This window comes from Natator depressus, chromosome 14 (genome assembly GCF_965152275.1).
Source record: "Natator depressus isolate rNatDep1 chromosome 14, rNatDep2.hap1, whole genome shotgun sequence".
Taxonomy (NCBI): Eukaryota; Metazoa; Chordata; order Testudines; family Cheloniidae; genus Natator; species Natator depressus.
This window is the reverse complement of record NC_134247.1, coordinates 37,549,511-37,610,458: the sequence shown is the minus strand read 5'-3', so window position 1 is coordinate 37,610,458 and position 60,948 is coordinate 37,549,511. Positions and strand designations below refer to the sequence as shown.

General features: G+C 49.1%; 2 protein-coding genes, 1 long non-coding RNA gene and 4 other non-coding genes across 8 annotated transcripts; 5 read left to right on the top strand and 2 right to left on the bottom strand.

The window, feature by feature from the left end:
- Positions 1 to 1,045: 1,045 nt before the first annotated feature.
- TRIM41 (tripartite motif containing 41) lies at positions 1,046 to 15,609 on the bottom strand. The gene is made up of 6 exons (XM_074971271.1): positions 14,734 to 15,609; positions 11,618 to 11,713; positions 9,216 to 9,446; positions 8,401 to 8,423; positions 6,325 to 6,452; positions 1,046 to 2,452 (listed from the first exon to the last, which is right to left on the bottom strand). Exons 1-6 carry the CDS (start codon positions 15,607 to 15,609, stop codon positions 1,935 to 1,937), a joined length of 1,872 nt encoding a protein of 623 aa, XP_074827372.1. The 3' UTR covers positions 1,046 to 1,934.
- Positions 15,610 to 21,218: 5,609 nt separating this feature from the next.
- LOC141998494 (uncharacterized) lies at positions 21,219 to 28,347 on the top strand. 2 transcript variants are annotated; one of them, XM_074971358.1, is made up of 5 exons: positions 21,219 to 21,577; positions 22,550 to 22,777; positions 25,409 to 25,535; positions 26,614 to 26,727; positions 27,100 to 28,347. In XM_074971358.1, exons 3-5 carry the CDS (start codon positions 25,409 to 25,411, stop codon positions 28,212 to 28,214), a joined length of 1,356 nt encoding a protein of 451 aa, XP_074827459.1. In that variant the 5' UTR covers positions 21,219 to 21,577; positions 22,550 to 22,777; the 3' UTR covers positions 28,215 to 28,347. The 2 variants fall into 2 exon arrangements, with proteins under 2 accessions (XP_074827459.1, XP_074827458.1); XM_074971357.1 differs by having other exon boundaries at positions 21,220 to 21,577; positions 27,097 to 28,347.
- An 8,647-nt stretch (positions 28,348 to 36,994) lies between these two features.
- Positions 36,995 to 37,067, top strand: TRNAK-CUU (transfer RNA lysine (anticodon CUU)). The gene has a single exon. It is a non-coding gene; the product is annotated as a tRNA-Lys (tRNA).
- Positions 37,068 to 39,861: 2,794 nt separating this feature from the next.
- Positions 39,862 to 39,934, top strand: TRNAV-CAC (transfer RNA valine (anticodon CAC)). The gene has a single exon. It is a non-coding gene; the product is annotated as a tRNA-Val (tRNA).
- Positions 39,935 to 41,588: 1,654 nt separating this feature from the next.
- TRNAK-CUU (transfer RNA lysine (anticodon CUU)) lies at positions 41,589 to 41,661 on the top strand. The gene has a single exon. It is a non-coding gene; the product is annotated as a tRNA-Lys (tRNA).
- Positions 41,662 to 45,146: 3,485 nt separating this feature from the next.
- On the bottom strand, positions 45,147 to 48,896 carry LOC141998607 (uncharacterized). The gene is made up of 4 exons (XR_012641861.1): positions 48,812 to 48,896; positions 46,562 to 46,616; positions 46,356 to 46,421; positions 45,147 to 45,371 (listed from the first exon to the last, which is right to left on the bottom strand). It is a non-coding gene; the product is annotated as an uncharacterized LOC141998607 (long non-coding RNA).
- Positions 48,897 to 50,839: 1,943 nt separating this feature from the next.
- Positions 50,840 to 50,912, top strand: TRNAK-CUU (transfer RNA lysine (anticodon CUU)). The gene has a single exon. It is a non-coding gene; the product is annotated as a tRNA-Lys (tRNA).
- The last annotated feature ends 10,036 nt before the right edge of the window (positions 50,913 to 60,948 follow it).

Here is a 60,948-nt window from a genome sequence, read left to right as displayed (position 1 = left end):
TCTAACCTGCTCTTTAAAATCTCCAATGATGGACACTGCACAACCTTCCTAGGCAATTTATTCCAGTGCTTAACCACCCTGACAGTTAGGAAGTTTTTCCTATGTCCAACCTAAACCTCCCTTGCTGCAATTTAAGCCCACTGCTTCTTGTCCTACCCTCAGAGGTTAAGGAGAACAAATTTTTCTCCCTTCTCCTTGTAACAACCTTTTATGTACATGAAAAGTGTTATGCCCCCTCTCCGTCTTCTCTTCTCCAAACTAAACCACCCCAATTTTTTCAATCTACCCTCACAGGTCATGTTTTCTAGACCTTTAATCATTTTTGTTGTTCTTCTCTGGACTTTCTTCAATTTGTCCACATCTTTCCTGAAATGTGGTGCCCAGAACTGGACACAATACTCCAGTTGAGGCCTAATCAGTGCAGAGTAGAGCAGAAGAATTACTTTTGTAGCCTTTGAAACAAATTCAACATCCTTTCCAAAACCCCCTTTTCAAATTTTATCCTTCCACCAGCTCCAGCCAAGGCCGGACTGAAGAGGCAGAGACTAAACTGTACAATCCTCTCTTTATTATTAATTATTATTATAACATTTCAAAAAACTAAATCTCCATTTAATTCTTGGTTTAGCCAAAAATATTTCAAACTAGCTTTGTAACATCAACAGAAAAACAACCAACCAAACCCCAACACACAGCAGGTATGGGCAGTGTCTTTCTAGTGGGGAGAGAGATGGGTTGCTGGAAACTGGACAGCAACGGGGTGGGGTGGGGTGGAAAACAGCTCAGAGAACAATAAATACCCAACCCTCAGAGAGTGCTGGAGGCGGCCTAGGATTCCCAGAACAGGGCTCGCAATGAAAGCATCTCACATGATTCTTGGCACCTCCAGACATTTTAGCCAGTGATTCTCTTGTAGCATCTCAGCTTAGGGAGGAACTTGCCCCATTTGCCTCGGCACTACAAGCTGTTTCAGACATCCACAAATAAATGCAATGTCCAGGGTCACAAAGGGTGATGACAATGGTGAAGAGAGATTCAGAAGCACGTGTGATGGTTCTGGAGAAGACCTGGGGACCAAGACCAAGAATTGCAGACAAGAGGACCGTTGTGAGGAAGAACTAGAGGACAGATAGACACTGGGACGGTTCTGGGTGGAAAGCACTGGGCTCTGGAGGCTGGACACAAGGGGGTGGGGTGGGGAGCGGAGCAATGTTTTTGCAGGGCTGGATCTTGGTCTGAACACCAGCAGGGAAGGGAAGGCAGCATTATGGTACTGGGCAGAGAGCAATGGGGTCTTGTGCCTTTGGAAGAAGAGAGAAGATGGTCTGGAGCTAGCTCCAAATGCCACCAGGAAGCGGGGGAGGGGGGAAGTTGGATGGCTGGAATTCTTCTAGCAGGACCAAAGGAAATTCAATGAGATCTGGGTGGCCAAGTCCCTTGGGGCTAGTCATAGGAGCTTGAATCATTATGGGACAGAGCAGGGGGCCAATGCTTCTGGAGATGCTCAGCGCTCCCTCTCCAGGTCTGAGGCCTAGATCTTCCGTGATGTCGCTCATCTCCACCTGCTCAGCCCAGAGACACAAGCGAGGGTTTTGCAGGAGCACCGGGGCCCTACAGCATGATGTCAGAGGGACAGATCGGGGGCTGGTTACAGTGGTGCATCAAGAGCAATTCACACGTTATGCATTGGACACGACGGGGGATCGCCTGACAGTGGCGTGAAAACCCATCCGTCCTCCCCGTAACCAATCCCTCCCCTGCCCTCACACTTTGAAACAGAGTGACACAAAGGGACGAGGCAGGCTTTGGAATGTCAGGTTGGCTGAGGTGGCCTCCCCCCAGCCTCTGTGCGGTGCCAGATCCTGGGACAGGGTGGGGAGGATCCGTGCAATGGTGGGAGGGACCCAGCGGGGGAGGAGGCCCAGGAAAGCGGGTCAGGTGCAGATCTTGATGCGTGTGCCCTTGGCCAGGATGCGGAAGAAGGGGAAGATGCGCTCGCGGAAGGTGGCATTGAAGGTGTGGATGTGGGCCATGTTCTCGGCATTGTAGAAGCACAGCTGGCCCCGCTCGTAGTCCAGGTAGACCCCAAAGCGCCGGAGCTTCTCCCCAGGGGGCAGTGCCGTCTGCTCCGTGGCAGTCAGCGCCTGGTACTTCTTCCCATTGGCGCCCACACACCAGATCTCCCGCTTCTGGTAGGGGCCGCCTGTCTTCTCCTTCCGCCGGGCTGTCTCCCGGGCCGCCCCCACCGCCCAGCCCCGCCGGCCCCCAACCTCCACCTCCCAGTAGTGGCGCCCTGTGCTGAAGCCCTGAGAGCCCAGCACACAGTAGTCGGAGTCGAAGCGCTTGGGATTGTCGGGTAGGTCCTGGCGACGCTCGCCCAGCTTCACACTCCGGCGGTCCAGGGACAGGCTCAGGTGCGGGTGGGCCGTGTCGGGGTCCAGGGTCACGTCAGCTAAGGAAAGAGACCCACACTGAGTCAGGAGAGTTAGGGTGAACTCAACTTTGTCCTGTCAGGACACCTGGAACCCCTTGCCCAGGGTCAGCTGGGAATATATTGCCTCTGTTTCCCTTCCCACCATGTCTTCTCTATTCAGACTGTGAGCACTCTGGGGCAGGGACTGTCTTTCGCTGTGTGTCTGTGCAGCACCCGGCACAGTGGGGCCCTGATCCCAGTTGAGGCAGGGGACTCTCTCTCGCTGGGTGTCTGTGCAGTGGATAGGGACTTCTTTAATGTTTTTAATGAAGTAAATACTAATGGGAATTGTGTGATCATGGGAGACTTTAACTTCCCAGATATAGACTGGAGGACGAGTGCTAGTAATAATAATAGGGCTCAGATTTTTCTGGATGTGATAACTGATGGAGTCCTTCACCAAGTAGTTGCTGAACCGACAAGAGGGGATGCATTTTAGATTTGGTTTTGGTGAGTAGTGAAGACCTCCCAGAAGAAATGGTTGTAGGGGACAACCTTGGTTCAAGTGATCATGAGCTAATTCAGTTTAAACTAAATGGAAGGATAAACAAAAATAGATCTGCGACTAGGGTTTTTGATTTCAAAAATGTTAACTTTAAAAAATTAAGGAAATCAGTTAGGGAAGTGGATTGGACTGAAGAACTTGTGGATCTAAAGGCGGAGGAGGCCTGGAGTTACTTCAGGTCAAAGTTGGAGAAGCTATCGGAAGCCTGCATCTCAAGAAAGGGGAAAAAATTCATAGGCAGGAGTTGTAGACCAAGCTGGATGAGCAAGCATCTCAGAGAGGTGATTAAGAATAAGCAGAAAGCATACAGGGAGTGGAAGACGGGAGGGATCAGCAAGGAAAGCTACCTTATTGAGGTCAGAACATGTAGGGATAAAGTGAGAAAGGCCAAAAGCCATGCAGAGTTGGACCTTGCAAAGGGAATTAAAACCAATAGTAAAAGGTTCTATAGTCATATAAGTAAGAAGAAAACAAAGAAAGAAGAAGAAGTGGGACGGCTAAACGCTGAAGATGGAGTGGAGGTCAAGGATAATCTAGGCATGGCCCAATACCTAAACAAATACTTTGCCTCAGTCTTTCATGAGGCTAATGAGGAGCTTAGGGATAATGGTAGGATGACAAATGGGAATGAGGCTATGGAGGTAGATATTACCACATCCGAGGTAGAAGCCAAACTTGAACAGCTTAATGGGACTAAATCGGCGAGCCCAGATAATTTTCATCCAAGAATATTAAAAGAACTGGCACACATAATTGAAAGCCCATTAGCAGGAATTTTTAAGGAATCTGTAAACTCAGGGGCTGTACCGTATGACTGGAGAATTGCTAACATAGTTCCTATTTTTAAGAAAGGAAAAAAAAAAAAAAAAAAAACATGATCCGGGTAACTACAGGCCTGTTAGTTTGACATCTGTAGTATGCAAGGTCTTGGAAAAATTTTGAAGGCGAAAGTAGTTAAGGACATTGAGGTAATGGTAATTGGGACAAAATACAATGTGGTTTTACAAAAGGTAGATCATGTCAAAACAACCTGATCTCCTTCTTTGAGAAGGTAACAGATTTTTCAGACAAAGGAAATGCAGTGGATCTAGTTTACCTCAATTTCAGTAAGGCATTTTCTATGGTTCCACATGTGGAATTAGCAGCTAAATTGGAAAAGATGAGGATCAACATGAAAATTGAAAGGTGGGTAAGGAACTGGTTAAAGGGGAGACTACAACGGGTCACACTGAAAGGTGAACTGTCAGGCTGGAAGAAGGTTACTAGTGGAGTTCCTCAGGGATCGGTTTTGGGACTAATTTTATTTAATCTTTTTATTACTGACCTTGGCACGAAAAGTGGGAATGTGCTAATAAAGTGTGCGGATGACACAAAGCTGGGAGGTACTGCCAATACAGAGAAGGACCGCGATATCATACAGGAGGATCTGGATGATCTTGTAAACTGAAGTAATAGTAATAGGATGAAATTTAATAGTGAAGAGTGCACGGTCATGCATTTAGGGATTAATAAGAATTTCAGTTATAAGCTGGGGACGCATCACTTGGAAGTAACAGAGGAGGAGAAGGACCTCGGAGTTTTGGTTGATCACAGGATGACTATGAGCCGCCAATGTGATATGGCCATGAAAAAAGCTAATGCGGTCTTGGGATGCATCAGGTGAGGTATTTCCAGTAGAGATAAGGAGGTGTTGGTACCGTTATACAAAGCACTGGTGAGACCTCATCTGGAATATTGTGTGCAGTTCTGGTCTCCCATGTTTAAGAAGGATGAATTCAAACTGGAACAGGTACAGAGAAGGGTTACTAGGATGATCCGAGGAATGGAAAACCTGTCTTATGAAAGAAGACTCAAAGAGCTTGACTTGTTTAGCGTAACCAAAAGAAGGCTATGGGGAGATATGATTGCTCTCTATAAATATATCAGAGGGATAAATACCAGGGAGGGAGAGGAATTATTTAAGCTTAGTACCAAGGTGGACACAGGAACAAATGGACATGAACTGGCGGTCAGGAAGTTCAGACTTGAAATTAGACAAAGGTTTCTAACCATCAGAGGAGTGAAGTTCTGGAACAGCCTTCCAAGCGGAGCAGTGGGGGCAAAAGACATATCTGGTTTCAAGACTAAGCTTGATAAGTTTATGGAGGGGATGGTATTATGGGATAGCCTAATTTTGGCAATTAATTGATCTCTATTTGAGGTAAATATGCCCAGTGGCCTGTGATGGGATGTTAGATGGGGTGGGATCTGAGTTACTACAGAGAATTCTTTCCTGGGTGTCTGGCTGGTGAGTCTTGCCCACATGCTCAGGGTTTAGCTGATAGCCATATCTGGGGTTGGGCAGGAATTTTTCTCCAGGGCAGATTGGCAGAGTCCCTGGGGGGTTTTCGCCTTCCTCTCCAGGGTGGGGCACGGGTCACTTGCTGGAGGATTCTCTACACCTTGAAGTCTTTAAACCACGATTTGAGGACTTCAATAGCTCAGACATAGGTTAGGGGTTTGTTACAGGAGTGGGGGGTGAGATTCTGTGGCCTGCGTTGTGCAGGAGGTCAGACTAGACGATCGTAATGGTCCCTTCTGACCTTAAAGTCTATGATTCACTGAGATAATGCAAATAAACAGTAGGCATGGTATTTGAGACCTCCCCCTCTTTTCCCTGTATGGAGAGCCAAGGCCTTACCTCATCATGTGAGACTCCATAGGCCAATCAGCAAGCCCGCAGTGCTAGGTTTATATTTATTACTACTGGCTGGGAGCTGCTACCAGCACTGGCACTAGTTGCCCAGTAGGGGGCATCCTCCTCCTGAGCAGCAAAGAGCTGCTGCAGACTCAGAGCAACAGTCCTGCTGTTCCCCAGTGCCAGGAGCACAGTGAGCTCAGGGACAGGATAGCAGCAGGCTGCGGGTCAGGATTGAGGGGCACCAGCAGAGCCGGGCAGGAGCCCAAGGCTGACAGGATAGGGGGCTGTGGGTCAGGACTGCGGTGCATTAGCAGAGCTGCATGGGAAACCAAGCGGCTGGGATGGCTGGGAACCGGCAGAGCCGTGAGTTTGTGGGGGCAGAGCCCAGGGCTGGGACAGCAGGTGAAGGCTGTGGGTCGGGATAGAGGAGCACCAGCAGTCGTGTGCACTGGGGGAGCCCAGGGCTGGGACAGCAGGGGGATGTAGATCAGGACAGAGTTGTGAGTGAGTGCTGATGCACATCAGTGGAAGCAGCCTGTGGGAGAAACTCATGCTACAGCTGCCAGCTCTGTACAGCTCCACCACACACAGGACGTCAGCGTAAACAGAGTCCTGGCTCTCCCCAGTCCACTAGCCAAGGGAAGAAAAAAAACTGTTCTCCTTTACCTTGAGGGACTTTCCTGAAGACCTTCTCCATCTTCCTCATCACCACATCCTGCAGGAAGTAATTGCGGTATTTCTTCCCCACGTCTACTGGCACAGTCTCCGGCTCCTGGAATTTGACGCTCTCGCACCTGGCAAAGGGAATACAGCAGTGAGTCAAGGGCTGGGTGTGGTGGGCAGAGCACTGAACAGGTCTCGGGGGACCTGAGGTCTATCCCTGGCTCTGCCATTGCCTCGCTAGGCGACCCTGGGCAAGTTAGTTTCCCTCCTCTGTCTCTTTAGACTGTAAGCTCCAAGGGAAGAAAGTCTCACTATGGGGGCGGACCGACAATCTTCTGTCAAAACACGTTTGCAACAGAAACGTAGGTTTTTGACGAAGCAATGTTCTTGTCTTCTTTCTGCAGAAGATTTTGATTTTTTTCCACTCAAAAAGAGACCATCCCCATAATCGAAATATTCAACTTAAAATGCCGCAGGGCCTCCTGGGAGTTGTAATTCAATTGCCTCATGTCTCCCTTCTCCTCTACTGGCTGGGGTCCCAGGCAGACTACATGCCCCATGATGCATCGGGAGAGTCCCTGAGCATGGTGTACTGCCTCCCCTCTCCAAGAGGAGACACTGTGCTGCATCATGGGAAATGAAATGTAACCAGGAACTCCAGCCTATACAGGAGAAGGGGAGTACAAGGCAGCTGAACTAAACTCCCATGAGCCACTGGGGCAGCACTTCTAAATTGAGTTTTCTGGTATTGAAATTTTCCATAAAACATTTTCTGACCGGCTTTACTCATTACGCACGGCTACCACATCCAACGCAGGGGGTCTCTAACTCTAACACAAATGACCTAACAGTACCTAAGATCAGAGAAGTTTGCACACACAAGTAACGTCTTTAACTACAGTCCGTGGACCAGGTCTGCCACGTTCGGACCGTGTGTGACCCGCTGGTAACTATGACCAAATCTGTTTGGAAGACTGCTCCTTGAAGCACCATAGTTCGATTCCAGAGTTAATACAGCGTGATGTAAATGGGGAGAGGTGGCCCCCGACCTGTTTCAGGCAGATCTACACTAGAAATTTTGGCTGGTATAGGAAGTTCAGTTAGGGATGCAATTTTTTTTATGACATTTCTCTACCGACAAAAGCCCTGGTGTAGACCAAGTCTCAGCATAAGAATCCTTGTGCTGGTACTTCGTTTGGAGAACCAAAATAATCTATACTCTTTTGCTGTAGAAACTGCATCTCCACTAGGCGGGTTTGTTAGTATAGCTATACTGGCAAATCCTTGGCTAGCATAGACTGGGCCTAAGACAATGCCACTTTGGTTCATGTTTGAGAGTTTCTCTTTGCAGCCACAACAGCTGGGATCCGGTTTAGAATGAAAGCTTAACTCAGAACCCGTCATGGGGGCTGAGTAAATACATCACATCCATACATCTGGCACGACTGCCTAAGATCAACGGTTCTCTTGGGTAACTTTCCACTCTCTTTGGGTCTTTCTGTTCTGTGATTGCGCAGTGCCTAGCTCAGTAGGGGCCCAGTCCATGACTGTGGCTCCCAAGTGCTAGGATAATCCAAATAAATATTATAGAGAAAGCCAAGTGTGTTCAAGTCTAGGCTGCACAGAAGTCTAACTGCCATGACTGTAACTACATTGTGGGGACACCAGAGATGTTTAGATCTTAACGCAGTGACCTGGTTGGCTTTATAGTGTGCAGAGGAAGCAGTGTGGCCTAGTGAATAGACTCTCCTAGCGAAATTCAGGAGACCTTAGCTCTATTCCCGGCTCTGCTGCTGCCCTGCTAGGTAAGTCACTCCCCCCCACACTCCCGTGCCTCAGTTGCCCCATCTGTAAGACGGTGAAAATAAGACTATCCTCCTTCGCAAAGTGCTTTGCGATATATTGATGAAACACACTATAGAAGAGCTAGCACTATCCTTCAGTGCTAACCACAGCTAGTCAGTTTCAACAAGTGACATCATGGAGTATTTCCATATTTCTACAACACGACATTCTTAAAAGCTGTCGGTTTCCTTCCTGTAGCAACAGGTGTATCAACACAATTAGCCCGGGACTGACCTGATGAAGGTGTCTTTGATGTCCTGAGAAGAGTGGGAAGAAAAGAGAAAAAGATTAGTAACGAGCCAGTGACAAACACCACTGTGTCTCATAAAAGACTTTGATCAGCCACGACTCAGCGAGGTCTGTGAGCACCTCTCTTGCTTTGAGCGTGGGAGTGACCCCATTGCAGTCAGGGGGACTAATCACATGCTTGAAGTTAGAAAGCCACCCCTGATGTATGTGCCTAAGGGGAGTTAAGCGAGGTGCTTTTCAGTGGGCGTTGCCATCTGTGCCCTTGGAAGTCTCCCCCTAAGTATAGCTGGGTAGGGAACATTTTTGGCGCAATTTAATTTAATTTCACTGGAACGTGTTGTTTTGAAGCCGGGGACAAAGAGAGAAAATGTAGCGCTGGCCTGGGACTTGGGAGCAGAACTGGTTCAAGTCCCCTGCTCTGAGTCAGGGCAGTTTTTTGTTCCAGATCATAACCCAAATCAGAGACTTGAAGCTTGGTCCCCCTGCCGGCCGGCGCCCCCCTCTCAACCTTCCCTGCACGCAAACACTCTCCCAGGCTGTGGAAAGGGTCCAAAGATTTCATTTTCATTCCAGCGGGGAACAAGACACCTTGGAAGTTGCCAGAAAAGGTCACCCTCCGGGCGGCTCTGCCCTCAAGTCCCTTGCCGAGCTGTGGCTCGAATAGATGTCCCTGGCTGGAGAAGGATGCTTTTGTGGTGCGGAATGGGGTGTCGGGTGATCTGGAAAGAGGCTGGGGGTGACAGACCAGGGCTGGGAGAGTATGGGGGGCAGACATCAGATTGCGTGCTGGGGGCTCTCACCTTGAGCAGCTGCAGCCCGTCCTGCCTGCTCTTGTCCTCAGCCTCAGCGATGAGGCGCCCGAGGGTGGCGCCCTGCTCCTCCAGCTGGCTTATGTTGCTGCTCTGGCGGGCCAGCAGCGCCTCGTAGCGCTCCTCCAGCTGGTGCAGTAGCAGCACCTGCTCCCCAATCAGGAACTGGTGCAGCAGCTCGAAGTCCGACTCGAACTCCTTGATCTCCAGCTTCATCTTGTTCTGGAGCAGGGAGGGGAAGGGTTAGACACAGCTCCTCCCCCACCTCCTGCCTGCCTGGGCCACCCACTGCTTATCCAGCCTGGGCAGCTGGCCTCAAAGTCCCAGCTTCAACCCCTGTTAAGTGACCTGTCTTAGGGCATCACTGCCCCTGCAGGGGAATATTTGGACAGCGTCATCAGAGCGAAGCCAACACTATAATCTGTCCTTGCCAAAGAGCAGTGGGATAAAATCCCCTAGGGCATGTCTAACACCAGGCCAACCTAGCAGCTTGTAGCAACAGGCTGGGCAGCTCTTGGCCTGTTAAACCTGCTAACAATGGCAAAGCCCGGTCTGGCTGCCAAAGCCTAATCCACACTGGGCTCCGGCTAGTTCAGCCGGTGCAGGACTGGTGGGAATCTTCCTGTCAGGCAGAGCCCTGCAGTGGGTCTGGGATCCCGCGGGTCCTACAGGACCCGCTGCCATAATAGCGGGTAAAATGTACTTTGTTGCAGACAGGATTGGGTGGGCAAAAAAACCCCAGACGGTGGTGATTTGCAGGAAAACAATCTTTCATCAATTTGCCAGAAGCTGGGAATGGGTGACAGGGGATGGATCACTTGATGATCACCTGTTCTGTTCATTTCCTCTGGGGCACCTGGCATTGGCCACTGTCGGAAGACAGGATACTGGGCTAGATGGACCTTTGGTCTGACCCAGTCTGGCTGCTCTTATGTTCTTATAAACAGAATTTCAGCCACATAAAGCAAGTTTTTCTTTTTTAAATAAAGGTTTTAAGACTTAAATTTAAGCCAGGGATAGAAAGAGATTTGATGTCTATTATAAAACAGGAGTTAAAGCATTTTTTTTAACATGGTTTAAGCAAGATTTATTTTATTCTTTTAGTGGTAAACATTGTGTCTGAAATCCATTTATAATATATTAACTGACTTTTATTTTTTCAAAGGAGCAAGATGGAATCTGTCTCTCTTGCAGGATTTGCAGGATCCAAGTTTTTGCAACAATGCATGAGTGGATGTTGCAGGACAGGAGCAGGATTAAAAAAATAGTCCCCCTGCAGGGCTCTGCAGTAAGGTTTCCTAGGCAGACACAGCTACAGAACCCGTGGAAGGCGCTTATGTGGAAACACAGGGCACTGTTATCTTTGGCAACATGCTACAGATAAGGTACAGCTATCTACAGCGGGGATGCCAGACATGCGGGGATCCAGCTCACATGGTTTATTTAAGTATGGAAAAAAACCTTCTCGGATCAATGTTTCCCATACTGTGGGTCATGGGAAGGGTCCAGATAGGTCGCCCTCTCACTGTCCCTCTCCTCCCCAGAATGGGGCAGGGCTGGAAGGCCAGAGCAAAGGGGCTGGGAGAGTGGGGAGCAGGAGGGAAGATGGGATACAAAAAGAAACAAACAGTTAGTGGGTCACCTTACTAAAAAGTTTGGGAATCACTGCCTTAGGCGAACCAGAGGACTTTGATATCACATGATTCTTGGGGAGGCTGTGTATCAGGAATCCTGTGCTCAAATGACTCCAAATTTTGATCACTAACCCTACCCCACCACCCCCACACAGCACAGCAAATTTCAAGAAAAGCTGAGTCCGTGGGTGGATTTTAGGGCACTTAGAAAAGCCATCTGTCAAACAATAAGTGAGTCACATGTTAATTCTATCAACACTGCTGCTGTACCACAGTCTGCATTACGTGGTCTGGTTGGCCAGTATCTCAGCTTCCATTAAAAAAGAAAAGAAAAAAAAAAGTCTCTAGCCCTTGCGGTTGTCAAGAAAACCTGCTGAATGTGAGCCGAGCGTGAGTGACATCTGCCTGAGTCTGCAGAGAGCCTGAACCAATAGCTCAGAGGAGAGCGAACTCCCCTGTCCGCCTTTCTGGGGCATCAGCTCTGACAGGTCAGTGATGACACTTCACTAACTATTTCAGTGCTGATGTCTGAGCAGCTGGAATAGGGAAGGAGATAGGAGCCCCAAGGGAGGTGAGACTTAGGAGTGGCTGCAGAGAGGGAAGAGGAGTAGACATCAAGGAGATATGCAGCAACATGGGAAGGGCAGGATAGACATAACCTCTCACCACCTGACCTTCAAGTTGAGAACCCCCTTAACCATGCAATCCCTGGTCGGGGTGGAGAGCAAAGGTGGTGGGGAGGGGGAGCCTGGCACCTGCCTTCAGCTCAGTAATTTTCTCCTCTTCGCTTGATTTCTGTTTCAGAACCGCATCCAGCTTCTTCTTCAGCGGATCCAGGTGGCCCTGGAGTTTCATCTACAAAGAAAAGACAATAAACATCCTCCCCACCCCCGACAAGTTTATCACCAAATCTGTCTTTTCTATATGTGTTTTCCCTTACTGGGCTCATGGGTTTTAATGTCAAGAGTGGCTATCTAGTCCGGCTTCAATGGACCAGGAGGCAGCATGGTCTAACGGTAGAAGCAGCATAGCAGGAAACCTGGGGTCAATTCCTGGCTCTGTCGCAAACTCCCTGTGTGACCTAGAGCAAGCCACTCGATTTCTCTGGGCCTTGGCTCCCCCTGTGTAAAACAGGGGACAATCCTTCCCTGGTCTGTCCTGTGTTTACACTGTAAACTCTCTGAAACTCCCCCACCTGCACGTACAGAGCCTAGAACAACAGGGCTGCCATCAGCTGGAGCTTCCAGGCACTGCTGCAATATCCAGACTCACAAAATCTGGAGAGACTCCAGCCTGGACTATTCTGGTTTTGCTGGAGGACTAGAGAGGGCGAGGGCGGGACAGTAACATTGCAACAGGTTGAAACTTGAGCTGCGGTTGCACGCACTTAGGGCTTGTCTACACTTGAAACGCTCCAGCGCAGCGCTTCGGCGTAGACACTGCCTACGCCGATGGGAGGGGTTCGCCCGTCAGCATAGGTCCTCCACTTCTTCTTCAGAGGTAGCTAGGTCAAAGGAAGAATTCCGTCAACCGAGCACTGCCTACACCAGGGGTCAGGTCGGCTTACCCACATTGCTCAGGGGGGTGGATTTTTCAGACCCCTGAGCGATGTAGCTGGGTCGACTGAACTTTTTAGTGTAGGCCAGGTCTATACTTACATCACAGTTATATCAGTCTGATGGAACACAAGTTGGCTCAGTAAAAGATATGACCTCACGCTCCTTGTCTCTCTAATATCCTGGGACCAACACAGCTACAACAAACACTGCAAACGCACTTTAAGCCTTGTTAAAAAAGCAAGTCTGAGGCCCGTTTAAAAACTCTCCCTACTCTGCTTCAACCCAGGTGTTTTGATAACATTTTCCTGGTTTTGTTTTTTCCTTCCCCGTTGCTGTGGAAAAGTCCCCCAACAAACAGGGAATGGACTAATTACACAGAGGGCCAGCCATGGAACTGGTAATCCACACAGTGCTGTCCATTGCACACAGGAAAAACTGAGAAAAGAGGTAAAATACCTCCCCGGATCTCTTCTAGTTACAGGAATATTGGGCCTTGATCCTGCAAATGCTTATGAGGGTAATTTTACACAGATATGTAGCCCCCCTGAACTCAACAGGGGCTAGTCACTCTTTGCAGGACCAGGGTGTTAGCTGTAACTTTCATAAGTATTTATGATTTTATCAGTGGCAGCACCTAGGAGCTCCAGCCAGGGATCAGGACACCACTGCGCTAGGTGCTGTACAAATAGAACAAAGAGGCAGCCCCTGCCCCAAAGAGCTTACGGTTAGAGCCCTGCCTGGATACAAAATTTATATCCGCAGATGCGGATATCCATGGATATAAAGCAGATATCCGCGGAGCTGCAGGGCTCTACCAGGAATACAGACCACTGTGTGGACAGTACTCCTGTCTGGGAGCATGCAAGCCACTTGCACACACTTGCGCAACCAGGGACAGCTGCTGGTGAGCCTGGTGCCCGTCCCAGTGGGCAGGGCTGGGGGCAGCACAGCCATACCGGAAGAGCTGCCTGGGCTGGAAGCGTCAGCCCAACATGCTGCTGCTTTAGCTGCTGTGGTTCCTGGTAGAGCCCTGCAGTTCTGCGGATAGCCTGCAGGATAGCCTGCAGAGCTCATTGCTCTGCACCGTTGTCTGTCTGCATTCCAGCTGGAAGGGGTCACAGGGGCTGTGTGGGCCTGCCCCCACTGCAGTCATGCCAGCAGGGGTGGGGTGGCACGCTCTGCTGAATGGGGTCCTCGTCCCAGCATGACCTCTGTACAGGGACCGCGGAGGTGACCCAGAACTAGCATCTGGCTCACACCATTGAAAAGGTCAGATCACCCTCGTGACACTAGCAGTTGCCACATTTCCAGGCAGAGTTTTAAGCTGACAGCATCTCTCTAAAGACTTCCTTTTTCTACAATGCCCAGAAGAGTCAATGATCACAGAAATAAGCTTTTCAATTGAACCCAAACACTGAGGTTCAGAGTGTCAGAGGCATTTAGATGGCTAAGTCCCACTGAAGTCAGCATCTAAATGCCTGTGATGATCTGAGCCTGAGTAACTGATGGTCTTATTGGTCTGATCCTCTCCCAGTCCATCCCAGTCTTGCTGCTTGTTATCCCCCATCAAGAGGTCAGACCCTGCTCTCAGCTCCACTCACTCAGTGGGACTCAGGAGCTACTCACAGCAGCGCTGACTCCGGGAAACGCCTGCATAGAGCTCCTCCCACAAGGGAGGCCTTACAGTGTAAGCTGCCTATGACCTGAGAAGGGCCCAGAAAACACACCTGTGGGAGCCGGAAAACAACCAAACAGCTCCCATCTATCCCATCCCAATGCAATCCAGCACCAGCAGCCTCTGACCAACCTTACCAAATGACTCAATTCGGCCAACCCCATCCCATTGCGGATCAAACCAACTCGTCACCACACCCAACTGCGTGAACACCTGATCAAGCCAGCAACTCCCAGCCAACCACTCAATGCCCCCCACCCCAACACCATCAGTCACCAAGTGAACCCAACTCCCTCACTGAAGCAACGCAGTACCTCCAGCCACTAACTAGCTTTACCAAAGCCATCACTGCCAACGCAATCCTCTGCAAACGAAGCAGATCTCCACTATTCAAACCACCTGGTCAAGCCAAAACTTCCCAGCCAACTAACCCGCAACTTCAGGCACAATGTGCCTGGGGTAGCCGAATTTGGTCTGCTGGTTGGACCATTAGCTTCCCTGGCTCGGGCCGGGTACTGATGGATAGTGTGACGTGAATGCTGATCCATGCATGCTCAACTACCATCAGCCAGCAACCAACTCAACACAACCCACCAGCCTCTAGCTAGCCTTTACCAAACCCAACGCTGCCAACTGCGTACCTTGTAATCCTGCACCACCTCCTCCAGCGGGACAACGCTGTGGTGCTTATGGCTCCGGGACTCCCGACACACCACGCAGATGGCTTGCTCGTCCACCTCACAGAAGAGCTTGAGGGGTTCCTGGTGTTTCTCACACAGAGCTCGTTTCTCCAGCTCCCCTGCTACTCCTGCCGCACCCCCAGACGCTGAAGTCCCAGCAGCCGGTGATGCGAGTCGCTGTGGGTGTGGGTGCATCTGTCGGATGATGTGCACCATATTGGCCAGCTGGAGGTTGGGCCGGAAGTTCCTCTGGGGGAAGGTCTTGCGGCACTGGGGGCAGGTGAAGGTTGTGGGGTGTCGAGGCCGCGTGACCACTGCTGCTGGCGGAGGCGGTGGCAGCGGCTCTTCTTCTTCCTCCTCCAGATCCTCTTCCTCCATCACCTCCTCATCGTAATCGTCCTCCTCGAAGAAGAGCTCATCTCCTACCTCGTCCTCCCACATGTCGTCCTCCCCTGGGTCGTCCCATAGATCAGTGTCCTCATCCTCCTCACTCCACATATCGTCTTCCTCCTCGGCCCCGTTGTCCCCATCCCCCTCTTCCTCCTCGTTGTACTCTACGTTGTCATCATCGTCCAGCTCATCCACATCGTCCTCCTCGCCGCCCATCCCCACGTCGTCCCCCGCGGCCTCGTACTCGGCCTGGCCCTCGCCCTCCTCCTCGCCTCCCCAGAGCTGAGTGATGCAGACGCGGCAGAAGTTGTGGCCGCAGCCAATGGAGACGGGGTCGGTGAAGTAGTCGAGACAGATGGCGCAGACGGCCTCCTCCTGCAGCGTCTCCACCGCGTTGGGCCGCCCACCCCGGCCCCCCATGGAGCCGCCTTCCCCGGCCACCGCCATGGACCCCCTGCACCAACAGAGCCTGCAGCCCCCACCCTCAGCTTCCCCCCGGGGTCCTGAGCCTCCTGCCCTGAGCCCCCCCAGTCCTGAGCCCCCAGCCCTGCTCTGAGCCGCCCCCCCCCGGAACCTGAGGGCCCCCCTGGAACCTGAGCCCCCCCCCCTTATCCTAGGCCTCCCTTTGCCCCAGACACCAGCAGGGCCCTGAGCTTCTTCCTTCTCGCCCCCCCAGCTCCTGCCCCCCTCAGGGCCCTGAGCCCCTCCCCCCACTTGGGCCCTGCCCCCCTCAGGGCTCTGAGCCCCCGGAGCCTCCTGCTCCCCCGGGGCCCAGCTGACAGCTGCCCCAGCCAGCCAAGTGCTGCGAAGGACGCTCTACCCTCCCCGGCCACCACTCTCTATGGTGTGCGAGCTTTTTTTTTTTTTTTTTTTTTTCCCCTCCTCCCCTTCACCGGAAGTGGCTGCGAGACAATCTATCCCCCACAGACGGGCTCCCCCATGCGATGGTATGTGGTCATGTGACCGGAAGTGGCGTTAAGACGCTCTCTCACCCCCCGAGAGGGAAGCAGTCTTTTGAGCGGAAGTGCCCGCCGGACGCTCTCTCCCCACCCCCTCTCCCCAACACGAGAGTATAACGGCACGTGACTGGAAGTCCGTGCGAGACGCTCCATCCCCCTCTCTCACTGTCTATGGTATAAGGACATTTAAGCGGAAGTGCCTGCGAGACACTGTATCTCCTGCCCTCTATGGTGAAAAGTTCTTTGCGCGGCAGGCCCTGCGAGGCGATCTAACCTCACGGACGCGCCACTCTGCAGTGCGAGTCTCTCCCGCTACCCCGATCTGCGGTGCCTGCAGGACGCTCTATCTGCACCCAGCGCCTCTCTATGGAGTTTAAAAAAAGACCGGAAGTGAACGGGTGGGACGCGCTATCTCCTGGAAAGGCCTTTTCTCTATGGCCTCTCTGCGGGAGGGGTATGACGCTCTGGCTTCTGCCTCCCTCTAGTCTCTATGGTCAAAGGGGGCGGAAGCTGACGTTCTGGGGGCGGGGCTGGCATAGGCCCCGCCCTCAGTGGAGTGGGAGGAGCCACAGGCCATGACGGGGGCGGAGGGCACTTAGTGCGGGAGGTCAGAGGCAGCCCTGGGGCTTGTGGGGGAAGGTCGGAAGCAGCCCCTGTGGTTGCAGCCCTGCAGAGCTGTCTGCCCTGGCCTGGTGGCGGGCACTGGGTCAGGCCGACGAGGGTGTCGTGGGGCCACGAGAACGAAGGAGCTGAGAGTGGGGGGACGCTGGTGGTGGGAGGGGCTGGTGAAGGCGTCTGGGGGGGGCCACGGTCCGAAGCACTAGGGTCTCCCTCTCAGCGCTTTCGGGGCAGGCACTGGGGACTCTGTGAACCCTGCTGAAGGAATCATATCCCCACTGGGCCATGGGATCAGGGCGCAGTGGAGGCTGGCCTGCCGGGGCTTCCCTCCCCCCGCAGGTGGCTGCAGGTCCCCCCTACTTGGCATCGGGCCTGTGTCCAAGGCAGATCTCCCCAAAAGGGATCCATCCACCACACCCTTCTACAGGGCAGCGGGGTGGGGCGTGGGGGGACAACAGAGGGATCCCCTGAGTCTGGGAAGAGGTCAACAAATGAGAAAACAGGAAAAGCGTGTGGGTACAAGGTTCAGAATCAGGGATCCAGAGGGGGCTGCCGAGCAGGGAAGTCTGGAGAGCGCCCATTGGTCTTTGAAAGAGTCCAGGGAGCCGGGGGATGCCAGCCACAGGAACTCTGCCTGGAGACTGGAACAGACGAGTAAACGTAGGTCAGCCCCGCAGTCACAAAGAACACCCACCCCTGCCCAACCTTCTCGTCCTCAATGGATAGATGGCCATTTTAGCCAGGGCAAGGAGAAGGGCCCCAAGACAGCATGGGGCCGCGGATAGGGAGTGAACAAATAAAGAGGTGTGAGGAAAAGTGCAGTCGGGACCTTGGCAGGAGGTTCTGGAGGAGATGAAAAAGGGTCTGCAACCAGGCCTGTTGCAAATACTCGTGCAGCAGGATCTCCTTGCCACAGAAAGAACAACCATGGAAGGACTCTGTAAACCGTGTCAGCATCACATCCATGCTAACAACTCCATGAAGGAGCTTCCAACTTATATCCCTAGTGGACTGTGGGACCAGGGTACAATACAGGTTGGCGCACCTCCGCAGGTGACAGCAGGTTCCACCACATGGTCTTGGGGTGGAGCTGGCTGACTACCCGCCTCTCCCAAGTATCTCACAAGCGGAAGCAGGTGGGAGATGCTCTGTGTCCCTCACCTTGTAGTCTATTTGGTGCCTGCAATGGGGAGCTGGATTATCTAGCCCCCATCTCACTGGCCTGGGAGGTTTCCAAGGGGAATCTCTCTCCCCAGCCAGAGGGGGTGGGGATAGTGGGGGAGGGGTCTACTGGAGGGGAAGGGGCTTGTATGGGGAGGTGAGAGGGGATTAACAGAGGGGAGGGACTGAATGGGGAAAGGGCTGGTTGAGGGAGGGGCCTAATTGAGTGGGTGTGGTTTGTGTATGGAGGAGGGAGGGGTTTCAGTGAAGGACCCTAATGGTGGGTGGGAACTGTGCAGAGGAAGAACTTATGTGAAGGTTCCTCATGGGGGGGAAGGGGCAGGAGCCTGTAGGAAAAGGGGGTGGAGTAGAAGGAGAAATGGGGACTAAATCCCCCAAGTTAGAGGAGTGAGAGAGCAGGGGAAATAAAGAGGCCAATGCAAAAGGAAGAGCATGATGGATTTGAAGCTGCCTGTAATAGTCTATGAATACGACATGCTCTGAGTACTGTAGAGAGGTTTACTGGTTGCAGATGTTGGGTTAATTCAATAATCGAGTGATCAGGACACTCCCCAGAAAGATGGGCAATACACAGATAAGAAATCCTCAGCAAATGGCCAGGACTAACCATGAGATGTTACCTTTGTCTCCCAGTGGGCCGCAGAAACTGGTTTGACCAGCTTCAAGAGACTTAAGTGGAACAAAGAACTTTGAGTGAATCAAAGGGCAACCCAGTGAATGGAAGGAACACTTGAAGAACAGGGTCTGCTGATGTACAGGCCTGTGTTCTTAAAAGCACAGCATCCCAATGCCAAGACAAGACAGCTGTTCCCTATCAGACATGATATATTGAGCAGAAAAAGGAGATTTGATCTAGTAAAATATTTTACATCCATCCACTGCCAAAAATTGCAATAGTCATACATGATTTTAGTGTTAAAGAATCCCTTATCAATGTATCTGTCTGCATAAAGCCTCCGAGGAGCTCACAAATTTGTCTTACCTGGTATTCTGATTGCCTGAGTTGGACTGGGATTTTTTGGTAATCCACTGTTCATGGAGTTTCACTCCTTTAAATTGGTGACTTTTACAAATGCTATTTTGATGACTCTTAGCACTTCATCATTTCCCATCATTAACATGGTGCAGATGGTTGTCTGTGTGTTCATTCATTTCTGTTTTCATAGCAAATAATCACTGAAAATATAAATAGTTACTAGTAGTTTCAGCAGTCACCTCTCACAGTGTTTCGAGTGTAACACGTCCTGTTTGTATGGCAGACAGCAGTATGAGGTTTTAATGCTAAATTTTTGTTCTTTTTACCCAGTTTATTCTTTGGGATCATATGACTTCAAGGCTGATGCTGATTATGCAGTGAACGCTTCTCTGTCCCGAGCAGAGGTATTTGCATCTGAATGTCTGCACCCCCGCCCATTCATGTGGATGTCATGGAAATAAAAAAACCCCCAAATTTTAAACTAAAGGAATTAACAGAGGCTTCAAGCCCTTCAATTCCCCTTATTCAGGGCTTGTCTACATGGTGTGATGCTAAAAGTGTGAAGTTAATGCGCCGTAAACCCATATGGATGATCTCGTTCAGAAGTAAAGTCACGTTAGTTATGACTATAGCAGTCATGGCAACCACAGAAGATTGCAAGAGCCCTTCCCAAAAACACTATTATTCATCAGACCTTTGATGTGTCCAGAACACTTAAAATTTTTTGAATAGTCCAGGTATAACCCACATTTGATTTTTCAAAAAGAAGGAGTGAAGCAGTGGGGCACTCATCTTAATTTCCCTGAGTGTTGCCCTGTGTGGAAAAGTCATTACGATATTTCCCAGATCTCAATTTTGGCCTGACAAAATTGCAATAAATGGTTTACGGTTGAAATTTAAGATGATCTCGCCTCTTCTCTCTACCCTCTGCTGGTCAGGGTATCTGTTATGACCAGGAGAATGAAGGCTGGATAGTGTCATCATGGTAGAGGGGTACAGGGATCCCCTCTATAAGCGATGTATAGAAGTTCTTGTCCCAATAGAATTAACCAATCGATCCACATTTTTGGTGCTCTAACTGTAAAATTCCTCTTTGATCTCAGCCTCTAGCTGCTCACTAATCACATGTCATATAAAGCATACCTGTTACTATGTACTCCCTGGGGAATTTTTCTCACAAACACAGCATTGTCTCTGACACCTTTCTGACATTTTCATGGTAATATTAATGACTGTGATATCTGCCTAGGTGTGAGGACACAGCCTGAGAGGCTGTAATAAAAATATTTTCAGCTCACTTAACACATTGTGGTGTTGCATCTCAGCCCATGGGCACAGTGCAGGGCCCGTCACCCGGCCCAGAAACACCCAGAAATAGGCTGTGACTGCCCTTACGAGATATGCTCTGTACTTTGTTTCTGAAGCTGTGTAGGATGTTTTCATTGTAGGCAAACCACCTGGCAGGCCGCTCCCTCTTTACTCACCTGACTGATGAGCTGATCAGACATCAAGGGCGGGAAATGTTATAAACATATCTGCTTAAGACAGCCCTGTGATATCAGCAGCTGCTCAGTGCAAGAGCATGCCCATGTGCTGACAGCGCTGAGAAGTGTTTTGAGAAGAAGGATGGAGGATGCTGACATTCTTATGCAGCGCTGAAGAAGCCAGTTGCACACAACTGCACGTTACGCCCACATTATAGAGACCCCAGGCAAGATTCACAAAGCTACTTAGATGCCTAAATTTGGGTTTCAGGGCCTAAGTCCCAAGTTTTGGCTCCACAACTATTCCCACAACTCCTGTCAAATCGTCTAGGCTCCTAAACTCACCCAGTGCCTACGTTTTCAGGGAAAAAGTTCCTTTGGTGCCTGCCCCTGGGTGGGGGGACATGACGGGGTTTGGGCCCAGGGATGGCTTAATCCGGCCCTACAAATAACTCCAGGAACCTGGTGGCAAAGCACTGACAGCTCCATGACCTGAGTTAGGGGAGCAGAGCTGGTAGCTCCGGCCCAGGGCTGGTAGCCAGTGAGCCTGGTGTGCAGACGAGACCAGCTCTGACCACCTGCTCCCTGTGCCCGTCTGTTACCAGAGTGGTCACATACAGTCAGTGTCATCGAGAAGCATGTTGCCTGCAGCTCCAAGCTCTGGGCAGCCTCTCTAGGACCGGCACCCCCATCACCTCTGTGTCCCCATAGACAGGAACAATCTACATAGAGGACCCCCGCCCTTCTCCCCCCTCCCCGGGACATTGACGTCTCCTTTATCTAGTCACTGACACGGTGGCTTCTATGCACGATGCCGCCTAATGTGGGGAGAAGCTGCCGGAGCCCAAGGGCTGTGGGGCCCCAGGCGGCAGGGTCTGGGGCAGGGGGCTGCGAGTTTATCGCTAGGACCCAGGGGCGGCTGGGAGGCGGCTCTGGCGGGAGGATCGCGGGGCTCAGGCCCGGCAGTAGGAAGTGACTCGCAGCCGCTGCGGGGACTCTGGCTCCCGGCGAGATCCCCGAGCCCCGGCGGCTGGTGCTGGGAGCCCGGAGCCCGGGCTGCAGCCGGGAGAGGGGAACCTCCAGCCGGGCCCTGCCCGCTGCTCCCCGGGAGCCTCTCCCAGGGCAGAGCCCCCAGCCCGGCCAGGGCCCCTTCCCGGCCCGGCCCCTGCCCCGGGGGGGCCCCGCTCGGAGGGAAGGTAAGAGAGACCCGCCCCCCCCGTCACCCCCGGGCTGCAGGGGGCGGGTTTGGCCCCGGGCTGCTCCCCGCGGAGCCGGCTGCGATTCCCTGCCCCGGGCCCGGGAAAGCTGCCGCAGCTCCCGGTGCGTGCGGGGCGGGGGGGGCCCGGCCGGGCAGGGCTGGGGGCTGGGACAGTGACACCTGCGGGGGGGGGGCAGAGGGGGCGAGCGGGGGGGGGCTGAAGAGGGGCGGGGGGAACAGGGGTGTGTGAGGCCAGTGGCAGGAGGGGGATGGGATGGGGGCAGGGGGAGGTGGCTCTAAGAGGCGGCTGAGGGGGGCTTTAAGAGTTGTCCAGCCTGGTGGGGACTTTCTCCGGTGCCGGAGCCTGCAGGTGAGGGGAGAGACCCGGGGGAAAGGGCTGGGGCCAGGCAGGAAAGTGACTCTGCACAAAGGGCCCCTTTCAGGGACCTGCTGGTGAGTTTGTGGTAGATGGGGAGCGAGTCCCAGAGCTGCTGCCTTCGGTGACAGTCCCAGGCTCACACTCCTTCTAGTAGACTGGTGTGGAGACAATAAATAAGGAAGTGTTATTTACTCCTTCTCATAACACAAGAACTAGGGGTCACCAAATTAAATTAATAAGCAGCAGGTTTAAAACAAACAAAAGGAAGTATTTCTTCATGCAATGCACAGTCAACCTGTGGAACTCCTTGCCAGAGGATGTTGTGCAGGCCAAGACTATAACAGGGTTCAAAAAAGAACTAGATAAGTTCGTGGAGGACAGGTCCATCAATGGCTATTAGCCAGGCTGGCAAGGATGGTGTCCCTAGCCTCTGTTTTGCCAGAAGCTGGGAATGGGCGACAGGGGATGGATCAGATGATCACCTGTTCTGTTCATTCCCTCTGGGAAGCCTGGCATTGGCCACTGTCAAGACAAGACACTGGGCTAGATGGACCTTTGGTCTGATCCAGTGTGGCTGTTCTTGTGTTTTAGACGAAGTAGCTGATCTGTGTACTGGAGAACAAATGCCCAGAAGAACAGGACAGTCACCAGTTGTCCGAGGCAGAGGGGAGGAGAGAAAAGGAAGGAGACAGAAAGGGAAGAGAAGAGACTGAAAGGGGCAGCAGGAGCGCTAAGTGAGGAGGGAGGTTCTCAGCTCCCAGCCCTGGCCGGATCCATTCCCTGCATCCCCCTGGGCAGCCTGACTCTCCTGGGAACAAGGTGAGGAGCTGACAAAGGGAAAATTCCTGCCCTGGCCGAGCTGCTGGATGCGCTGCCCTTGGGGCCAATGTCAGGGGGAATCCACCAACGCAGCTCCTTTGATTCTGCTCTTTTCTAGTGTTTGGCTCAGATGATCTGTTGGGGGGGGAAATTTAAAAGTGTTTCAGGGGGGTTCAGTGCTGGTGGGAGGGGCTGGGTCTGTGTTGTAATAAAGTGACTGAGGGTTTTCCCAGCGTGGCAGAGTCCAGAGCATCTGTCTGCAGGGAGGGAGCCTGTGGGAATCGGGGTGTGAAATAGACTCAAGCCCTTTCTGTAACCTCCCCAATGGCCCCTCTCGCCCTGACAGCCTGAAGAATTACGTCCATGTTTTGCTCCAGATCCTCCCGTCTTCCAGGGGACAGGGAAAGGAAATGGCTGTGATGGAGCCAGCTCAGGGAGGAGATTTTCAGGGAGCTGCAGGGGGGATTTGTTGTAGAGGGGGAGGGGCAGAAAACACACCGGGTGAGGCAGGGAGGGGACAGGGCATGATAAAGCTGCTGGGACATGATCAACCTGGGCCTGATTTTCTGAACAGGCCCATTGGTGGGGGTGGGGGAGAAACATTCCCCCATTTCTGAAACAGGAAACACCCCCGGGGCAGGGCTGGGAAAAGTGACCAGACTCCCAGTGCCGGAGCCTGAACCCACTGGCCAGAGGCTACTGTGGTATTTTGATAGGTCCGTAGATTCCAGGGACTGTTTTCTTCATCTAGTCTGACCCACTGTATAAACCAGGCCTGAGAACTTCCCCAAAATAATTCCTAGAGCAGATGAATAACATCTGATCTTGATTAAAAACTTGTCTGTGATGGAGAATTGGTAAATTCTTCCAATAGTGAATTACTCTCACCATTATAAATGTACGCTTTATTTCCTGTCTGAATTTGTCTAGCTTCAGCTCCCAGCCCTTGGATTGTGTTATATCTTTCTCCGCTAGACTGATGAGCCCTTTATTAAATATTTGTTCCCTCTGTAGACTGCAATCAACTCACTCCATAATCTTCTCTTTGTTCACCTAAACAGATAGAACTCCTTGAGTCTATCACAATAAGGCAGGTTTTCTAATCCTTTGATCATTCTCCTGGCTCTTCTCTGAACCCTCTGCAATTTGTCAACATCCTTTTTGACCTGTCAGTACCAGAACTGGAGACAGATTCCAGCAGTGCCTGCACCAGTGACAAACACAGAGGTAAAATAACCTCTCTAATGCCTACGCAAGATTCCTCTGTTTATACATCCAAGGATCGCATTCGCTCTTTTGGCCACAGCGTTATACTGGAAACTCATGTTCAGCAGATTATTCACCATGGCTCCCATAGAGTCACTGCTTCCCAGGACGGCATCCCCCATCCTGGAAGCATGGCCTACCGTCTTTGTTCCGAGCTATATACGTGTACATTTAGTCATATTCAAATGCATATTTTTTGCTTGCACCCAGTTTACTAAGTGATTCAAATTGATCTGAATCAGAGACCTGGTTTCTTCACTGTTTACCAATCCCCCAATTTTTCTGCCCTCTGCAAACCTGTTCAGTTATGATTTTGTTTTCTTCCAAGTCATTTCTTAGAAATGTTAAATAACGTAGGGCGAAGAACCAATCACTGTGGCACCCCACTTGAAACACCTGATGTTGATTCCCCTTGTAAAATGACATTTTGAGACCTATCAGTTAGCCAGTTTTTAATCCATTTAATGTGTGCCATATTAATTGTGTATCATTTGAGATTTTGATTCAAAATGTCATGTGGTATCAAGTCAAACGCCTTACAGAAGTGTAAGTATATTATGTCAACACTGTTACCCTTGACAACCAAGCTTGTGATCTCATCAAAAAATGATATCAAGTTAGTTTGAAAGGATCTATTTTCCATAAACCCATGTTGAATTGCATTAATTACATTACACTCCTTTAATTCTTTATTAATCAAGTTCCTGCATCAGCTCCTCCATTATCTTGCCTGGGCTCAGTGTTAGGCTGACAGGCCTATAATTACCCATGTCATCCTGTTTACCCTTTTAAAAATTGGCATAACATTAGCTTTCTTCCAGTCTTCTCGAACTTCCTCAGCACTTGAAGGCTTATTAAAAAATCAACATTAACGGTCTAGCAAGCTCCTCAGCCAGCTCTTGTAAAACTCTTGGATGCAAGTTATGTGGATCTGCTAATTACAAAATGCCTAGCTTTAATGGCTTCTGTTAAACATCCCCATGAGATACTAGTGGAATGGAGAGAGTGTATATGATGAGGCTGTACCGTCTGGTTTCCCCCCAAATATTGAAAGGAAGCCATTGGGATTCCTGATCCTGTCCCTGTCCCTGTCCCTGCTCAGAGCTCTGCTTCCCGTATCAGTCTGTGGCTGGCAGGCGTGTGGGAAATAAGAAGTCTGTGCCTTCCTCCATCTGCTGGGGGGACAAGGAGCTCTCACCTTCTCCCCACCCCCTAAAGCCTCCTGGCTGCTCTGAGCAAGGTGGGCTTGGAATTCTGCTACTCTGGTTCTCCGAGAACTTCTGGGTTTTTGCCTTCCTCCTGTGTGACTAGTGAAATAGTGGCTGGGGCAGCAGGTGCTGAGTGGGGGGACTCTTGTTGTTTCAGATGCCGGTGACCTTCGAGGAGGTAGCTGTGTATTTCACCCAGGGGCAGGGGGCTCTACTGGACCCCGCTCAGAGAGCCCTTTACAGGGACGTCATGCAGGAGAATTATGAGACGGTGACCTCGCTGGGTAAGGGATTCCCGTCCCCTCAGTTATTAGAAGCCGTGGGGTCTGCGTGTCTGAATCTGGTCAGGTTCTTCCTGGTCAGTTAGATTAGAGGGGAATGGGTCCCATAGTTCACAGCTCCAGTGTGAGAGAGACTTGCATCTCCATCCCCTCCAAAGCGGTCAGGGAGTCGTAAACCCAATGGACATGCTAATTCATCCCCATCCCTCCAGCTTTCAAGGGGACAGAAGACATGTATTGTTCTGGCTCTGTTAACTCTAACTCACATGCAGAATCCTTATTGGTCTCGTTTCCCAGGAGACCGAACTTGACCTAAGAGACTCCTCCAAGCATCTGGGAAATGCACTGAATTGAAACTGACCCTCCTGCCCCATCACCTAGATTGAGATTAAACTGCATTCCTTTGCCATTCGTGTTTTTTTTAAAATTCAGCTGCCTGTTGAGCCCATCTGCTTCAAAAGCCTCCAGCCCATGGTGTACATAACAGTATACATCTTGTGAGCAGGTGCTGTTGCTCTGAGGCTGACTCGGGAACCAAGGATTTTGACATTGGGGGTGTGAGACTAAGGCAGGAAAAAATGTCTCTCACCTCATATTATGCAATCTAGATCCCTGGTATCAAAAACAGGCAACCCCAAAACTATCACTATTCACCAGGAGGTGCAAAGAGGTTACTGCAGTGCAGCTTTTTGAATACATTGATGAGCCTGAACTGGATAACTGCTCATTGACTTCAGTTTCCGGGTTTATGCTAATTGAGTCTTGGTGGTAGACTAGTTCCATCCATGGGGAGGGCTCTGGAGGTTTAGAACTAGGCAGGGGTTTAACCCCAGAGCTGTGTCTGCATCAGCAAATCCCCCAGAGTGCACAGACCCTGGAAACTCCTCGTGAGGGGATGGTCTCCCACCCCCAATGTCTGCTTCTCTCAAGGGGGCTCAGTGATCATGCTTCCATCTGTTCAGATTATTCATGCTCCCAGCACAGCATGGGGCCAGGTTAAATTCCGGGAATGTTCCTTGTGACAGATACTCTCCCAGTACTCCATACAACCTGATCTTGTCTGATTTCACCCCCCGAGCAGGATTTCCCGTTCCCAAACCTGAGCTGATCGCCCGGCTGGAACGAGGGGAAGAGCCGTGGGTCCCGAATCTCCAGGCCACTGAGAAAAAGGAGGTCCCGCGAGTCACCCACACAGGTGAGGAGTCAGTGAAATTGACATAAAAACTGTGTGGTGAGTGAAGGAAAAAGCTGAGACTCCCAAAGATGTGCTGTGAACGAACTCCCCCAGGTCTGCCCCGTCTCACCCAGGTCAGGGCTGTAATCAACAGGTCGTGCCTCACCATGACAGATATCACTCACAGCTTCCCACCCATCCTTTAGCTGTATGCAGTTTCCTCCCCAGCTTTACTCCCCTAGGAGTGTTTGGGTGGGATGTGGAGGCAGAATCTAATGTCTCCAGTTCCCCAGCAGTCACTGTGTGGTGTTTTCCCTCTTTGCTGTTCCCCTTTCGGTCCCTTCTCCCTGGCACAGGCAGTGACTCCTGTCTGGGTTCTCTCTCTCTCAGCAGGTGATGAGACCGTGAGTGAGAACAAGGAGGTGACTTGGCAGGTGGAACCAGAGAGGGCCTTTTTGAGAGGAGCTGAAGGGAATTTTCCCCAGGGCTTGGAACAGGGAGAAGCCTGGGGAAATCGGGGTGGGTCAGAGAGGCAGCTGGGAAACCAGCCAAGGAAGAAAGTGGATGCATCAATTCAAGGTGGGGGAGGATGCACAGATCCCAAGGAAACCACCGCCCAGCAGACAAATCCCAAGGATGAGAAACCCTACAAATGCCTCGACTGTGGGAAAAGCTTCAGTGTGAGAACGAACCTTATTACGCATTGGAAAAACCACACGGGAGAGAAGCCCTATAAATGCTTGGACTGCGGGAAAAGTTTCCGTCAGAGCTCACACCTTATCACACATCAGAGACTGCACACGGGAGAAAGACCCTATAAATGCCTGGAGTGTGGGAAAAGTTTCAATGTGAGATCGGCCCTTATTGCACATCAGAGAACTCACACGGGAGAGAAACCCTATAAGTGCCTGGACTGTGGGAAAAGCTTCAACGTGAGATCAGCTGTTATTAGACATCAGAGAATCCACACGGGAGAGAAACCTTATAAATGCTTAGATTGTGGGAAAAGCTTCAGTCAGAGTTCCAGCCTCACTAAACATCGGAGAACCCACACGGGAGAGCGACCCTATAACTGCCTCGTGTGTGGGAAAAGTTTTAGCGACAGCTCGTCCCTTATTAAACATGGGAGAACCCACACAGGAGAGAGACCCTATAAATGCCTGGACTGTGGGAAATGTTTCAATCTGCGATCAGCTCTTCTTGCACATCAAAGAACCCACACTGGAGAGAAACCCCATAAATGCCTGGACTGTGGGAAAAGCTTTAGTCAGAGCTCAAACCTTGTTACACATCAGAGAACCCACACGGGGGATAAACCCTACAAATGCCTCCACTGTGGGAAACGGTTTAACGTCAGTTCAGCCGTTATTACGCATCAGAGAATCCACACGGGAGAGAAACCCTATAAATGCCTCGACTGTGGGAAAAGCTTCAGTCATAGCTCAAACCTCACTAAACATCAGGGAATTCATGAGGGGGAGAGAGCCTATAAGTGGGACATGTTTTAATAGGAAGTCAATCCTTAATACTCATCAGGAGACCCCCAGCATGGGAGAGAGACCCCAGAAATGTCTCTGGGGAAAAGTTCAATTCAGAGATCAGCCCTTGTTACGCATCAGACAATACACAAAATAGAGAAACCCCATAAGTGCTTGGACTGTGGGAAAAGCTTCAATAACAGCTCAGGCCTTACTTAATACTGGAGAACCCACATGAGAGAGAAAAACCTTGAATGTGGGGCAGGCTTCCCTTAGTATCTGGCAGCAGCAAATCCACGCAGGGAAGAAACCACTGAGATGTCCTTAGCAAGGCAAATGCTCCAAGTGGAGCCAACACCATGTCAGACATCAGAGACTCCTCCGCACATGGGAGAATTTCTTTCAGGGGCCTAACTAGGACTGGCCATGGTGACAAACCCATTTCCTCATTCCCACACACATCAGGGGCATTTGGCTCCCAAGGATCCAGCTGCCCATCACTGGGGTGAGGATCCAGCAGCAGCTGAGCAGCAGCTGGTCAGTGACCCTCTGGCTCTGCCTGGTCTAAGCAAACCCCAAGCAGAGGAGGAGGAGCCCTCATCAGCCCCTCCTCCCTGCTGCAGCCCTGAATGCTGAGCTGATGGGCCACAGATGGGGGAAGGGAGAGAGAGAAACTCCTCCAGCCACTCCTTCTGCCTGGCTGAAGTTCCCCCCTCTCCCTTCCCCTCCCAGATGGGATCCCCCTGCCATGGAGATGAGGAGAAGGGCACTTGGGCCAGGCCTCACCTTCACTCTAGACCCCTGTCTCCATCCCCCATGTTCCACCAGCCCCTGGGCTGGGCTCCCCCACTTACCTGGAGCTGTTCCCTGCAGGGGGAGTGTCCCTGGAGGCTGGTAACTCCTCCCTCCACAAATTCCCCAGGGCGCTGGGCTCTGGGGCACCAATCGTTAAGGGACCAGGACGATGGGTTATGGGGAAGGGACTGAGGATGGAATGGTTGGAGCTGGGAAGCAGGGGGAGCTGGGTGCTGGGCTATCGAGCGTTTGGGGATCAAGGGGTAAGAGGCGAGGGAGAGCACGGGGTAGAGAGGTGCTGCCTCTCATCACTCACCCCTCTGCCCCTTCTCTGCATTCAGACAGCACCACTAAGTGGGACTGATTCCCACAGGGCCTTTTGTGGGAGGCCTGGAGATACCACCTCTGCCTTGGCAGCATCAGCCTCTGAGCGTCCGTCTGTGGTAGGAAACGTGGTCGGGATCAGCCAGCTCGTCTCCTCTGACCCTCCCCCATTCATCCTACCCTAGATTCACCCAGAGCATCTAATTCCTTCTGATCCTCACCGTTAGCAGATTTCAGGGTAGCAGCTGTGTTAGTCTGTATTTGCAGAAAGAAAAGGACGACTTGTGGCACCTTAGAGACTAACAAATTTATTTGAGCATAAGCTTTCGTGAGCTACAGCTCACTTCATCGGATGTACAATTAGCAGAGTGACTGTTAGAGTCACTGAGTTCCCCCTTTGGGGGTAGATTCTCTCGCTCCCAGCTAGTCTCACCTTGATCCAGGCCATGCTGGCAAGCATTTCTTTTTGTACATTTTCTCTCTTACAGACGAGAATTAAATGGAGTCTAGAAGAGTAGGAGCAAGGATAGTAAAGGGTGGTGTTTTAGGTGCTGTGCTATTTGAGAGCGATGGGGTGAGTCCGAGGGATTCCCTCCTTCCCCCGTCGCTGTCATGCTCCATCCTTGACGCAGCAGTCTCTGTCCAAGCTTTGGAGAATTTTATCCTCTCTCCATTCTACTCCTCCACCTCCCAAAGTGTCACTTACTACAGTGCCCCTGGCTCTCCGTGCACAGGAATCACACTTGGATCCTAAACCAGACTTCTGGAGGTGAAAGTGTCACCGACCTGGGCCAGGGTGGGGGAGGATTCAGATGAACCCCAAAGCACAAGCTGAGGTTTCTGAGCTTAAATCCCTGTTTCCATCTATTGGTAAAGTGGCTTCTGGGCTTTTCACAGCCAAGTACAGATCATTTGTCAAGGGGAAGGTTTTGGTTTTTGTTTTTTTTCCTGTTTCCTTAGGAGGATGGCAAAATGTTGTAACTAACACAACCGAATAGTGAGGAGGCGCTGAGTGAAGCAGGGTTAGCCAGCTCAGAAGAAAATGAGTAAATTTGTTCTCCTGATTGTGAATCAAGATTCTCTGGAATTTCGCTTTCTGAATGTGAAAGTGTTTCATAGCCCCCCTGTATCGTGGGGTTTTCTTTCCTGAAGGTGTTGGGTCACGTACTTTGATATTAGTTTGGTTTGACAGGATGTAGCTCAGGTGTACTGGGGACTTGATGAGGCAAATGACCATTTGCCAGAATAGTCCTTTCCTATTTTCACCTCTATCGCGTCGTGAGATTTTCATGTGGTTTGAACAATGCCAATTGTCAATATGTATCGGCACAAACAGAGGGTGAGCGCCAGATTTACACTCCCAGAGGCAGAGACTGAAATGGAGAAGGAAGTTACTGCCTGATCCCTGCAATGATGCGAGATAGAGTCAGGAGGGGGATGGAGTGGGAGGTGAGGGGTACAGAGCTGGAAGACTGCACATTTCGCTCTTGAGAGCCAGACCGCCAATACTGAGAACTGTGAACGTGCTGCAGCTGTGCTAGAGAGAGACACGAAATGTCCTATGAGTGCCATGGGAAGACGCCCCTGAAATCTAAAGGGCTAGGAATGATGCCCCAAGAGGAGAGAGGTGGGGAGAGGGCAGAGTCTCATCATTGCTGAAAGGACGAGGCTAGGCAGATGTAAGAAGGAAGCCGGGGAAGTCACGAGGCCTGAGCTCCCCAGAAGCCAGGCTGACCCGCATCAATGAGGCCAGAGGGAGAGGAGGACCCTGAAATTTTAGCTCCTCCCCTCCCCATCCGCCGCAGAGTCCTGGGTGCAGATGAGAGAACCCCTCTGTGCCCTGCTCGCCCCACACTGCATCCCTCGAACCTGAGCTCGCGGGGTTTCCTGCTCTCGGAGCATTTACTCTTGTGACTGGATCCTGGCATCGCTTGCAGATTGTCTGCGCTTTTCTACCAGTTTTAACTTGTTTCTCTTTCTCTGGTGCCCGCGGGAGCAGCACAGTGCTGGCCTGGGACAGAAGTGGACCGCCAGGCTCCGGGCCCTGGCTGGGGAGGTGGGTTTAGCTTGTATTTCTCATTTGGAAATGATAAAGCAGAACATAGTTTCTCAACCTCAGCATCTCTTGTCGTGAATATTAATCAAAATGGGCTTTCATGGAAGCCTCTTGGAGGTGTTATTTCTCTTTCCCTGAGCACCACAGACTGTAGATGCCAAAGCAGCCAGCTCTGTGGGATTTCAGAGTCTTCTATGGCGAAAATCCATCATCCGCAGGGAAAATCCGCACTGGCTGTCCTGTCCCATTCACCCGTCTCCTGCGGAAGAAGAGTCAGTCAGGCTGGGGAGGCATTTTTTTTAACCTTGGTGAAGCAGCCATGGAGAGGAGTGATGATAACCTGTTCTTTAAAGCAGTGGTTCTCAACCAGGGGTACACATATCCCTGGGGGTACGCAGAGGTGTTCTGGGGGGTACATCAACTCATCTAGATATTTGCCCAGTTTTGAAACAGGCTACATAAAAAACACTAGTGACGTCAGTACAAACGAAAATTTCACACAGACCATGACTTATTTATACTGCTCTATATGCTATACACTGAAATGTAAATACAATATTTATATGCCAGTTGATTCATTTTATAATTGTATGGTAATGATGAGAAAGGAAGCAATTGTTCAGTACTAGTGGCTGTGACACTTTTGTATTTTTATGTCTCATTTTGTAAGCTAGTTGTTTTTAAGTGAGGTGAAACTTGGGGATACGCAAGACAAATCAGCCTCCTGAAAGGGGGACAGTCATCTGGAAAGGTTGAGAGCCACTGCTTTAAAGCACGTTGAAATCCACCGATGAAAAGTGCTATCTGAGAGCCAGGTATTCCGATTTATTTTTGGCCGCACAAAGTGGGGCCCTGCGCTCAGCGTGATGGCATTTGTCCGTTTGGACGCAACGCAATAACTTTCGATCGCTGCACCCAATCAGTTCTAATGTTTCAGGGAATGTTCCTGGCAGCCCTCGGGAGAAGGCTGCTGAGTTCGGTGGACGTCGGAAAATTCTGAGGGGTAATGGTGGACGCATGGGGCTCTCCAGGCATCTGGTCCCTAGCCCACTCTGCTTCAACCAGTGAGCAATTGTCAAATGTCTGGTGCATGGCTGCCACTGAGCCCTGGAGAGCTGAAGGAACTGTGATGTTGCAATACCTAACTTTTAGGTGTCTAGAAAATCACTGAAACAACCCTGGGGTCCGGAAAGGCTGAATTAGTCAGCTAAGCGCCCTGTACCGTGCATGGGGAAACTGAGGCATCTAACGATGGGATCTACAAAAGCCAGCATGTTAGGCAGGGAGCTGCCTAAGCGAGGCGATGAGAGATGCTGATGTGAGGGGGTCCCTCAGTCTCTCCTGCGAAACCTGTCACACTTTGCAACAGTCATTACAGAGTCCGAGGGAAAGGGGCCCTCCCAGGCAGGTGCCCCAACCCCAGACTGCAGAGTCGATATCTTGCTGTGGCCCAGTGAATGTCCCACCTGGGCTGGGCACAGCACAAAGGGGCCTTTGATGAAGGTCTCTCCCCAGCACAGACCCTGCCGGGGGACCAGCAGCTGCTCAGTGTGGGCTCCCAAACCCCAGTGGAGGAGGCAGCAGCTCATGACCCAGGACAAAAAGCAGAGACAGATGGAGTGCAGCCTCCTCTCTCTGAGCAGGGACACAACAGCTCCTGAATTGCTCCCCCCACTCCTCTCCCTGCCAGACCCCCAACCTTGGAGGGGATCAAGCGTAGTCAGGGCTGGATTAAGGCATATGCTATTTGCTAGCCCCCGTCCAAGGTAATAGGAAAAGGCAGAGGTAGCAAATTATAATAGGCGGAACCCTGTCCATCATAATTTGCTGTCCCAGACAAGAAGATGGAGAAAGGTGAGAGAGAGCAAATTATGACGGGAAAGCCCGCCACCCATCACAATATGGTACCCCTGGACCAGAGGATGGGGAAAGGCAGATGCAGCAAATTGTGACAGGGCAGCAAAAGCGATTAGCAACTGCTTCCAGTAGCAATTTGTGCTGGCAGTTGTTTGCAACGTGACCCTTGCTGGGGTCTGGGAGATCCCAGACTTGGCAGCTGTCCCTTTCCATCTAAACTCCCATAAGGGAGAGTGTGCCAATTTTAGGAAAGAGCTGGACATACAGAGGGGGTAGAGGGAGGATCCTGCACAAAATCTCTTTCTTTTCCAAAGCAAATATCTCAACCCCGGGTCATTTTCTTTCCCCTTTTCCTTTGAGGCAAAGGAAAATGAATGGAATGTAGGTAAATAAAGATTAAAAAGTGAGCATATTATATGTTGAGTCTTTGCCCCTGCTCTTTGCTGTTTTAAGCTAAACCTCTGACTGCCAGAAGCTGGGAGTGGGCGACAGGGGATGGATCGCTGGATGATCACCTGTTCTGTTCATTCCCTCTGAGGCACCTGGCATTAGCCACCGTTGGAAGCAGGGATGCTGGCAAAGGGGTGGGGTTCACAAAGAGGAATTGTGTGGAGCCTAAAACTGGGACTGAGGCACTTAAGGACCTTTGTGGGTCCAGGCTTATGTTCCAAATTCACTGTCCTCCTTCCTCGAAGCCTCCACTGGCCAGTTTGCCTGCTCTGGCCCCCATGCTGTTTTGCCTCTGGCATCGGCTCACAGCCCCTCAGCAAATGTTCATGGGACCTTTCCATCTTTGCAGCCTGTCACCTGCCTGCCTCTCATCAGGGCATTGCTAATGGGGCCCACTGTAGAGCTTCCGGTCCGTGTTCTATTCCTCAGTACTCCTTGGTGCTTTTTGCACTCTGGTGTGGAAGCGGATTCTTGTGTCAGCTTCATCCTTTGTAGATACACAAAGAGCTTCAAAGTGGGCTAGCACCCACCAAGATCAGCACTGTCCGTGGGTGGGAGCTGAAAGCTAGTCTCCATTTCTAGAGCCTCTGGTGGCTAATAAGGCCAGTTACCTGGCACTGCTCTTTGTGTCTGCAACCACTGGAGGGGGGAAGAACTTTTCTGGGTGCAGGGAATGGCTAATGGGAGGGAAATACTTGGGCAGAGACAAATGAAAGGGGAAGGAAGGGAAATCCCTGCTGGTTTTGTAACACTGACAGACCCCACTGGTTGGCAGGTAGAATTGAACCTGGGGCTTCTGGAGCTTAGTGTACGAGCCTCTACGCCTATGGCCCTTAGGTAAGGCTGTAGAGCAGACTCATTAATCTCTCTGTCTCTAAGTGGTCTCGGTGCCACTAGATGGGACAGAACACCACACCCAGGCGGTGTGTGGGTTACAGTTTCATGAGGGGGTTATTAGCAGTGGACGTAAGGGGGTCATATCCAGAGGGAGTAACTGTAGAGTCCTGGCCAGGACCCATTTTGGGGGTTTAGTGGGGGGAAGGCAGAAGGGTGCATTGTGGGACCAGAAAGGAGACTTTCAGTGAAGCCAACTCCTGGGGATTCTCTGGCTGCGGGAGCTGTGAGACGGAGCTGCGATCTCGAATTGGGACACCCCTTCCCTGTCTTGGGCTGATCTGACCCTTTGACCCTTCCTCCCCCAATCTTCCTGTAGTCCGACAAGGGCTCTCAGCAGTCAGGAATTCTTGGATGCTTCTCCAGAAATAACTGTGTGGCACAAATGAGTGGTGGAGCTCAAATGGAGTAAACTGATTTTGAAGTCACACTGGATTATTCCATACTTTCCTTAGTACATCTTTCTTTTCTTTTTTCCTTTCAGTTTAAAATTCTCTTTGGGGTTAACTGACTGAGTCCGTGAGCCCCACCCCCACCCACCCCCCCCCCCCGGCCCTCAATTTGATGGCATTTCTCTGCCTGGCCTTTCCTCCCAGGAATATTCTAGGAGTCATTTGGTAGAACCCTGCTGAGTTTTGTGACAACTAGCAAGGGGAAATCCCTTCCCTCTACTCTCAACCTTAATTCCACACTAGTATACTTTGTGTCTGGGAATTTCCTCATTAAGAAAAATCATACACAAGCACTAAAGAAGACAAGAGATCAATGCAGAAACCTAGCGATGCTTTAATACAATGATTCTGTGCCTCAGAAAAATGAACTAGGATCCAGATGAGCTGTAGAATTCTGAACCATAGTTCTGGAATGTGGAGATTAATATTCACAATCCCCTGCTAGATCCCCTACCCCCACTCTCTCAACCCAAAGGTTTTGCTCTCCAGTCCTCGCCTTCTCCTGCCCATCACCAGGCCTCCCCATCTCAGTCTCTGATCTAGGACAATGCTAGAGTCCTCCAGGATCACAAAGAAAAGTCACCATACAGGCAGATCAACGCCTTTCTAGCCTCCTTTCCCCCCTAGTCACACTTTAGCCTCCTAGCTCATAAAGACTGGGATGTCAGAGCCTAGAGGAGCCCATTCCATGGGGTCCTAATGGGATATTCCCTTCCTGTCTCAGTGACACAGTGTGAGAGGGGGCCATGGCCCTTACACTTTTTGAAAGTGGATGGGCCTGGCAAATCCACTTTTCGCCATGGCCCCCTGAGACACACACCCCCAGCCAGGCCGCAGCTGGAGACCGGCCGGGGAACCCTGGTAGTGGGGGGCATCACACCATGGACCCTCCACCTGCCTGGGGTCGGGGGGAGGCCGAGAGTAGCCCCTGACCCGTTTCCTCATCCTCCAGGTCCCCCACCCAGGGAAGGTGGAGGATCGGTGGCTCCTCACAGCTGCCCTGCTGCACAGCTCTCAACATGGCCAGGCCTGGGCTGCAGCTCTGAGGCCCCAACCAGAGCCAGGTTGGGATAGGAGCTACGCTGGTAGCTGTTGGGGGCTGCAAACCCTCCACCTGCCCTGGGCGGGGGGGCCTGCACTGCAGGGACATGGGCCAAAGCTGCCCTTGGCACTCCCATCCCCGTGGGTGGAGGGTCTGCAGCTCCCGGCCCACTCTGGCTTGGCTGGGGCCAGGGCCTTGGGCAGAAGGGGTGGTGCCATGGAGGGGGTGGAGGTCCCTGGTCCTCTTTTCATCAGGCTACACTGCCCCTGCTCAGAAGACAGGATATTGGGCTAGATGGAATATCGGTTTGACCCAGTGTGGCCTTTCATAAGAACACAAAAACGGCCATACTGGGTCAGACCGATGGTCCATCTAGCCCAGTGTCCTGTCTTCCGACAGTGGCCAATGCCAGGTGCCCCAGAAGGAATGAACAGGACAGATAATCATCAAGTGATCCTTGTTGCCCATTCCCAGCTTCTGGCAAACAGAGGCTAGGGACACCATGCCTGTCCACCCTGGCTAATAGCCATTGATGGACCTGTCCTCCATGAATTTATCTAGTTCTTTTTTTAATCCTGTTATAGTCTTGCCCTTCATGACAGCCTCAGGCAAAGAGTTCCACAGGCTGACTGTGCGTTCTGTGATGAAATACTTCCTTTTGTTTCTTAAGTTTTGCTTGAAGTTTCTTGTTTCCTTTGTTCTTATCTTCTGTTCTGAATTCCCCCTGCTCTTTGTGTCTATAATTTTGCATCCTGTGGCTTGGCATTCTGGGGGTTCCCAGAAGGTGGTTAACTCTGGAAAAGCAGCCTGATGGATCTTAGGAAGGTTACCTGGGGTTATTGCAACACAGGACTAGAAATTTGGGCAGGTAGAAATGGCAACTGAAGAAACAGAGCTCCAGCTCTATTCCACTTGCTTAAATCAGAATATTGCATAAGCAGCCCGGCTAGCTCAGTCGGTAGAGCATGAGACTCTTAATCTCAGGGTCGTGGGTTCGAGCCCCACGTTGGGCGAAGCGAATAAGTTTTTCAAAAGTTAGTGGAAGGTATTTTAATCATTTCTTCTTCCCTGGAAATAAATGTCTGTCTCTAAAAATGGCTGTTTCAACCCTCCTCCTGTTTTTTAAAGAAAGCAAAGAGAGCGAGAGAGACAGGCCAGATGCCAGTTCCTGCTCCAGGGGTAATACCACCCTCTTTCTTACAATCAAAAGATATTATTCTGATCTCCTCTTCTTTCTTTTTCTGTCTCAGCTAGGACAGAAAAACAGACCAGCTGCAATTCCCTGTCATCTTTTGTCTCGGTCGACTGGGTTGATTATTAAGAGGGATTGCTCTGGAGACGGACAAACAGCTGATGGATAATTGAATCACACAAAAAAAGTTCAGAGACAAAATTAGTAAATATGATTTTTCTATCCAGCAAAATGGAAAATAGGTGGAGTGTAGGGATTGTGCTTTCCCCCCTGTGCATTTATTATACAGTCAATCAATTTTATATTTGAAACAGCAGAACCTGAAATAAGAATATGTTTAAAAAATTGCTTTATTATTTTTGTAAGGTGTTTGAAACACTTTGCGCCCACAGCTTCAGTAGATTTGCCCCAAGGCTGACTTTGGCCTAACACTGGAGTGGGTTACCAAGGGAGGCGGTGGAATCTCCTTCCTTAGAGGTTTTTAGGGTCAGGCTTGACAAAGCCCTGGCTGGGGTGATTTAGTTGGGGATTGGTCCTGCGTTGAGCAGGGGGTTGGACTAGATGACCTCCTGAGGTCCCTTCCAACCCTGAGAGTCTATGATTCTATGATTTCAGACAAACAAAAACACCCCTTTGATTTAGATGGATGTGCACTGCCCTGTCCTTTATACTGTCTCATTTTTATACATTTTTATAGAGCAGATTTGTGTTAAGTTCTTAAAGGGAGGCTGAAGTTAATTTTATTTGAAACTAACACAATTTTTTAACCCAGTGTTTGAGGGAACAGCCATTAAATGGCATAACCTAAACTTTTTTCTTTCTTTTGTTTTAAATAAGGGTTTATTGGGCGCCCCTTCTGGTGTCTGTTTTACAAATGTCGTTTCAGGATGGGAGAAGCTGACTAAACTAACTGACTAGACACAAACTTGTCAAAGGCAACAAGTGAACACGCGGAAAAAAATAGAGAAAAATAAGATTTAATAATGCCGGCATATTTAACACATTTTATTCTCTAATAACAAAACATTTTTGTTATGATTTGCTGAAGTGTCTTCTGATTCACCAGAAGTACATGGGAAATAAATAAACGAAAAATGGTATATTTGGTTAAATACTGAAACTGCTTTTAGTTTAGCAGAAGCTAAATAGGGACGAGAAAAGCGGTAGCTGTCAATCCCTATACTCGCGTGTTACTTTTTCAAAGCCAGGGGCTTGTATCCCAGTAGGGAATGAGTTTTATTCCGTACATAGAATCATAGAATCATAGAATATCAGGGTTGGAAGGGACCTCAGGAGGTCATCTAGTCCAACCCCCTGCTCAAAGCAGGACCAATCCCCAATTAAATCATCCCAGCCAGGGCTTTGTCAAGCCTGACCTTAAAAACTTCTAAGGAAGGAGATGCTACCACCTCCCTAGGTAACAGCAGTGGTCTCCCCAGTGATCAGCCACACAAAACCCCTATTTTAAAACCGAAAGGATTAATTTGAATATACTTTCCCCTTATTCTTTAACATGTAATCACTTTGAATTGTCATGAAGCTGATACCGTAAATAATTCAATTCTTAATCTTCCGTCTTTACAAGTCCTGTACATTAACTTTCAACCCCATCAGCCCTCGGTGTATTACATGTCTCTTATCATTTAAAAACAGCTACACAGAGTAGATCTTTAGATTCCTTCTGGGCAGGGTTGCTTTACACTGAGGGTATCTGGATGCTGGAGTTTTTAGCATTATCCTGAGTGCATTTTTCTTTCCTCGTGTGTTTGCGTGTGTTATGCCTGGATCCCGAGGAGGCTCACATATGTGTCTCAATTCTGATCCGCCAAAACTGTCTATACAATTATGTCTGACTTGGAACTTTGACCCATCCAGGTGTATTTTTTTAACCTTCTTGTGTTATTCAGGTCTGCTGAATTCAGGTGCTGACTGCACCAAGAAAGAGAAGTACAAGCAGCCCGGGTTTGAAAGCCCCAGCGTCCTCTGTATAAAACAGTGAGCTAGAGTTTTCTTTTAGAAAAGCAGATGTTTTTCACAAAAGGCTTTGTCCTCCCAGTTCTGCTGAAGCCAGGTGCTTGTGGGACTGAATTGCCTGGATTCTGAGGGATTGTTGCATTTTGCCCAACTGAGACAGTACAGGTGCCTTGTCTGGAATCTGAAGACGCCAGATGTATGTATTCACAATGGCTGCGTTCAGGTTTGGTAGACACCAGGCACTTGTACCTTTCATCCTGCTGGATTAATGATTTTGACTGGATTCTGCCACTTGTGTCACACTTGTGCCCGGATTCCTCTGTATCCCGGCTGTTTCACCCTTCAATTTTGCCTCCAACGGGTGGTTTAAAACTTTCTGCCCCCCTGCACTCTTCCAGATCTAAGTGTTGCCCACATCTGGCTGGACCCTGGTCTTTGTTTAGCAGCCACGCTGCATGCAGGGGTGTGAATGAAAGGGAATGTTACACAGGGGGAGATAAAGCAGCCTCTGTGGGAGGCGCCGGTTAAACAGCTGCCTGTGTGATGTCGAGCAGCAGGAAAGCATCAGCACTTGGCTAGAACAGGCCTGCCACTCTCACACCAATGGCTGTAGCCGTTATGAAGAAAAACGCAGCCAGCTGGTTTCTGTAGTGTAGTGGTTATCACGTTCGCCTCACACGCGAAAGGTCCCCGGTTCGAAACCGGGCAGAAACAGCTTATTCCTTTTCCCCACCCTCTCCCAGAGAACCTGTTTTGTTTTGCAGTCTCTCTTTGGGCACCTTCATCGGTAGGAAATTGCCATATTTCTCCACCTTCATTTTTCTTGCATAAGGAAAGTTCATGTCAGATCTTTAATCAGCATGTCCCTAAGTCGCCTAAAGCACAGCAGACTAATAATAATGAAATAATGGTCTGCAACTTGATCTAATATCTAGGTATGTTTGATTTTGTCCAGAATTGCTCAATTGCCTGTCAATGGGATTTATGTCACATTAAGGATTATGATGGTTGTTTAGGGAGGAAATGAGTGCTATGCTGTGGGTAACAATAACAGAGAAGTAACCTGACCTTGGGTATTGACCAGCGTTTTCTTTGCCTTTAGATTATGTATTAACTGGAACGGGAACAAAAGGCATGGAGTGGAGTTGAAGGAAAGGGCTGCCTGGTTATTGACAAGCTCATTCAGACAGGGAGAAAATGTTCTTATGAAAGTTTCTCGCGGTTTGCGAAATCACTGCCTGTGTGTTTTGTGGGTGTATGGGGGGTTTTAACCCTCCGCCTGGTTTGCTGGATTACCTTTAGTATGGCCAAATTCTGCACTCAACCTGTTTTCCGCTTTACCTTGCCAGGTATTTTCACAGTGACTGCCTGAGTCTTTCTGGACACCGATTTTTTTTTTTTCATGCTCACTTTCCCTACAGGGGGATCCATGTGTTTTCACCATTATTTTCTCTGCACTGGGATCCATGTGTTTTCACCATTATTTCCTCTACACTCGGATCCATGTGTTTTCACCATTATTTCCCCTGCACTGGGATCCATGTGTTTTCACCATTATTTTCCATGTACTGGGAGCAGTGTATTTTCACCATTATTTCCCCTGCACTGGGATCCATGTGTTTTCACCATTATTTCCCCTGCACTGGGATCCATGTGTTTTCACCATTATTTTCCCTGTCGTGGGTCCATGTTCAACATTAATTTTTTCCTGCACCGAGACCCATGTGTTCTCCCCGCGCCAGTTAGAGTTTGTCTACATGCGGTGTCAGTCAGGAGCAGCTATTCCTTCCTAAGAATGTGTGGACATTCTTATTCTGGACTAAGACCCGTCTTCTGTAGTTTAACACCGTTGCAAACAGGAACAAGGTAATTCTGGACTATCCCTGAATCACTCCATGGGTTTGCACTGTGTTAGCCCCATGCATCTTAAACCCTGTTCTTGACTAAATCCTTCCCTGTACAGCCAGGCATTTGGGCAGTGAATTCTCAGGCGTTCAGATGCACACGCGTGTGCACGTTTCAGGGGGTTTCCCTCGCTGTTTCCCCAGTTATTGTGCCTGGGTCCTGCCAGATCCTGCCTTCTTGTTGGGCTTTCTGCCGGGACTGAGTCAGGATGTTTTATAAAGCGCCTGAAATGTGGCTTGCATACCAGCGGGAATGCAACTTTCATGCCTTCTTCAGCAACCTGCAAATACGGAAGGAACTAGATTAAGAGTCTAGGGTGAATCCTGGAGAGGGTCTTGTGTCCAGGCGTGTTTTCCAGGCGGTCAGTTGGGAGAAAAGGCAAACTCCAGTCTACAGCAAATCAAGAGAAATAACACAGCGCTTTCTGTGTAGCCCCTGCTAAAACCAACATCTCACAACGAGCGCCCGGCTAGCTCAGTCGGTAGAGCATGAGACTCTTAATCTCAGGGTCGTGGGTTCGAGCCCCACGTTGGGCGAAGTTTCCTTTTCCCCCCGCTTTCCCTAAAGAATTTTTTCTAGATGAGCCCCGTGCACACAAAACCGTGCATTTAAAATTAGGGCCGTGTTTTGATCTGGAGAGAATAGCCCGTAGGCTTTGATCAGTGGAGACAAAACGTGTCACTACAGTGGGGAAAGTCTGAGAAATGACCACCTTCTTTTAAGTCGGTTCAGCCACCTTCCCATTCCCTCTGATCATTATCCTGTCCCCCCCCTTGCTGAGATCACTGTCCCCCACTCTGTTCTAGTCCTCTAAGGACAGGAGGAGAGTTTCAGCGTCTTGTCACTTTCAGGGAGTCCCCCCCAGTATCAGATTCACACTGTGTTTATTTTACCACCCCGCCCGATGTGAGAGGAGACGAACTGCAGGGAGCTCTAATTCATTGCCTTTCTCAGCTCAGGTGACAGGTGAAATTGAAAGCTATTCAGCAACTGGTAGCACACAGATCTGCCCCCACTGCGGGCTTCATCTTGCACCATTGAAGCTCCTGAGAGGCTTTCCAGTGACTTTAAAGGGAAAAGAAGCAGAGTAGGGAGCTGTGAGACATTCTATTTTGACAGGAGCGTGACCACAGCTGAATAAACTGTGGCCTCTGTGATTGGATGCAGTTAGATCAGATTATTTGGATGCTGATCCTGGGGTTTCACACATGCACAGCATAGCAGATAAAATAATGTCATTAAGGAAAATAAAATATAAATATAATACATAACAGGGAACAATAAAGTAAAACAAGGATAACACTTGAATGGGCAGAAACATTTTTGAACAAAGGTTTTTACTTGCAAAGTGGGCTGCTGTGAAAAATGGATAAAAAAATGCAAAAAGGTTGATTTTTTTCCAGTTTTTATTCATTTGCCATTTATTTTTTCAACCTTTAGTATCATAGGCATTAATGAAAGGGGTACGAAACACTTTGGTTTACTGAAAAAAGCCTGTTTTCATGAAATGAAAACCATTTTTTAGTATTTTAAATTGTTCCCTTTCAAAGCTGGTGAAAGGGCGACAACTTTGATTTTTTTTCCCCACCAATTTTTTTTTAATGGCCAACCAACTTGATAAACTAAATGAAATAAAGTAGCAAAAACAAGTAAATTAACAACGTGGAAATAAAATATGTTGTTGTTTTTTTAAAAAAGGCTACTGAATGAGTATAATAATATAACATAAAATATAATGAATAAAGGCCTGATCCAGAATACACATTACCCGGTGTAGCACTCGGTACCTTGGGCCCCAAGCCTGCAAATACTTATGCACATGCCATGGGTCTTCATGGTAGCAAAGTTGAACACCTGTGTAAGTGGTTGCAGGATTGCATGCTAATTTAATAATATTGGCTGAGATCCTGCAAAGAGTTAAGCATATGCTCAATTTGCACAATGAGAGCTTCACTGATGGCAATGGGATTATTCAAAGTGTATAAAGTTAATCACGTGTGTGGGTCTTTGTAGCTCCAGGGCCATTGTCTATTTAGCACTGATTCCTTCAGAAAGACCCAGCTTCACTGTTGTCTCAACTGTATTTCTTCCCACTCCCCATCTTCCTTCCTTTGTAGCTGGCCATGGGTATATTTTTGAAGCCCTGTCCTGTGACTGTAGCACAGAACTGCACCGGTTGACAGTTGTGATCAGTAGCATTAATGTGAACGAGAACTAACTGTGTACGGCTTCAGCGACCTGCCGGGTTGAATGTATTCACTCAAGATTGACACAACAAAATTCTTCACAATATACCAACCCCCTAAATCTAGGTAGTTCCTGTGGTCAACTTCTCACTCGTGCCATATACGCATCTGATTTCTCCTGGGGGAATTCTGTGCCAAAAAAATAAAAGATTCTGCACACAACATCTTAAAATTCTGCATATTTTATTTGTCAAAATAACACAATATAATCATGCCAGTTTCAATTATTTTGGTAGTTTATTTCAAAATACCTGTCAACATGTCAACAATACAGACAACAAAAAAGATTCCATCAGGAGTAGAGTTAAAGAAACCCCTACGTCAACCCAGTCCTCTCTACCCCCTCCACCCCTAGAGCCCAGTCATGGGGTGCCCCCCAGCCCAGACACCCCTGCCCCCTCTCCCCTAGAGCCCAGCTGCAGGGCCTAGCCAGACACCCACACCTCCTCCCTCTGAGCCCAGCCATGGGGCCCCCCAGTCCAGACACCCACCACACCCCCTCCCCTCAAGAGCCCAGCCATGAGGCGCCCGCCTACCCAGACACCTTCCCCCCCTCCCCCTGAGCCCAGCCGCAGGGCCCTCCCAGGCCCAGACACCTGCATCCCCTCTTCACTCAGAGCCCAGGGATCCAGTGGGAGAAACAGCCTGATGCTGGGTCTTGAGCATATATGTAGTTTACTGCACTCCACGTCCTTCCTTCAGGGCATGCCAGCAACCCTCTAGCTCAGTCCCCCTCCCCCCGGCAGTGTCTTCTATTTGTGAGCTGGGGACCTGGGCTCTGCCAGGTCCAGCGGCTCCTAGTGGTGGCCAGAAGCCCTGTAGCAGAAGTTCTGCCCGGGAAAAGGAAATTCTGCGCAGAACATTAATTCTGTGCAAATTCTGCATTGCACAGTGGCACAGAATTCCCCCAGGAGTAACATCTGTTCGGGGGTCTTCATCTGCATTTGCAGGGTTATTTGCGGGTTCCTCTATGGAACCATCTGGTGTGCTTTCTACATCCGATGCTATTGGAGAGTCAGCCTCCAAGGGGCCACCGTGAGGCTCGTCAGGAGTAGAGGGGGACCCATCCAGAGAGCCTTCTGGGGAATCTTCTAAATCAGACTCTGTGTGAGAGTCACCACCACCCTGCAGGAGCCTGGGGCTGGATTCCACCTCGCCCTCCTCAGACACGACAGTTTGAGGGTCTCCACTAGGGGTCATTTGTTTTTGTTTTTTTTCCCCTCATCACCTCTTTAGCCTTTTAAAAAATGTTTACAATGACCCTGGCCCATAACTTTCTGTCGGTTGTCCATTTATCCCCCAAACATTGACCCCCCTGTTTCCTTACCCCTCAGCTGATGTGTATCCTCAAGGGTGCCCCCTTTGCCCGTGCCCCTTTCCACTGCTAGTTGCATCTGCTCAGAACCACCCTCTGGAAAACGGAAGTGTTTTTCAAAGTCACCCACAAGAGCTTTTGAATTTTTGATGTAGTTTCCCATTGTCCTTTCCTTGAGAACCCCTGAGGACACAGCGGCCATCAGCTTTCTGAACGAAGCATCATGTTTTTCCCAAATCTTTTCCAAATACCGAAAAGCTTTGCCTAGACTTATTGAGGTAGAAGAATAGTTCATAACAATTTTTGGATACTTCACAAGGAGATACCTCTGCATTGCAGGAGCTTTCAGTCCTTGGATTTTTATTCACAACCCCGAAAGTGCATGCTCCGGGTTTGTGAATGTGTGTGTTTTCACTCACGGTTTTCTCAGGGCTTGATGTGGTGTTGACCGCGGAGGAACTGGAGTTGTGCTTGCGTTGTTGCTTTTTACTGGAGTCTTGTGTTTTGTCCTTCAGCCCGACGTATCGGAGCTTTGGACTGACCCGATGCTTCGTCTGTGCCCTTCTGCTGTTTTGCATTGGCGTTGTTGGTGAAGGTCTCAGAACACATTCCTGGTTCTTTGGCGGTTTTGCTGGAGGTGGCCCTGTAGCTCTGACTATGGCATCGTCAGGAGAGCTGCCCAGGCCTGATTAGGAAAACAGAGATGTTCCAATTGAGCAGCAAATAAATATTTTACAAAATTCACCAAAACCACAAAACTGAACTCTACAAAGTAGTCCCCAAACTTTTCAGGGTCGAGCCCCCCATTACCTCTGTCTGCACACAACACCCCGAACACACACCGCAGCTGGGGCTGGGAGCAGGGCTGCAGCTCGCAGAGTGGGTGGTGCGGACAGCGATAAGGGGGCCAAGGCTGGGGGCGCAGCTGGGGATGGATCTGAGGCCGGGAGCAGGGCTGCAGCTGGGCCGGAGCCACGAGTCGGGGCTGCGGCTTGGGGTGCAGCCGGGGCAGAGCTGGAAGCAGAGCAGGGCTGGGTGGAGCTCTCTCTCTGCCCCCATCTCTCCCTGAACATTCCTCCTCTGCTTTACAATCTCTCTCACCAAAATCCATTTCAGGCTGTACCACCCCATTTTTTGATTCATTTCTACCACTAGTGTTTCTCCAAAACCTAGACAGATATTTTTAATACAAGCACATGTTTTCACCATGCACCCCAAAACAAAGTGTGAAATAAAATACCTTTAAAACCCCACACCTCAACTATGTCTTGCATATACCCCTAAATCCCAAAGAGTTTTAATTTTTTTTTAAACCCATTTTAAAAACACCACATTTTCCAGAGGAAATACCCCAGTAGTTTAAAATAGTCAAAACCAAACTGTTTGCAACAAAATACTTTAAACACCCCCCCATACTTATCTCCTGCATATACCCCTAAATCAAAAACAACAATTTAAACATCAAAACCAACTATTTTAACCATTTTAAACACACACACACACCCTTAAAAAACATAGTATTTTTAAACAATAAAATGCTTTTCAAGCAACCCACACCTATTTACTGCATATGCCCTCAATCACAAATAACAGTTTAAACATTAAAAACAACTTTTTTAAAGACTTGTTTTAAAACACACACATATAAAAGCAAAGTGCAGAAATGTACCTTCCCCCATAAGGTAAAGGGATGCTGGCACATGGTTATTCTATTTTCCCCCATGTGTTCTGGGGCCTTTGGGTTAAAGAACAAGCAAAATTTTAGTTAGTAGTATTCCCCGAATGCACCAAACCCCTATACAAGCTGTTAAATACTTATTTGTTTTTTGTTTGTTAAACAGTATTAAGGGCTCTATAGTTAAAATGGGGTGTTACCTTGTCCTGGTGAAATACAGCTTGAAGTTGCTGTTTCCATGCTAAACAGCTCACACTGTAATAAAGACATGTATCTTTATTAGTAAGGACAGTCTGGACACAGTAACATTATATAATATATATTTTCAGAGTTAAAAAACAAACACCACATACCTCCTCTTGCAGTCCAGCAGCAGCCATTCAGGTCAATTCAAGATAGTTTCTGTTATCAAACAGTCTCCAAAAAGAAAAGGAGTACTTGTGGCACCTTAGAGACTAACCAGTTTATTTGACAGGTTTCAGAGTAGCAGCCGTGTTAGTCTGTATTCGCAAAGAGAAAAGGAGGGCTTGTGGCACCCTAGAGACTAACCAATTTATTTGAGCATAAGCTTTCGTGAGCTACAGCTCACTTCATTGGATGCTGTAGCTCACGAAAGCTTCTGCTCAAATAAATTGGTTAGTCTCTAAGGTGCCACAAGTACTCCTTTTCTCTTTGCGAATACAGACTAACACGGCTGCTGCTCTGAAAGCAGTCTCCAAAAAGCTCAGAGTTTTTTATACCATCCCAAAACTCTACTGTACTCAAACCTATGTCTCAAACATCCCTGTTTTATACAGAATATAGGAGCTTTTTTACTTTATTTTAAACACATTTGGGGTTTTTGTTTTGTTTTGTCCCCTACCTGCCCCCCAGATTCTTCTACATGCATTCCAGATTTTTGCTGTAAATAGGTCTCTTTTCCCAAAGGCACAATAGCTGGGTTCTTACAAACTATTTTTCTTCAAAAGACATACAGCCCCTTGAAAACAAACCAAGATGTCCCATCATAACTTTTATCTTATTTAAGTGCCCCACAGTCCTAACAGAAACACAGAGAGTCATCAAGCCCTTTCCAATAGAGATTTTTATTTACTGCTACCAAGTTTTACCCTCACCATTCTCTTTTGTCCCCGTTTGTCCCCTCATTGGTTTTCTTTAAAGCACTGTCAGGGTCTTGTGCACTTTGCACAGCATTTACCAAGGTCACCCCTTGTGCTAAATTTTCTTGGGTTAAGCACAGACACTGCATAGCATAACCTATTCCTTTTTCCTCGTTAATAAATCTTTAGATAGTTTATTACAGGATTGGCTACCAGTGTCATCTTTGGTGTGATATCTGGGGTAAGTGACTGGTCTCTTGGGACTGGAAGCAACCCAAATAAGGTATGATTTTTGGTATAAGTGACCAATTACCACTAAGTCCAGTTTGTCTGGGTGGCAACATAGTTTAGATCAGGGGTTCTCAAACTTCATGGCACTGCGACCCCCTTCTGACAACAAAAATTACTACAGGACCCCAGGAGTGGGGACCAAAGCTTTAGCCCGCCCTAGCCCCACCACCCTGGGTGTGGGGTGGGGAGCAAAGCCAAATCTCCACTGCCCCAGGCTGGGGGCCTAAAGCTGAAGCCCAAGGGCTTCAGCCCTAGGCAGGGGGCCTGTAACCTTAGCCCTGCTTCCCAGGTCTGAAGCCCGCAGCTTTGGGCTTTGGCTTTAGCCCTGGGCCCCAGCAAGTCTAAGCCAGCCCTGGTAACCCCATTAAAATGGGGTCATGACCCACTTTGGGGTCCCGACCCACAGTTTGAGAACTGCTGGTCTAGAGAGTCTAATGGGACTGTCTGTGACACCATGGTAAGACTTTTATAGCGATCCAGGAGTTCACATTTGTTACCGGCTTGGTGAAATCTAACTATAGAATACACCGCCAGCTTGGGGTGTCTGCCTTGTTTTTAACAGTCTGCCCTGAGGTTGGCACCCACGGTTGGCAGACAACATCACCAGCTCAATTACATGAATTTGAAGACATTTGGACTCGATTTTGGGATACATTTGGTTAAAAAACCATTGAGACTACTGAAAGAATGCCTGACCTCCATTCCACATAGCCTCCCTAGTCCCCTCCTTCCCTGGTTTTCCTGTTTACGAGTGTCTTGTATTTTACGGTTGTAACACCCACCCTACTGTGTTACGTCTACGTGGTACCGTTTGGTTTTGTATCGGCTGGTCTTGCAGCTTTGATGAGTTGTAAAACTGTATAATTCTGTTGGCGAACCTCTGCAGTGTGTTGGATTCAGAATCATACATAAGCTGTAACTCATTTACCTTTATGTGCTGTGTTAGGGGGCTTATTCCTTCACCCACTTACTTCCCTGGTCCTTCTCGCATGAACAGAGAGCCACAATACCTGAAGTCCAAAGGTGCAAACAATTCAATGTTTACTGAGGTGAACTTACAGCAAGCATGATTCCGGTTTCCTTCCTTAGTGTCCCCCTTCCCAGCTCTGACACCACAGAGCCTTACACCTGTGTCCCTGTTCCCATTCCTGCCCTTAGCAAAACATGATTCCAATTTCCCCACCCCCATTCCCTGTTCCCATCCCCCCCACACACACACAGCCACTCACTTCCTGATTGATTGCAGACTAGATAGTGAGTACTTGTGGCACCTTAGAGACTAACAATTTATTTCAGCATAAGCTTTCATCCGATGAAGTGAGCTGTAGCTCACGAAAGCTTATGCTCAAATAAATTGGTTAGTCTCTAAGGTGCCACAAGTCCTCCTTTTCTTTTTGCGAATACAGACTAACACGGCTGTTACTCTGAGACTAGATAGTAAAACTTGAGTTCTGCTTAGCTATACCTTAACCAATCATTTTCCTGAAATTTAACTAACCAATCCTAACATATTGTAACATGATTATGTAACCAATTATATCCCACCACCTAAATTAGTTTACACCCAGCAAAATTAATTATACAGCAGACAGGAACAATCACAGAACCAGACAGAGATTATACAGACAAACAATAGCAAAGTGGGAACTATAATGACAAAACAATACAGAAGTGAGGATTTCACATCCCAGCTATTGATAAGTGAGTTCTTGCCAGACGGGATGCTATCAAACTAAGTTTCCTTTTACATTTTCTAGGCACTTCCCTTTCTCTGGAGGCGATGGGCACTATCAGGAGAGGACTGTATTCCTAACAGCCCAATAGCACCTTATTTCAGTGTGACTAGGTTGGAATGTGAGGAGGTGACCGGTCGCTTCCCGGCTTATGGCTGCCTCTGCTGCTTAGCCAAAGGCCGTAGCCTAAGAACAGGGCCTCAGACTGTCACAGTAAGAGAAGGCCCTTCCACCCGCAGACAGTGATTTTGATTCTTTCTTTTATACCTCTAGAACTAGCCAAGTGATAAGAATACACCTAAATTCTTAGAGTGTAGGCCTTTACAGACAGGCCTGAATATCTATATCCTAACATGCTGTTTTATTGGTTTTGGTTTTTACATAAAAACAAAACAAAAAAATGAATTTCACATCCAGACACACAAAATGGTTCTCTTATTCCCAAAACAGAGTTTCCACGCAGGAAGTGATTCCAGACTAGCGATTCCAGTCAATTTCTCTGTATAGACGTAGGGTGACCATGCATCCCGTTTTTCAAGGGACAGACCCGTTTTTTGGGACTTTTTCTTATACAGGCCCACACCCCCATCCCGTTTTTTCACAGTTGCTATCTGGTAACCCTATATAGACGTGTCCTTAGCAACTAAGGTCCAGATTTTAAAGATACTTAAGGACCTAGAAATCAACTGGTGTTAGGCCCCTGGGCACTTTGGAAAGCCCACTGGACTCCTAGCTGCATCTTTAGGCACCTAAATATCATCTGCAACCCTGCCCTAGTAGCCTGTGTGATACAGCATGGCCAGAAGGCAGCAGGAGAGTGATATAGTCCCAGGATGAGGAGAAGCCTTATACCCAGTAGAGGGAAGAAAGGTTTCTATAGATTAATTAAAAGCACCTGAAGCCAATTAGAGCACCTGAAGCTAGTCACCTGATAAAACCCCCCTGCTTCCATCAGCCAGAGAAAGGAGTTGAAGCCAAGTGGTTTGGAGTTGGAGCAGAGTGCAGTTTGAAGGAGTTGAAGTAGAGGAGAGTTTGGAGAAGTGCCGTGGCTGGCTAAAAGACCAAGACCCTAGGTAAAGAGACACCGGCTTGTGCAGAGAGAGAGGGCAGGAAGCCCCACAAGCTGAAGAGCAGGAGAGGGAAGTAGCCCAGGGGAAGGAAGCACTAGTTCAAGTGGTTTACCACTATCCCTAGGGCCCCTGGGGTGGGACCCGGAGTAGAGGGTGGGCCTGGGTCCCTCCCTCTCCACTATCCTTCTCTGGGTTACTAGTGGAACAGTAGATACCCTAGTTCAGGGGCACGAAACTGCGCCCTGAACCTCCCCCAAGAAGAGGAAGCATAGCACCCATCATGAGCCCAGCTAGCTCAGTCGGTAGAGCATGAGACTCTTAATCTCAGGGTCGTGGGTTCGAGCCCCACGTTGGGCGAAGCGAGTAAGTTTTGGAGGCGGGTGGTGGTGGTCGGGGACTCTCTCCTCAGGGGGACTGAGTCATCTATCTGCCGCCCTGACCGGGAAAACCGAGAAATCTGCTGCTTGCCAGGAGCTAGGATTCACGATGTGACGGAGAGACTGCCGAGACTCATCAAGCCCTCGGATCGCTACCTCTTTCTGCTTCTCCATGTGGGCACCAATGATACTGCCAAGAATGACCTTGAGCGGATCACTGCAGACTACGTGGCTCTGGGAAGAAGGATAAAGGAGTTAGAGGTGCAAGTGGTGTTCTCGTCCATCCTCCCTGTGGAAGGAAAAGGCCTGGGTAGAGACCGTTGAATCGTGGAAGTCAATGAATGGCTACGCAGGTGGTGTCGGAGAGAAGGCTTTGGATTCTTTGCCCTTGGGATGGTGTTCCAAGAAGGAGGAGTGCTAGGCAGAGACGGGCTCCACCTAACGAAGAGAGGGAAGAGCATCTTCGCAAGCAGGCTGGCTAACCTAGTGAGGAGGGCTTTAAACTAGGTTCACCGGGGGAAGGAGACCAAAGCCCTGAGGTAAGTGGGGAAGTGGGATACTGGGAGGAAGCACGAGCCGGAACGCGCGAGAGGGCAGGGCTCCTGCCTCATACTGAGAAAGAGGGACGATCAGCGAGTTATCTCAAGAGCCTATGTCAAGGTTCCTCCCGACTCTGAAGTCTAGGGTACAGATGTGGGGACCTGCATGAAAACCTCCTAAGCTTACTTTCACCAGCTTAGGTTAAACTTCCCCAAGGTACAAATTAATTTTATCCTTTGTCCTTGGAATTTCCACTGCCACCACCAAACTTTAACTGGACATGTCTTTCCCCCCAAAATCCTCCCAACCCTTGCACCCCACTTCCTGGGAAAGGTTTGGTAAAAATCCTCACCAATTTGCATAGGTGACCACAGACCCAAACCCTTGGATCTGAGAACAATGAAAAAGCATTCCGTTTTCTTACAAGAAGACTTTTAATAGAAGTAAAGAAATCCCCTCTGTAAAATCAGGATGGTAGATACCTTACAGGGTAATTAGATTCAAAACATAGAGAATCCCTCTAGGCAAAACCTTAAGCTACAAAAAAGACACACAGACAGGAATAGTCATTCTATTCAGCACAGTTCCTTTCTCAGCCATTTAAAGAAATCATAATCTAACACATACCTAGCTAGATTACTTACTAAAAGTTCTAAGACTCCATTCCTGTTCTATCCCCGGCAAAAGCAGCATACAGACAGACACAGACCCTTTGTTTTTCTCCCTCCTCCCAGCTTTTGACAGTATCTTGTCTCCTCATTGGTCATTTTGGTCAGGTGCCAGCGAGGTTACCTTTAGCTTCTTAACCCTTTACAGGTGAGAGGATTTTTCCTCTGGCCAGGAGGGATTTTAAAGGGGTTTACCCTTCCCTTTATATTTATGACAGCCTATACACAAATGCAAGAAGCCTGGGAAACAAACAGGGAGAACTGGAAGTCTCGGCACAATCAAAGAATTATGATGTGACTGGAATAACAGAGACTTGGTGGGATAACTCCCATGACTGGAGTACTGTCATGGATGAATATAAACTGTTCAGGAAGGACAGGCAGGGCAGAAAAGGTGGGGAAGTTGCACTGTACGTAAGGGAGCAGTGTGACTGCTCAGAGCTCAAGTATGAAACTGCAGAAAAACCTGAGAGTTTCTGGATTAAGTTTAGAAGTGTGAGCAACAAGGGTGATGTCGTGGTGGGAGTCTGCTATAGACCACTGGACCAGGGGGATGAGGTGGACCAGGCTTTCTTCCGGCAACTCACGGAAATTACTAGATCGCACGCCCTGGTTCTCATGGGAGACTTCAATCACTCCGATATCTGCTGGGAGAGCAATACAGCGGTGCACAGACAATCCAGGAAGTTTTTGGAAAGTGTAGGGGACAATTTCCTGGTGCAAGTGCTGGAGGAACCAACTAGGGGCAGAGCTCTTCTTGGCCTGCTGCTCACAAACTGGGAAGAATTAGTAGGGGAAGCTAAAGTGGATGGGAACCTGGGAGGCAGTGACCATGAGATGTTCGAGTTCAGGATCCTGACACAGGGAAGAAAGGAGAGCAACAGAATACGGACCCTGGACTTCAGAAAAGCAGACTTTGACTCCCTCAGGGAACTGATGGGCAGGATCCCCTGGGAGAATAACATGAGGGGGAAAGGAGTCCAAGAGAGCTGGCTGTATTTTAAAGAATCCTTATTGCGGTTACAGGGACAAACCATCCCGATGTGTAGAAAGAATAGTAAATATGTCAGGCGACCAGCTTGGCTTAACAGTGAAATCCTTGCTGATCTTAAACACAAAAAAGAAGCTTACAAGAAGCGGAAGATTGGACAAATGACCAGGGAAGAGTATAAAAATATTGCTCGGGCATGCAGGAGTGAAATCAGGAAGGCCAAATCACACCTGGAGTTGCAGCTAGCAAGAGATGTTAAGAGTAACAAGAAGGGTTTCTTCAGCTATGTTAGCAACAAGAAGAAAGTCAAGGAAAGTGTGGGCCCCTTACTGAATGAGGAAGGCAACCTAGTGACAGAGGATGTGGAAAAAGCTAATGTACTCAATGCTTTTTTTGCCTCTGTCTTCACGAACAAGGTCAGCTCCCAGACTACTGCACTGGGCAACACAGCATGGGGAGGAGGTGACCAGCCCTCTGTGGAGAAAGAAGTGGTTCGGGACTATTTAGAAAAGCTGGACGAGCACAAGTCCATGGGGCCGGACCTGCTGCATCCGAGAGCGCTAAAGGAGTTGGCGGATGTGATTGCAGAGCCATTGGCCATTATCTTTGAAAACTCATGGTGATTGGGGGAAGTCCCGGACGACTGGAAAAAGGCTAATGTAGTGCCTCTCTTTACAAAAGGGAAGAAGGAGGATCCTGGGAACTACAGGCCAGTCAGCTTCACCTCAGTCCCTGGAAAAATCTTGGAACAGGTCCTTAAGGAATCAATTCTGAAGCACTTAGAGGAGAGGAAAGTGATCAGGAACAGTCAGCATGGATTCACCAAGGGCAAGTCATGCCTGACTAATCTAATTGCCTTCTATGACGAGATAACTGGCTCTGCGGATGAGGGGAAAGCAGTGGATGTATTGTTCCTTGACTTTAGCAAAGCTTTTGACACGGTTTCCCACAGTATTCTTGCCAGCAAGTTAAAGAAGTATGGGCTGGATGAATGGACTATACGGTGGATAGAAAGCTGGCTAGATCCTTGGGCTCAACGGGTAGTGATCAATGGCTCCATGTCTAGTTGGCAGGCGGTATCAAGTGGAGTGCCCCAAGGGTCGGTCCTGGGGCCGGTTTTGTTCAATATCTTCATAAATGATCTGGAGAATGGTGTGGATTGCATCTTCAGCAAGTTTGCAGATGACACTAAACTGGGAGGAGAGGTAGATACGCTGGAGGGTAGGGATAGGATACAGAGGGCCCTAGACAAATTAGAGGATTGGGCCAAAAGAAATCTGATGTGGTTCAACAAGGACAAGTGCAGAGTCCTGCACTTAGGACGGAAGAATCCCATGCACTGCTAGACTAGGGACCGAATGGCTAGGCAGCAGTTCTGCAGAAAAGGACCTAGGATATGAGTCAACAGTGTGCCCTTGTTGCCAAGAAGGCCAATGGCATTTTGGGACGTATAAGTAGGGGCATTGCCAGCAGATCGAGGGACGTGATCATTCCCCTCTATTCGACATTGGTGAGGCCTCATCTGGAGTACTGTGTCCAGTTTTGGGCCCCACACTACAAGAAGGATGTGGAAAAATTGGAAAGTGTCCAGCGGAGGGCAACAAAAATTATTAGGGGACTGGAACACATGACTTATGAGGAGAGGCTGAGGGAACTGGGATTGTTTAGTCTGCGGAAGAGAAGAATGTGGGGGGATTTGATAGCTGCTTTCAACTTCCTGAAAGGGGGTTCCAAAGAGGATGGATCTAGACTGTTCTCAGTGGTAGCTGATGACAGAACAAGGAGTAATGGTCTCAAGTTGCAGTGGGGGCGGTTTAGGTTGGATATTAGGAAAAACTTTTTCACTAGGAGGGTGGTGAAAGACTGCAATGGGTTACCTAGGGAGGTGGTGGAATCTCCTTCCTTCAACGTTTTTAAGGTCAGGCTTGACAAAGCCCTGGCTGGGATGATTTAGTTGGGGATTAGTCCTGCTTTGAGAAGGGGGTTGGACTAGATGACCTCCTGAGGTCCCTTCCAACCCTGATAGTCTATGATTCTATGATAATCATACTGGCAATTTGCCACACCTGCTACTTATTAACAGTAGCACGGGCTGTATTTTCAGTGCTGAAGGTCCTTTGTTCAACCCTCCTCAGTGACTATGGTGCTTGTATGCATTTGGCCATAGCCAGGGGCTACATAGGCACTGGAAAACTTTAGTTTTTTCCGTAGGTGCAGTTTGACTTCTATATTTGGGGGCGGGGGGGGAGGCGCAGGGCTTGAGCCAGCTCCATGTGGCAGAGCCCAGGGAGGGAGCGCCACCTCCACCGCCAACTCACCTCAGCAGGCCACCCAGCCTGTCAGGGATTGTGGGTGGGGGCACAACCAGAAACTGTAACTCAAAGGGGTGGGTGGGGGGACTCAGCTCAAAAAGTTTGAAAACCGCTCAGCAGGGGTGCTAGAACATGGGGCGGGGAGCAGAGGGCATGGCCCCATCACTTTTAAAAGTGGTTGGGTCCCACTTTTATGGGGCCGTAAGGGTGAGCGATTGGAGAGAGGGGGCGGAGAGAAGCATGCAGGTGGCAAGGCCTCTGGGGAAGGGTTGGCATAGGGGGGGCAGGGACATGGTTTGGGCGCTGATGGCATCCCCACTTTTAGGGAGCTGGAGAGTCAATGGAAGACCCAACGACCTTTTAATGGCTGGCAACCAAGGCAAGCAGTTTTTGATGACCCAAAAAACGAAATTCCTTTATCTGGTGTCTAATTCTGATAGGATGGAGTGGTCTGAAATCCTACACAGATGATTTTATGAACACGGGACACTTTGCTTCCCTTAGATTGAGAAATGAGGAGATTCTCAGGCTGGGAGACCATGGTGGTGGGTCAGTATAAGAACCCAAATGAATAGAATATCTTACACACCGCAAAGGAAACTTGGAGAAGTTTGAAGGCAGAGCTGCCACCAGCAGCAGCGCAGAAGTAAGGATGGCCTGGTATGGTATTGCCACCCTCACTTCTGTATGGCTGCCCGCAGAGATGGGCCCTTGGTCAGCAGCTGCCACTCTCTGGCCACCCAGCTCTGAAGGCTTTGAGAAACGCTGGTCTCTCCCATGAAATCTGTATAGTATATGGTAAAAACACACAAAAGATCAGATTTCAAAGCAAGGTGCTCCCCCCCCCCCCCCCGCAGGTTGGCAGACCATCCCCCAGAGCTCCTGAAGATGACCTCTGAACTTTGGATCTTCACTGACTAAGGACAACAACTATGAATGGGGTGTGGTGGAAGGAGATGGGAGGGGCGCATTAAAGGAACTTTTGGTTGATGGATTTAAGAACCTGAGGCAAAAGGACAAAACCCAATGTCTTTTGCCCACGGTTTTATGTTTATGAATCCTGCTTGCGGTGTTTTCCGTAATTAATGCCGGGTGACTTCCCTCATTTTATGAAAAGTTTCTTTTCTACGCTCAGACTCTGTGCTTGCAAGAGCGGAAGTGCTGCTTCTTGGAAATGCCCAGGGGTGGTGTGTAATTGCCCCAGGTTACTGGGTGGAGGCTCGAGCCGGTTCTGTGTTGGATCGATGGAAAGGAACCCCTAGGTATAGAACCCAGTCGTGGCTGCTGCTGACTCCACCTGGCAGAAGGGTTACAGTAAGAAATATTCCTTGAAATTGAGACTGGCTCTCATGCAATTGTACCCCTCGCTCACAAAGAGTGGCTCTCTGTCCCCCTCTATTGGCTAGACGGGATATAGATGTTTTGAGTTCACTGTAGCCTTGGTGGAAATGGAGATTGCCTGGTTACACTTTTTACCATGGTGACATTTATTACAGATTAATACAGGATTAACAGAGCATTTCAAGAAATGGTCACTCAATCGTTGGCTGGGCGTTCAAAAGCCTGACACTCAACTACATTTCTCCCTTTATCTTTCGTAATGTGGTAACGTCTGAACATCGCAGCTGATCAATTCCAACATACATGGGAATGTTCTAGATGTCAATGGTCACAATCCTATTGATTTTGGGGGAACAAAATCAGAAAACAAGAAAGGGAAAGATAGGGGACACGGGGAGCCCCTTCCATCTGATTCACCTAGCCACAGCTTCAACCACCTCTGCAAATGTCTGTAGACCAAACAACAGGTTGATAGCACCCCCAACACCTTCCAGCATAACAACATCCCTGCTCCTTCTCCCAGTGGAGTTTAACATGTTGCTATCCCAAATGACTCATCTCCCGGACAGAACAAAGACTAACCGAGGAAGGGAGGAAAGTTACAGGGAGTCGCTGAAATAGAGGGGAAAGGAGAGTGAACTGGAGGGAGGCAAGAGGTCTCTGGTATGTGCAATAAACTCAGCCTACAGAAGCAAAGAAGTATGCAAAAACCCCCCCCCCATTTAGACAGGTCAACAGATTGCTTATAACCATTGATATTGACTCCTACGGACATGCTTATAACCTTCAACCGATGCACCTATAGCACATACTAATCATGTCCGTAACATGCTTCTAACAGCTATTTATCGTTTATTAAAACTTTTATAAATAAAACTTTACTATCAAACGCAGCCCCCTTTTCTCCTTTAGATCAGGCCGTGCCAATTCTTGCTTTTAGCTCCAGAAGTCTCAAGTTCGGTTTCTGAGCAGCAATGGTACATGCGGACACAGAGATTGGAATTTTTAAAGCTCTGTAGGAAATTTGAGCATCTGTGAGGACTGAACCCCCTGACCTCTATCCAAAAGCATAAGCACCTCCTGCTTGGGCTAAAGGGCCATATCCATTAGCCAGGCCTAGCTAGCGGTGAAGTTACGAGACCTGGTTGGAAAATGGGAATTTGTTTCCTAGATTTTAAGGCTAGAAGGGACCATTTGATCATCTAGTCTGATCTCCTGCTTTATATAGGCCATAGAATTTCACACAGCTACCCTTGTATTGAGTTCTCAGAGGAATTTTCAGGTGCATATGTCCTTTGGGAAGTTTTCCCAGTGGAAAATTCCAGTTTTCCCATGGGACTATTAGAAAAAGAAGGGGAGAGTAAGAGAATCCTATTTTCTCACATTTTCTGACTGTTTCCCAACTTTTTCCAGCTGGAAATCAAGTTGGAAAGTAGATTCCCACTAGCTTTCCCCCGCTTGGGGATTTCCCCGTGGGAAATGCCCAGTTTCCCAGAGGAACGCTATTTTTCTGGTTTTGATGAAACGAGATTTTCCATTTGTGACGCTGTATGGAATATGGGGGGCACTTTATATGATAGTGTTGATGCCAATATTATAAAATTGCAAGGAATCTGACCAGATATGCCGTGTGAGGTATCTGTGAAAATGTTAGAATTTGCCAAGTATGATCATCTTCTTTATATGTTTGTATCACCTTTGTATTGTGAGTTATAGATGTGTAGGGTGTAGCTGTATTTCCAACTTGTGCTGTGTTTCTGGGTGACACCTCCAGACTGACTGCCATCAGCACTGCCTAGCCTGTTTGATGGCCATCAAGGGTCATCAGCTGTACAATGAACCCACTGAAAGAATCCAAGGGTTATACTGTATGAGTCAGCAAGACATGTAGGGGCATGTCTTTGGAAGAGAACTCCATGGCTTTTCCATGCCATGTGCTGTGAAGCTTGTGTTTGGGACACAGGAAGTACAAGCCAAGTGGCAAAAGAATATAAAAGGAAGCTGCATCATCTCCATTTTGTCTTCATTCCTGCTTCTTACCTCTGGAGTAACTTTTCTACAAACTGAACAAAGGACTGAATGATCCATCCAAGCTGTGGATGTGTTCCAGAGGGACTTTCAAGCCAGCAAACTCACCAATACTGCTAAGACCCTGATATATGACTTTGAAATCTCTGTATGTATCTGATTGCTTTACCATTTAACAACTCTCTTCTTGTTCTTTCTTTTTCCTTATAATAAACCTTTAGTTTAAGACACTAAAGGATTGGCTTGCAGCATGGTATTTTGGGTAAGATCCAAACTAGTACTGACCTGGCAATGTGGCTGACCCTTTGGGGTCAGAAGAACATTTTGTATATGTGAGCAGAGTTTTTAAATAACTTCTCACTGTACTGGACCTAGGTGCTGATTGGAAGCCAGAGAACTGGAATGCAATAAATGGGGCTGTGTGATTTCTTTTTTAGTTTCTCGAGAACCAATGTGGGGGATCAGAAGCACAGTTTGTGACTGGTTGGGGAGTCTAACTTGAGTGTTTCTCCCAGAACTGGTGGTTATCTGCTCTCCTTTTGCAGCCTGCACTGATCTTGGCATTTTCAGTGAGGGCTGCCCCAAGCACCCCGGGTCCCACCCTTAACAAAATATTTTCTGCTCAGAAAATGCCAACTAGCTGTCAACACAATTTCAAGCATGACAAAGGTCTCTATATTTATGGCACAATAATGTATTCTAAGGGTACTTATCAGGCCTCCCTTCACCTAGTATCCAAAGACCTCGCAATCTTTAATGCACTGTGTAAGATGGGTGCTCCTATCACCATTGTATAGATTGAGAACTGAGGCACAAGAGGCTAGATTTTCAAAGGTGTTTCGGTGCCTAAAAATGCAGGGAGGCATTCAACGGGATGTTCTAGTAATGGAAGTTACTAGATCACCCTGATATCTGCTGGGAGAGCAATACAACGGTGCACAGACAATCCAGGAAGTTTTTGGAAAGTGTAGGGGACAATTTCCTGGTGCAAATGCTGGAGAAACCAACTAGGGCAAAGCTCTTCTTGACCTGCTACTCACAAACCGGGAAGAATTAGTAGGGGAAGCAAAAGTGGATGGGAACCTGGGAGGCAGTGACCATGAGATGATCAAGTTCAGGATCCTGACACAAGGAAGAAAGGAGAGCAGCAGAATACGGACCCTGGACTTCAGAAAAGCAGACTTTGACAACCTCAGGGAACTGATGGGGAGGATCCCCTGGGAGAATAACATGAGGGGGAAAGGAGTCCAGGAGAGCTGGCTGTATTTTAAAGAATCCTTATTGAGGTTGCAGGAACAAACCATCTCGATGTGTAGAAAGAATAGTAAATATGGCAGGTGACCAGCTTGGCTTAACAGTGAAATCCTTGCTGATCTTAAACACAAAAAAGAAGCTTACAAGAAGCGGAAGATTGGACAAATGACCAGGGAAGAGTATAAAAATATTGCTCGGGCATGCAGGAGTGAAATCAGGAAGGCCAAATCACACCTGGAGTTGCAGCTAGCAAGAGATGTTAAGAGTAACAAGAAGGGTTTCTTCAGGTATGTTGGCAACAAGAAGAAAGTCAAGGAAAGCGTGGGCCCCTTACTGAACGAGGGAGGCAACCTAGTGACAGAGGATGTGGAAAAAGCTAATGTACTCAATGCTTTTTTTGCCTCTGTCTTCACGAACCAAGGTCAGCTCCCAGACTACTGCACTGGGCAGCACAGCATCGGGAGGAGGTGACCAGCCCTCTGTGGAGAAAGAGGTGGTTCGGGACTATTTAGAAAAGCTGGACGAGCACAAGTCCATGGGGCCGGATGCGCTGCATCCAAGAGTGCTAAAGGAGTTGGCAGATGTGACTGCAGAGCGATTGGCCATTATCTTTGAAAACTCATGGCGATCGAGGGAAGTCCCGGACGACTGGAAAAAGGCTAATGTAGTGCCCATCTTTACAAAAGGGAAGAAGGAGGATCCTGGGAACTACAGGCCAGTCAGCCTCACCTCAGTCCCTGGAAAAATCATGGAGCAGGTCCTCAAGGAATCAATTCTGAAGCACTTAGAGGAGAGGAAAGTGATCAGGAACAGTCAGCATGGATTCACCAAGGGCAAGTCATGCCTGACTAATCACATTGCTTTCTATAACAAGATAACTGG

Coding starts and splice junctions, on each gene's coding strand:
- LOC141998494 (XM_074971357.1), top strand. CDS start 25,409: ATGCCGGTGACCTTCGAGGAGGTAGCTGTGTATTTCACCCAGGGGCAG. Junction 25,536..26,613: donor TGAGACGGTGACCTCGCTGG/GTAAGGGATTCC, acceptor CCCCCCGAGCAG/GATTTCCCGTTCCCAAACCT. Junction 26,728..27,096: donor CCCGCGAGTCACCCACACAG/GTGAGGAGTCAG, acceptor TCTCTCTCTCAG/CAGGTGATGAGACCGTGAGT.
- TRIM41 (XM_074971271.1), bottom strand. CDS start 15,609: ATGGCGGTGGCCGGGGAAGGCGGCTCCATGGGGGGCCGGGGTGGGCGG. Junction 9,447..11,617: donor AGAAAATTACTGAGCTGAAG/GCAGGTGCCAGG, acceptor TCCCTGCTCCAG/AACAAGATGAAGCTGGAGAT. Junction 8,424..9,215: donor ACGGGCTGCAGCTGCTCAAG/GTGAGAGCCCCC, acceptor CACTCTTCTCAG/GACATCAAAGACACCTTCAT.